The sequence below is a fragment of the Rhinolophus sinicus genome, linkage group LG06 (assembly GCF_036562045.2).
Source record: "Rhinolophus sinicus isolate RSC01 linkage group LG06, ASM3656204v1, whole genome shotgun sequence".
Lineage (NCBI taxonomy): Eukaryota > Metazoa > Chordata > Mammalia > Chiroptera > Rhinolophidae > Rhinolophus > Rhinolophus sinicus.
This window is the reverse complement of record NC_133756.1, coordinates 62,419,831-62,491,919: the sequence shown is the minus strand read 5'-3', so window position 1 is coordinate 62,491,919 and position 72,089 is coordinate 62,419,831. Positions and strand designations below refer to the sequence as shown.

The window sequence follows — 72,089 nt, the reverse complement described above, 5'->3', positions numbered from 1 at the left end:
AACCCCAATGCATTAACTCATGTACATGGTAAGCTATATCTGTTTGGGTTAAAGTTTTCGCCTTTTTTGTTGCCATATTTTCTTTTCTTCTTTTGCAGCTGTCCATTGGAACTGTAGAAGAGAGCCTTGTATTGTTTAATAGGAAGAAGAAACATTCTCCAGTCTGGATAATTTGGCTGTTTATTGTTGCCAGTCTAGCTGCCGTATAAGTTAAATGATTTTCTTTTGCTTCCACGGTGGCAGCCTTAGAATGTCCTGGAATTTTTGATAATTGCCAATTGTTTCAGTTGTTGTATGACATCTAATTTAAATTCTGCCACCTGTGTTCCGTTCTTCCTCATGGGCTGCCCTGAGGAAGTTAAGAAGACTTACTGCTTCTAAAACTTGTACTTATATAGTTCCAAAGTTGTGAGCTACACCAAAGGTATAGCAACTGTCAGTGTAAATATTGGCTATTTGATATTTGGCTCATTTAAAAGCTCCTGTTAGATCAGTTAATTTAGCTCGTTGGGCATCTTATTCAGGTAAATAAGAAACTTAAATTTGTGTTTACTATGGGAGTTATTGTATATCCAGCTTGGTAATATCCCTGTTCATTTTTCAGATAAGAGTCAGCATTATCAATAAGGGTTTCCTGTAAATCATTCCTAGGAACAAGAAGGTGGTCAGTGAAAAAAACACAGTTTTGGATGTCTTCATCTTATAAAGAGGGTAATAAAGTTGCTGGGTTAGACTGCTATATTGACTTAAAGTAATATTAGGTGCAGAAATCAAGAGTACTTTATAAGAAGCCAGTCGGCTGACAGAAGTGTTGAGTTCAGTAAGGGTTTAACAGAATGAGTAACATAAACAAAGGAGCACCTATAGCGATCTCCTCTGTTCGCATAGCATGACTGTAGTAGAGGTGGATGTCATGCAGGAAGAAAGCACTTTAACTACTGAGTTTAATTGTCCAAAGTTTCTTCAGCTTGTTTCCCTTGAGGATTCCACTGAGTTGGATCAGCTTGATCATATTTTACTAAGATATATAGAGACTGGGCCTTAATGAAAAATTTGGAACCTAATTAAGACAATATTTAGTTAGACCCAGGAATCCTTTAAGCTGTTTTTGTTCTTTGAAGAGGAAAGGATATTATTCCTCTAAGTATAGGTTAATTAGTAGCCTATCTTCAGATATTAGCTAACCAAGGTATTTTACTCGGTGTAAATGGAATCAGAGCTTGTCCTTTGGATCCCTATGTCCTTTATGATTAGCTATTGTAATAGGTAGGTTGTATCCTCTTAGAAATCTAGTATATCTTACAGCATAAGAGTAAATCATCCATATATTGGATAAGAGTAGAATTTCTGGGAAATTCAATGTTATTCAAATCAGTTTTTAGTATCGGAGAGAAATAGGTGGGACTCTCTGTATACCCCTGGGACATTACTGTCCAAGTAAACTGATCTTCCCAGGTGGAAAAGCAAAGAGGTTTTTTCCTTTTTTTAAACAGGAATGCTGAAAAAGGCACTACATAAATCTATCACTGAAAAATATTGGCAATATACACAAGAATAGCTGATAATAGGGTATGTGGATTTGGAACCACAGGATATCTTTATAGCGCCGAGATCCTGTGTAAATCTCCATCCTGTCCCATTGGTTTTCTTTACTGGAAGGATGGAAAAATTACAGGTGCTCATACATGGAATTTTAAGCCCCCTCTTTTAAAGGTAATCTTGTATAATGATCTAATTCCAGCTAGTGTATTAGGCCTCAAATGATACTGGCAAATATCAGGTAGAGGCAAAATATTATCAATAGTTATTTAAATAGGAGTGGCTGACTTAACCTTGCCAATATCTGTACTGGAAAAAGCCTAAAGTTGCATTGGAACATCCTGCAACAAACATTTACTCAGTCTCAAGACTAGTTTTCTCTCAAGTACTTCCTTTAAAATCATTTTCCCAATCTGATTCATTTAGTTCTAACTAAGTACATTTCACCCTTCTGGGAGAAGGGTATGTGAGCATCATTGGTTAGAAAGTCTCACACTATCAGGTGCCTTGGGGTAGATTTGAATATCAAAAACATATGTTGCCCCTTAACATTTCCTAGTTGGAGGGGAATATGTCCTGATTTAAACAGACATTCGTTGATCAGATGTCCCTACCATATGTACAGAGGCTTTACTCCTAGGGAGAGGGCAACTTAGCCAGGTGGTGCTAACAGATAAAGTAGCCCCAGTGTTAGTAAGAAGGGGAAATGCCCTCAGAGTCCTTGGAGCAGACCTATGCTTGCTTCTATTTCTTTTCTTTTTCTAAATCCCATTTTGGTTTTCTACAATCCTTAAGGTGACCTGACTTTTTATAATAGAAGCAGACTCCTCTACAGTAGTTTCCCTAGCAAAAATTATTTAGTAATTCTGTTGCTTTTCTCTCAGAAGCCAGTAGGTGCACTAATTGAAATCAGAAAAGCCAGGATTATATGTTTTAACAGTTAATTCAAATTCCTTTGTGAACTTATCAGGGTCCTAGAGAGGGTTGGGGGAATCCTTAGTAGATTCTTTGGTTCTTCCTGTATATAACCGCTGAGTCCCCTCTCTCCAACACCAGCTCCTCTCCAAAGGGAACTGCAACAGGGGTGCAGGAGAGAAAAGTAGGAAAAGGAGAGCAAGTCCGGACAAAGTAAAGCACATAGTAGGACAGTTGGAGAAGAAGGAAAAGTGGGGTGTTGGCATCGAGCAGCTTCAGAAACCTTTTTTAGTTCAGAGACAGTCTCTACATTTTCTTACTAACTTCCTGGAGAAAAGGATGCCTCTCTGCATACCGCTTCAGAGGCTTCGTTCTATTTGCCAATTGAGGCAAGCCTCCCATTTCATTCAGTTTAATTTTTTTAAGCCAGCTTTTTCTATTTGTGCACATGAAAATTAATTTAGATGTTCTAAGAGCTCCACTTTGGCCATCTTAAGTTGACATCACTTCTAGTTAAATCTTTCCATGACTGTAAGTACTTGCAAGACTCCTAGGAGCTGTACATGTGAAGGAGTATTAATGGGGCTGGAGCCTGGGAGCTTGTTGGCCTTGGAGGCATGACTTCCCATGTTAATTTTTAGTTTTCTTTTGAGATCTGCAGAGTCTGAATACATTTCTAGTGATATTACGTAGTGGGTTGAAGTGTGCTGCTAATGGGTTGAGCTCCAAGGGGCTGTAACCTCCTGAGTCACTTCAACCCTCTTATGTGCCTCAGTTTCTCTCCCTAGCTGTGTAGTACAACCGTGAGGACTCGGAGAGCCAGGTGACCAGCCTTTACGTGCACGTCCCCAGACAAGTCAAATATCTCATTACAGTTGTGTTGGAGTTCCCTATGGGGCCACTGCACGTTTTGAGGAGTACCCTCAAATGCCTCCACAAAGATTCTTAGTCACCTAAGAATACCCGAAATTCAGGCTGGGAGGGAGTGAATGCCCCTTATCTTCAGAACTGAACACGTTCGGACTCTCATTTATCCAGTAAAAGGTTTTGTTCCGACTCGCAATAAGCAATTCCATTAAAGCCAAAATCAAAACCAGCCACCCATTTTTTTCTCCTGTCCCTGAGTTATCTTAACTCTTGTCCTTAACCTGGGTTATCTCAACCCTTAATCTTTAATGCCACCTCAAGGATTTTTTTTTTTTTTTTAAAACAGCTCAAATAAAGTCATGGCCTCCTACCTTAAAACAGGGAGGTCCAGAATTCCAAGAAAAACTCACCCAAGTTCACCTGAAGAGAAGCAGGGAGCCAGTGGCCCTGTTGGTACCTAGCACCAAATCTGGGTCCTGGGTGGGCTTCTTTGGAATCCTGCTGACTATGCCAAGTAATGTCCACAAAAAAACATCCAGCCTGAGAGAAAGCTTATAAGAGTCTATTTGAGCCAAACTGACCACAATTGCCGGGAAGCAAAATCTCAACCGATTGAGAAAATGCCCCAGAAAATGGCTGTTGTGCAACTTATTTTATACATTAGAATCAAAGGAAGAAGGTTACATGAAATCCATTGGTTGTAGATTAAGGGGGTGGGAGAAAGCAAAGTGGGGAAATCTCTGGGATTGGATAAAAAGCAAAATGGAGAGACACACACTTCTTTTACATTGGTGGGTACAGGATAGTTAACAGCATTTTACAGAACATAGAGATGGTATTTGGGGAACAAGATAGCAATGACAGATTTTGTAGTTTCCTGCTCTGGTGTGTTAGGTTGTGCCCCCTGGGGGGTCCAGAAAAGGGGATTACTCTGACATTCCAAAGGGTATGTTATCTTAGATGCAAAAAGACAACAGTAGGCAACTTTATCAGTCCTATCTTTTATGATTTGTCCCTTTTTGTGTATTGTTATTCTACTCTAAAATTGTATTCTTTTTCTAAAATCATGAAAATAGTCTTCCATGATTTCTTCTAAAAGTTTGTTTCACTTTCACATATAAGTCCCTAGACCATCTATGGTTTATTTTTGAGGATTGTGTGCCCATTTCCTCTTCAAACCCCCTAATCTAGCTTCCATTTCCATCACTTACCTGAATGTGCTCTGGGGAAGGTAACCAATGGTTTTTATATCATTTAATACAATTTTCCTTTTCAGGCCTTATTTTGCTTAATCAGTCAGCAGCATTTGATGCAGTGGATTGTTCCATCCTTCTTGAAAGATACACTTTTCTTGGCTTCCATGGTACCACATTTTCCTAGTTTTTCTTAAACATAACTCTTAGTTTTTCAAGTAGTTCCTTCAGTCACTTTTCCATGTATCCATTTCTTGCCTGACCCCTAAATGCTGGCGTCCTCCTGGGATCAGTTCGTGGCCCTGTCCTCTTTCTACCCTATTTTTTTAGGCAATCTCATCTACTTTCAGAGTTTTATGCTGATGATCCCTAAAACTGAATCTCTAGCCTACACCTTCCTCCTGAGCTCCAACCTTACATCCCTATTCAAATGTCTCCCTGACATCTCAAATTATCATGTCTAAAGCTGAACGCTTGATCTTCTCTTCCTCTTCCTGCCTTCTCCAATTCAGTAAATGTCACCCACCCACCCACCCTGTCATGTGCCAAATATCTGGAAGGTCATCCTTGAACCCTCCTTGGTCCCTTAACTCCAACGTCCACTACAGCAACCAGTCTTACCTAGTATCTCACTTAAAATTCATCTGGAATCAGTTTACTTCTCTCCATCTTCCCTCCTCAGTATTCATTGTTTATTACCTGATGACTATAACAGCCTCCTAATAATTCTTCCTGCCTTAACTCTTGTTCCCTTTGCATTTTTTCTCCAAATTGAAGCCAGATTGATCATACACACAAAAAAAATCATTGGATCCATGTCAACCTTCTGCACAAAACCTTTCAACACTTATTCTTGCACATTGAAATGGTCTAGAGGGTACTTTGCATTAATTGTCATGGCCACTCTCTATATATCCATTATTCCTGAGGGTCAGCCTGGAATACTCTTCTCATGTTTTTTTGTTGTCTCTTCCCTCAAGCCTCAGGTTAAGTGTCAGTTTCTGACCCCACCCTGGCCCCAATATATGATATCACACTAACTTATACTTTCTTTGATACCATCTGAACAGTTTGTGATTAGATATTTGTCTGACCATTAATTCATTAGCTGTATCCCTACCAGGTCCAGAGTTCCTGGGGGCAGGGATCATGTCTGTATTACTTTTATTGTTATCATTATTATCCCCCCCCCCCCCCCCGTATACCCCAGGCTTAGCACAGCACCTTGTCCATATTAGGAACTCAATACGCCCATATTAAAAACTGAGGGCGCACAGAAGAGATGACACTCCTCTCCTCACTGAGAAGGCTGCATAGTCTTGTGGGATTCCTAGTGGATGGGACTCAGGATCTCTGGGCTCTGATCCTATTTCTAGGAGGAAGATGTTGGGGAAAGTCAACCTCTTTATTTCTTTGGCCTCATTTTCCTTATGTGGATGCTTCCCTGTTCCTATCCATGCCCCCCGCCCCCACCCCATTATCCCCATCATAATCCCTTTAAGGATGATTTCCTTCTGAGTGAAAGTTGCAAAGGGGAATAAAAGCTTTCCCTGCCCAACTGTACAGGCTGCATAAGCTGATTATTATTGTTACTTTAAAGCAGAAATGTAATTAGTGTATTACTAATTAATTGCGTCATAGACCATGAGTAGCACAAAATGTATGCACCTAAGATCAGGCTTGTAGATGCTTTGGACACAATAGAGGGAAGTTTATCAGTATTCCGGCATCACTGTGGTATTATTGCCCCCTGGTGGCCACATTAATTACTTAGCCCCGTACATCTGAAGATGTTGTTTAAGCAAGGGGTCCATATATATTCCCTGGAGACTGTGGTGTTCACTTCTCTCCAGATGAAATTAGAGACAAAGGCATGAGAGCATTTTCTTGATGAAAACTTGTGTCAACTCACTCTCATCTTTTCCTTAAGGGCTAGTATTCTATCCCTTTTATTCCCCTTCCCCCTGAAGGCATATTTTTGCCCCCTCTTCGGCATTCTCTGGGGAGGCAACCACCAGAGCAAGAAAGCCATTTAGTCTCAAAGACCAACTAGGTGGGGATCCCTATTTTAAAAGAATCTCTGTGCAATCGTCAGTCTAATAGGAGCTACCTTTTCCATGAGACTTAGACATTCAGGGAGCAAAAATTTTTCAAATGTATAAAATAATAGAAGGACTGCCAACAATCCGACATGTGAAGTTACATAAAATAATTGAATTTTAAGAAAGTGTCACCTGTACACATGTTTCCAAGTTTCCAAAGGCATTTTCACTCTCCAATTCAGAAACTTAACCCTGAGACACGATTCAACTACTCATAAATGTATAATCTTGTTCTAGCCTTTGAGACAAAGTAGGGGAAAGGTAGATGTGGGGAATGATGTTTCTGATAGATGGAAAATTCTTTGGCAGAGTTGAAAAAAAAAAAAAAAAAATATATATATATATATATTAGTCTTTGCTATGTGTTCTTTCCAACAGAGAGAGAATTTCCCAAAAGCTGGCTGTATTTATCCTTAATGGAAACAATTCAATAAAGAATGACTAGCTTTCCCAAAGCACAACTACGCAGCAGTGGAAATACAATTTTCTCTGCTATCTGCATTCTGATTTTCTTCTCTGTAGTGCCAGATTTAGAATCAGACAGCTCTGGGTCTGAAACTTGATTGCTTCTTTACTAGCTATGTTACTTAGGCAAGTTACTTAAGATTTCTAAACTGCAAGATCTCCTCTTACTCTACAAGATGGCTATGATAATACCTACCTCACACACTTGTGAAGATCAAATGTGATATTACATCTAAAATACTGTGCAAAGTAATAGACGCATATTAAGCATTCAAGAAACAGTAGCTGTTATCATTACTATAATAATTATTAAGATTATTCCAAACCTTATGAAGTATCTCAAGGAAGAAAATAACATAAACCCAGTTAAAGCTAACTGTTTGCATCCAGGTAAAATATTTAGTCACTTAAAAGAGATAATGAATACAAATAATTGACAAATAATATCCTCTTCCTATGTTCATTTTCTCCTGTCTCCCTGGGGCAGACATTATTCTAAGATGACCTCTAAAATCCCAGGACCCTGGTATATGACCTCACTATGATCCCTTCTTATTAAATGGGGGTGGACCCTGTGATTATAATGGGGTATCGCAGTCATGGTTAGGTTACAAATATGGCAAAGGTGAAGGCACTTGCAAATATTATTAAGGATCCACATTAGTTGATTTTGAGTTAATCAAAAGGGAGATTGTCCTGGGTGGGCCTGACCAAATCAGGGGTGCCCTTTAAAGGTGGGTCTAGAGGTCAGAGATAAAAGCACGTTAGCCTTAAAGAAGCAAGCCACAATGAGTTCCATATCTGCAAGGAAATGAATTCTGCCAATAACCACATTAGCCTGGAAAAGAATCCTGAATCCCAGATGAGACCCCAGCCAACACCTTGGCTGCAGTTTGTTAGCTCCTAAACAGAAGACCCAGCTAAACCATTCCTGGGCTCCTGATCCATGGAAACCGGAAGATAATCAAGGCATTTTAAACCACTAAATTTGTGGAGATTTGTTACTCAGCTATAGAAAACTAATACATTCCCCAATAACTATTATTTCTAAGTACTCTTACTAATTACGCCCTCAAAATACTATCATGATACTCACTGGTGTTTTAATTTCCCAAAGAATTGGAAAAAGAAACCATTTGTCATGACTCTTTCAGTTATTTGGTTTCTTCTTTGATTCATGAGTTATTTAGAAGAATATTTTTTAGTTTCCAAATATTTGGGATCTTATCTAGAGATGATGTTATTAGCTTCTTCATTATACTTTCAGTATATTTCCATTTCTCCTCTCCGACCTTTGTGCTATTATTGTTGTCATACATTGTACTTTCACATACGAGTATGTAAAAAAATCCATACTGCGTTGTTATTGTGTTTAAATAATCAATTATCTTTTAAAGAGATTTAAATATGAAGAAAACTGTTATTTATTTATGCATGTAGTTACCATTTCCAGTGCTCTTTATTTCTTTGTGTAGGTGAATATTTCCGTCTGGCATCATTTTCCTTCTGCCCATAGGACTTTCTTTAAGGTTTCTAGATATGCGTATGTGTCTGCTGACGAGGAATTCTTTCAACTTTTGTATATCTGAAAAAGTCTTAATTTTGCCTTTGTTTTTGAAAGGTATTTTTATGAAGTCTAAAAGTATAGTTTGCCATATTTTTCGTTCAGTATTTGAAGATGCTCAGTAGTTTAAAGTGCCGCTGCATTTAGCAAATATTCTTTCTCTGTTTGCTCTTAAGGTTTCTCCTTATCACTGGTTTTGAGCAATTGCTTGTAACATGATGTGGTGTAGTTTTCTTTATGTTTCTTGTGCCACGGTCCCTTGAGCATCTTAGATCTGTGGGTTTATAGTCTTCTTCAAATTTAGAATTTTTTCAGTCATTATTTTTTCAGATATTTTTCTTCTCTCCTCCCCGCCCCCTTTCTCTCCTTTCCTTTGGGAACTCCAATTACAGGTATGTTAGGCTATGTGAAGTTGTCCCTCAGTTGACTTATACTCTATTCATTTTTGGTTTTAGTCTTTTTTCTTGGAATGTTTCATTTAGGATTGTTTCTATTGCTCGGTCTTCCAGTTCACTAGTCTTTTATTCTGCAATGTCTAATTGGTCATTGCAATGGGCTGAATGTTTTTGTCCCCAACCCCCAAATTCATATGTTAAAATCCTAACACCCAATGTGATGATATTAGGAGGTAGAGCCTTGGGAAGTGATTGGGTCATGAAGATTAAGCCTTCACAAATGGAATTAGTGCCTTTATGAAAGGGACCTGAGGTAGTAGTCTCTCACCCTCTTTCCACATATAAGAACACAGCAAGAAGTTCGCTGTGGGGACTTCACCAGAACTAAACCATACTGGCATCTGAGCTCCGAACTCTAGAACTGTGAGAAATGAACTTCTTGTGTATAAACCATCTAGTCTATGGTACTTTGTTATAACAGTTTGGATGGACTATCATTAGCCCTGTGCAGTGTTGTTGTTATTTTTTAAAATCTATAACATTATTTCTGCAAAAGTTCAGTTTGGGTCTTTTAAAATATATTTGCTGTCTCTTCTTAACATGTTCAATCTTCCATCTAGCTCTTTGAACACATAAAATACAGTAATAATAAATTTAATGCCCTTGTCTGCTAATTCAAACATCTGTGTTAGTTTGGGGTCCATTTTGGTTTACTTATTTTTCTCCAAATTGTGCATAATATTTTCCTGTTGTTTCGCATGACAGGTAAGTTTTTTTTATTAAATGTCCTACTTTATCAATTTTACCTTGTGGGGCCCTGGAGAGTTTTGTGTTCCTTTAAATATTCCTGAACTTGGTTTTTGAATACAGTTGCATTCCTTAGACACAGTTTCAGGTATTGCTTTTATGAATTGTTTGGAACCATAGTGCTGCTTAGTGAAGGACTAGTTTTTCTCCACTACTAAGGACGAGTTCTTAGTATCTTCTGACTACTCCAACCTACACTTCTTGAGGTTTTCTTTAGTCTAGCTGTTGAGAACAAGCAACTATGAGTACTCTGAGCACCACTCCCTCTTGTCCTTGTGGGTGGTTCTTTCCCCAGCCTTGGGCAGCTTTCTCATATACCCGTGCTGCTCAGTCCTCTGCTGCATACTCAAGGAGCCCTCTGAGGTCTCCAGAGTTCGCTCTCTGTCTCCACTACAGGTACTTTACCCTGCAGCCTCTAGTCACCTTGTTCTCAGTAACTTCTGCTCAATTAAAGGAGTCCGTTGGGCTCTTTTGGGGTTCTCCCTCCCCACACCATCATCTGGAAACTTTCTCAACGCGGTTAGCTGGAGGTAATCATAGGCTCATTCTATTTGCTTTCCATCACTGTTGGATCACTGCCCTTCATTTCCTGATGTCCAATGTCTTGAAAACCATTGTTTCACATATTGTGTTTGCTTTTAATTATTTCCAGTGGGATGTAAATCTAGTCCATATTACTCCATCTTGACTGGAATCAGAAGTCTATCTGGACCACATTACATCAGGGGAAAGGGAAGGAGATTGAAGGCATCATTCTAGTGGATTTCTTAAAGCTGTCTAGATATATGACAATTATACAATTGTTTTTCTGTTTTACCTTCTGTTTCTTTTTATGTAACAGATTGAAGAAAGAGGACAGGTGTGATGCCTCTTTATTTCTCTTGTGGCAACTTTGAAGCACTCTTTGCTTTTTTTCCTAAAGGAATAGGAAATAAAAGAACTTTTTAATTGTTGCTGAATTTAATTCAATCCAAGTTAAAAGTATGAGGAAAACAAGCCAGCTATTTTCTTCTAGCATTTGAAGTGACATATCTGCTCTGAAAGTGATATATCGGTACTTTCAATTGAAAGTACAATTTTACTATATTGTGCAGTCTCCTTTGAAAGTTAGATTTTCCTTATTAGGTGAGTATCACTGCTAATATCATTGCAAGTATCTATCACTGTTGCCCTTTTATCACTGAGCTGGTAAATAGTCTAATTAATAGTCAGTTGGGATTAACTCGAGAGAGGAACAAGAATAAACATAGCAGGAAAGTTTTAGGCTGGCCCATTATGGACAGTTCTTCAATTATCCTTCTAAGTCTTCAGGTACTGCACTGAAAGGGACTGATGGTGCTGTTAGCTGTAAAACCAGTCAGGGGAGAAGAATGTTCCAGCTACAATGCTCGTTGGAGCACATCACTGTCTGAGCAACATCCGCTCTCCCCATCGCTACAAACACCACCTGTTTGTAAAGTAAAATACGTCTGGAAAAATAAATGGAGAAATTTTGAGATGAAATATAGTATTATCCTCTGCTGAGAGCTAGAAAAAAAATTCCCCTAAGGGAATAGGAACGAGCAGGAGCCATCATGTAGCAAGGTGGACTTAGGATCTTTGCCTGCAACCGTATCCTGGGCCCATAGCTTGATACACTGTCCCTTTTCTGAGTCTCAGGCAACTCCTATCATGAGTATAACAATGCATGACCTCCTCAAGAACAAGAACTAAATGCTGCTACTTGTCTTGAGCAATGATGTGGTAAGCAATGAATTCCAGTCCTAAGAGCAAGGATGCTAATATTAGCTACCTCTCTAACCTCACCCCTGCATTCTCCTAACTCCTGTGCAGCCACAGTGGCCTCCACACTCTCCCTCGCATGTCCCACGCATGTTTCTGCACAGGGCATTTTTGCTGTTTAGAAAAACTCCACCCACTTATATCCATAAGTGTCATTTCCTCTCTACTCTCCTGACGCCCACTAATCTAAAATTGCATCATCCTTCCGGTCACTTTCTATTCCTTTCCAAGCTTTATTTTTCTGCATAGCACTTTTCACCATCTCCCATGGTAAATGTCTACGTATTTGTTTATTCTTTTGCCCTTCCATAAGCTCCACGAAGGCAGGAACTTTGTTTTGGTCTCTCCTGTACCCCCAGCATCTGGGACAGTGGCTGGTGCATAGTAGGCACTCAATAAATATTCATTGAGTTAATAAAAAAGCAAGCACATAGAACAAATGGCAGGCAAAGTAAATGTGTGTGGATCACAAGAAAATTGGCTTGATTAGATGAAAGTAACAAATGATGTTTGGCTATAAATTGAAATTCAATATGTCAGGCAATTGGAGATTCTGTAGGTGTCTGTAGGCATGGGGTCAGCTGGGTTGCCTGGGTAGCAGTCTAGGAAGATGATGAAGAAGGATTCATGAGAAAAATAAGTGGTTGGTCTGAGACACTCCCCCAAGAAAACATTAGTAAGAAGAGCCACTGGAAGCACAGGGCCTCAGATCCTGCAAAACATCCCACAAAGGCTGATGTATTGATGTACACTCTTTGTGGAGTGGACTAGCACAGCCTTTTTTGTTCTGTTCTGTTTTGTTTTGGCTCACACAATTACTTAATAGTAGCACCTGAAAACATGGTGGCAAGGTACCCGATCACAAAAACTAACCATCAGCAGGTATTTGAACCATTTACAAAACTGAGCTGGAGTTTGGCATTCATACATTCCCCTTTGAGCTCATTCTGGGTCCATAGTGTCTGACTACTTTACTCTCAAGGGTTGTCACTGTGAGAATTACACCAGCTGACACACAGCTGAGAGGTGAGTCAGAAGCAGACATTATCACGGGCCCAGCAGAGCACCTGACGCTTAGTAGGTGTCCAATACATGTTTGGAGAATTAAATGGAATTGGGCCATTTCTGCACATAATGATGCTGGTGCTCCCCGGTGTGTGGATGAAACAGGGAAAGTAAAGAACTGAGTTCCTCTTTCCCATGGAGGCCGCTCCGGAGCATATTCACACACCCTTATCTGTTTGGGAAAGTTGTGCCAACTTCCCTTTTATAAACAATCTCTCTCTGCCCCCTCTCCCTTCCTTCTTACCTCCCTCTCTCTCTTTCTCCCTCTCTCCCTTCCCCTCTGCCAATCTCCCTCCTTCCCTCCTTCCCTCCCCCATTCCCAACCCCCAACAACAGTACTTGTACCTCAGTTTCACAATCTTCACAACAGAGAGAAATCGGTATCAGTAATGATTCTCCTGGCAAGATTCAACAGACTTTCTAAGAGAGAAGAGCTATAATTTCCCTCCAAGGCCCTCACTGCAGCTTGTTCTGAAAGAGAACAGGCAGCCTGCTGTAGCTGCTATAATTGTAGAGCCTGGTGAAAGAGAAGACAGAGGAAAGGAGGGCAAACAGGGAATCTGAGGCTATGTGAACCTCATCTGGGCGCAGAAGGGGCTTCTCCAGAAGAAGGAACATCCACTGTGAAAAGAGCAATGCTTGAGTCCAGTTGGTAGTAAATGACACATGATACTGCACTCTTTTTTTATTTTCCTGGAGCTTTGGGGCCTGATACACCAGGCTAGATAGGGAAGTTGAACTACGTTGGTATAAAAATGAGATGTAATCAAGCTCATGACTTAAAAAATTTACAGAAATATTAAATCTTGTTCAAAAGCCAGATTACTCAACAAAAGTTATTTTCTTCACTCGCAATGATGTTAATTTTATAAAGTTGTGGACTTTAAGTCAGATTCTAGAATTTTGTCTACTTTACAATACAAACACAAGTTGATTCTAAACGTCAAAATATAGTCAAAATCATCTTAGCTGATTTGTATTGCATAATTATTGTGAGTGAGTGAATTACTTTCTATGCTTTTTGTTTGTTTTGTTTTCAGATTTAATCCTCCCAATAACCCTAGGCAGTATAAAATAGGTAGGTACTATTGCTATCTCCTATTTTAAAGATGAGTAAACTGAGACTTAGGAAGGTGAAATAATTTCCCAAGGTCAAAGGTAAAACGACATCCGTCTCCTTCTGAAGCCCAGGGTTTCTCTGCTCTCCGCACTGTGGCAAGCATTTCTATGCATGTAAGTTGAGACAATTCTTGAAAATAAAGGTTCTGAAGCACCAGTCTCAAAGATTCTGATCCAACAAGTTTGTTCATGTTGCTGGGAACCTGCATTTATGACAAGCAGCAGATGTTATTCTGAAACAGATGCTACAGTACTTCACTTTAAGAACCGGTGCTCCAGGGGCTATTAAATATTCAGTATCTCCTGGTCCAGCCCCTTTGTTAGAAAACTAAGAGGCCGGGCCCCAGAGGTTAAATAACTTCCTGGAGGCTGGTCCACTAGCCCAGAGCAGGTTTGGGGTCACAACCCAGCCAGCTGGCCCAGCCTTCTTTCCACAACATTCCAGTAGAGAAAAAAATTCAAGTCTCTTAGAGAGCTTTGTTCTTCCCCTAGTCTTTCAGTTCTGCAAGCAGCCAAACTCCCCTGGAGCGTCAAACAATATGTTTGAGGCCAGCATGGAAAAAATCACACCACTAATTCGAAAAATCTCAGAGCTTTGTGCCCACGAACTGCCAAAATTGGAAGCAGTGAAAATCATTTAAATATTACTTTTCTTTAATTGTGAGAATATCAGTGTGTGAAAATTGCCATGTGTAACCTTACGAGTTGTTACAGCTTTCTAAAAAGCGAGCTTGCCTTTCCAACTGCCATTCAGCAACCATTGTTTCTCCTTTTACACATTCCCATTAAGCTCTCAGCACAGTATTAGACCCGTGTAATACCTAAACGTGGTTCAGAACTGGTTCTTAAGTGTTGATGTAAATGGAAGTCTTATAATTCTATGAGATTCTTACAGCTAACTTTACTGTTAAGCTGCCATTCTCTGAGCTATTACCCTGAGATTGGCGTTTTCATTCTCTATTTACCCAGTTTGTGTTGAATGAGCAAACATCAAGATTGTTGGCTTAATGCCAAGTTTGGCAAACAATTGTTCCCCTGTTTGTGGGCTTATTTATTTATTTCTGGTTGTTCTCTGCAAGAATCTGTCATATCAAGTCCCTTAAAGGGATGCCTAAAATATGCTTGCATTCTACATTTTGAGGCAAATCCATTAATTCATGCTGGTTTTATTGTAAGTGTTCACACATGGATTGCAAAAATCTTGATTATGCAAATGTGCTGTGTGGGTTTTTTTTTTTTTTTTTAATGACAATATTCTGGGACAATTTTCCTTCACTAACAGTAGTTTTCTTTATCCCACAACTGTTTATAGACAGATTTCGTGAGCTTTCTAAATGTGCTTGGCACTGTTACTGAGGCAACCTGCCCCAGTGGATTCCAGCAATAAAAAACTTCAGAGGCCACTCACATCTGAGCCACTCAATCTGTATATGAAGGAGAGGACTATTTTCCAGAAATACAATGTTTGAGCTGAAGTGTCCGACAAAGGGATGTGAAGAACCAGAACAATACGGGTTTTTAAAATTAGGTCTTTAAATTCAAGATGACACTTGAAATGCCACCTGTTTCTTACAATCTGGCCCTCTCTTTTCTTTCTCCAGAAGCTCCAATGCTCCCTGCACTAGTCTGAGGATGCAAAACAGCAGAGCAGCACAGTGAGGTTTTGTTCCCCACTCCACAGCCCTCCTGTTCAACAGGGTGCTCCAGCAAAGCATGGGAGGGTTTTAGCAGCTGAATGAAGCCACTTAAAATGTTTTACTAGGCAGGGAGTTCAGTTAGTTAATGAGATAAATTCCCCCTGTGTGGCAGCTATTCCCTAGGAGATTTTTTTGCCCTCTGGAAGCAGTACAGACTCTTTCAGCCCATTAGGATTCCACATAGTTATTTAATACCCTTGTGGGAATTACTTTATCATTTTAAATCAGAGATCAGCAAACATTTTTCGTAAAAGGCTAGATGATAAATATTTTTGGCTCTGCGGGCCATATGGTCTCTTGCAGCACAAAAGCAGCCATAGATAATGTGTAAACAAATGAATGTCTTTGTTCCAATAAAATTTTATTTATGGACACTGAAATTTGAATTTCATATCATTTTCATGAATCACTACATAATATTCTCTTTCTTTTTTCCATTTCTTTTTCAGTCATTTAAAAATATAAAATCCATTTTTAACTCATGTGTCACATAAAAGCAGGCAGTGGGCTGGATTTGGCCTGTGGGCCATAGTTTTCCAATCCCTGCTTTAAGCCAATAATTGACTGATAAAATAAAAATAACAACATAGCCATCAGCTTCCTTCATTTACCTAAACATAAGCAAGCATCAAAAATGTCAACTATTACTATAATAATTAGTCAGTTGGGACATGTTTGGGAATAAAGGTCCACATATATAATATTTCTATTCATAGGAAGATTGCTATTAATAGTAAACTCAGTGGATTTGGTGTTGGGTTCAGAACTGATTTCTTTGTGTGACTTCCCTTTTCCTAGAAAAGCTCAGGGTCTGAAATGAAATCGGAAAGGTTTCAATGTGAAGTTTGAAACCCTTCAGATGCATGGTACTGACTCTGCCCTGATTTACTAATGCCGCCAGTGCTGCTAGAAGACCTTTCTGCTGTGTGGTTTACTTGCTATCCTGGGAAAGGTAACTCTCTCAGAACAGAGAGAAGAAGGGAAAAGTGACTCCAGAGCTTGGATAATAGCAAGAAGCGTTTTCTTTTCTTCTTCACCCTGACCCACTAACTCTACTGCCCACGAGGGTAGAGGGACCGGAAATTGGTGTGACACCCAGGCTCAGAGTTGTAATTTTATGCATCCAGGTGCTTCCTAGACTGGGAATACCTTGATAAAATGAAGATAGTGTTTCTTTTCCTCTGTATTTGATTGTCTAACAGACTTTATTTTAATTCTTCCCCATCATTTTCCTCCTCACTTCTTTCTCCCTCCTTCCCTATTTCCTTATTCCTTTCGTGAAGTAATAATTTTTGAAGTAAATGGTGTTTTGAAGTAATGATTTAATATTCACACATGTTCTCTACCCTTCCTACTCTGAGTATGATAGTCTACCAACAGTAATGAGAGCGTTTTAGAAATGTGGTGTTTGGGGCCCGCCCCAAACCTACTGACTCAGGATCTGCATTTTAACCAGATCCCCAGGGCGGGCAACTAAAGTTTGGGAGGCAATTTCTTTACAATACCCTTATCACACCACAGAAAAAAACTCAAGACAAACCTCAAGTTTAAATAAACATACAAGAGGGAAGCAGACAATTAAGCTTCTCGAGATTATTCCAAACTGAAAAGAATAATCAAGCATAGCAGTTAAATTTTAAAATGAGCCAATGATGGCCCTGCTTTGGTGAGAATCCAAGGGTTTTCCCCTCTAGCAGTCTGCAAGGTGAAAACAGGTTACCCAAGACCAGGGCATGCTAGTTAAGGACCCAAAACACAGCCTTAGTATAACGCTCCAGCTCCGGTGTGGAGGGATGGGTGGAAATGATACACATTCACTCTGTGGTGAGGACTAGGGGTGACTGAGGCCACTTCAGTGCAGACAGAGGTCTACAGAGGAGAAGGGTGAACAGAGAAGAGCTATTCTTTGGCACTCTGGAATATACGGGAAAGGGCAGTGGTTGCTAGTAGATGTTTAATAACCATCTGGTGGGGGTGGGGGTGGAGAAAGTCCTGAGTTATAGCATTTATTGATTTTCATGGTGCATATATTCCCACCTTGGCTGATTTCAAACTGAAAATGTGATTGTCACAGAACACGGACTTGGGAAAAGATGCACAGTAGTTCTCCAGTATATGACAGTTCCACCATACAGATACAACAAACATAAATAAACTAAAAAACTTAATAATAGCAAATTGTAATAAAATAATTAGAAGCTGATGAGTTGTATTTGTTACCTTTGTTTTTAATAGGATCAGTTTAATAGTAAGTTTATATAATCTAAATTTTAATAATGGCTGTTTAATGACCAGGTCCAAATATTCCGACAATCAGCTTTCATGAGACACTTATGAGCAGGCCCTAGTCCATCCCTAGAAAAGGACATTTTTCACGACTTTGGACTATAGTCATAGGATGCTTCAAAAGATGCCTGCGTGACACATTTGGATACCACCCCATCCATTCACATGGATGTCCCAGCAAACTTCTGTTTGCAGATTGCCTTAAAAGAGGAGGAAGATAGATGTCTGCTGTGTTTTACTCTTACAATTTATCCTACAAACTTTCATTAAACGTTCCCAAGAGCATTTTATAGGTGTCCTCTGTGTTGGATTATTCTTACTGAGAATTTTCCAATTTCCAGTTGGAACATTTCATGTGACTCATTACACCATGATTCAATACTTTGAGAGATGTTCCCCAAACACCATTTAGCCTTGTTTCGACTCTTTATTCACACATTTTGAATGCTCGTGTTTCAACAATTATAATGCTTTGAGTTCAGTTTTCTCTCATCTTTCCTCTTCAATTTTAGTATAAGGAAAATTGACAGGCAACATCATCCAAGCAGTAAGGAGGGAGGATGAAATGAGTTTAAATGCTATAAAGTAAATAATCAGCTTCTTATAAGCAGAGCTGACCATTCATTTCCTTAAAAAGATCCAACAGTTTTACATTTCCAAGAATCCTTACTAATATTTTCCTGGTGTATGGAGAAGTGGAGGGACTGAGTCAGGCCATCTGGTTTCTCATCCCAGGTCCCTCGTTAACTAGTACGCTCCTCGCCCCGCCCCTTCCCCTTATTCATTTAAGTCACTCAGTCTCTCTGAGCCTGTTTGTAGCCAGTCAAAGAAGGGGGTTAGTGGAGAGACTCTGTTCACTAAGTCTCCCGATCAGAAATTCACTGACCATCTTGTAAGGACCCACATCAGAGTTTCTTTCTGTACAGAGGACCCACGCTCCAGCTGTGGTCACCACCTAATTTTATACAAGAAAAATAAAGTGAATCAAGCCTGTTCAAAAATAATAATAATAAAATAAAAATAAAATAAAATCCCTTTCAGATTTGTTTTTTAATTCTCGAAACTAAAAGTGAATTGAAAATAGAATAAAAAGAAAAAAAAAAAAAACTCCAGGAAAGAATAACTTGATGCTCATTTGAGCAGTCTGCATGGTCTGCCTTTTTTTATGGATTACACCGTTTTAATTTAATTCTCTGAGAGAAATATGCATATCCATGCACTTTCCTAACAGCTCATAAAATGCATCTTCCATAAAAATGATTTTCATGACCCATTTCTCTGCTGTTGAGCTATTTATAATACTAAGTGTCTGGATTTCTGTTTGTGTGACTGTCCTCTCCCGAGGCAACCTTGTGCCACTGTTGTGTGGTGCTGTCCGGGCCGCTTCCACTGTCCACCTGCCCCCAAGAGCTGCTTCCGCCCACTGGACTCCTAGGTCGCCTTCCTCACAGTCGCCTTCACAGTTCCCACAGAGTCTGAGGCACAAAAGCCAGGAACTGGAGTGCGCGGCCCAGGCACCGGGGGTGGGGGCGTGTTCCAGGGTGCTTTAGAATGGAAAAAATAAGAGCTCCCTGCAGGATGCTTACGACTACGGGACTTGAACTTGGCCAGCAGCGGGCCGTCCCTTCACTTCGCTCTGTAGAGGGCTGCATTTCGCATCCCCGTTGTGATTTATACGCGTCGGATCTTCTAGTCTTCCGTTGCAAAAGCCGCAGAGCCGCCTGGTTCCCAGGTTCGCGTGATTAAGTTTATTATGGCAACAGTTCCCGGCAACTGCCCAGGTGCCAAGCGTTTACTGCCGAGCCTTTAACTGCGAGAGGTGGGAGAGGCGGCGGCGCTGTGGCGCGGGGATCCGGGGGCAGGGCGCCGAGTGCAGGGTTGCAGGGGCGCTTCAGGGAGCGCGCGGGGGGCAGACCGCCGAGTCCAGCCGGAGGAGCGCGCGGTGCTCAGCATGGGCTGCGGACCTTCCCAGCCTGATGGGGAGCAGAAATGTGTCCGCGCGCCCAGGAAGGGCTGGGAAGAGGGATTCAAGGTAAAACAAACAAATCAGGCACAATGCCCTTGCCACGCTTGCTGGAAGGTGGAGTCGGCTGGAGCCGGGACTGCTGGGGCTCACAGTCGACGGGCAGTGGGGTGGGCGGGTTGGTAGCAACTTTATTCAGCCAGTGTTTACTGTCTTAACCGGGATTCCTGCTGCTACGTATAGGACTTGCCTTGAGAATCTTTTGTTTCAAAAGCTAGTAAAGGTGGTCACGCCCCAGGGTAGAGGTAGGAATAACCCGGGATGAGTGGTGCATTCTGGACAGAGCTGGGGTGGGCGGTAATTCTCAGGGGCAGGTGGGAGTACCTGGGAGCTGCCATATATTATTGTCTTCCGGAAAGTAAGCCCTTTGGGAATTACTTCGAGCTGGAAGAGAGCTTAGAAGCCATCTGGCTGAGTCCTCTCGCTTCCCACATGAGGACCCTGATGCCCAGAGAGGGGGACGATTTGCCCAAGGCTGCACAGCTTGTTTGGAGAGCTGGAGATAGAATCTAATCGTCAAGAGTCTCATTGCAATACTCTTTCCACCCTCCTTCAAGATTAAACCCCCCTTAATTCTTTTGGAGGCATGAAGGGGGATGTTTTCCATGGTGGGACATGGAGGGATGGATTGGTCCAGGCAGAAATGAGATCCCTGGTTTCTTCCCATCCTCATCACCATCAAGATTCCACAAATAGAATTAGGAAACCGCAAGGGTCTCTTCCAGAGGATTAGTCAAAGATAATGTTACTGTGTAATTTATCATCAAAAGCAGGATACTTTTAAGAGTGAAAGAGAACTCTATTAGTCAATTTGCCCAGACAATCTGATTTAGGCCCATACTGTCTGCCATGGACCAGGAATTATGGTCACCCCTTCTAAAGTGCATTTTTGGAATTCTGGTTTAAAGAGCACACACTTTCTCTCAGCAGGCAGTGTCTCTCAGCAAGACACTATTTAGTGCCAGTGACAATACCTCCTCTGTGTGAGGCACATCTGCTGGGCCCTTGGACTCAAAAACCAAGTCTGGGTCTAGTAAAAGCTGAGACTCAGTCTTAGTACCTGCTGCCCTGGGGGCAGGCCAGCAGAAAAGATCTGCTTTCCATCCTAACTGCCACTGTCTTAGTTTATGGCTCTATTCCCTCTTCCTGGGTCTTTCTGCCTCTCCTGTCAGCAGGCTAACCAGTCTGTCTTCCACACTGCCACCTATCTGCCTAAGAAAAACATCCTTGCAGTGTGCAAAACCATTGACATTTGGTCCCACCAATCTCTCTAATGTCACCTTCTCCTTTCCAATTCCTCTCACTCATGGACTCTCAGGTCCAAGAACTTGAAGTGTTCACTTCTTCCAGGCTTCATCACACTGCATGTCTTTCCCCATTCCATTCCTGCTTCCTGGAATGCCCTTTCCTGGCCCCATTCCCAGTTTGCCTGATGCCCTCCTATTTATCCTCTGTTTATCCTCAGTGACACTCCCTTATCACGTGGTAAATGTTTGCTTAACGCTTCTTTTCCCTCTTAGATTCATGGGCTTCTTGGGAACAATTTGGTCATCTTAGTTATTACTCATTATTGCTTGGAATATAACCCTACATAAGGGAATACTTTCTTCTCTCTTTTTAAAAAAAAGAAAAGAAAGAAAAAGAAAAAAAAAAGAAAAAGTATTAATGTAATTTAAAGTATTAATCCACTGTGCTTTTCCTTTTTTGTACAAATATCTTTTATTTTATTTTTTAAATTTTACTGGTATGGTTACATATAAGAGTTCAATAGGAGAATTTTTCACATTTGTATTTCTTCTCTGGCCATTGTCATTTGTTCCATTTCATGGTTACTACTGAAAATAGTTATGTTGTATAGAGCTGGAGAGCATGCTAAAAAGCGAGCTCTCTGAATGTCACATATACTAGGTCTGTCTGAGCCAAGCCTCCCCAAGGCCAGGGAGGGTTTCTGTTTTTTTCCTGAATTTCCTGCATGAGACAGTCATTGCCTCTCACTTGGATTTTTGAATAATCTCCAAACTGGTCTCCCTGGATCCTTCCTCCATTACCCACCGCCATCTGCCGTTCAATGCCAACCGACTACATGACTTCCAGAGTAATCATTCTAAAATAAAATCTGGTTATGTTGTGTTCTGCTGAAAAAAGGTTGCCAGCCAATTAAGTTGGTACAGAAACTAGTGATCAAGAATGTGCTGTGACCTAGGTTGGATTTCTGGATCTACTTCTTGTTAGTTGTATGACTTTGGTCGAGTTATTTAACCTCTCTGTGCCTTAGTTTCCTTATCTGTAAAGTGAGGCTAATTAATAATAGTGATTTTATAGAGTTATTGTGAGAAATAAATGAATTCAATTCATGTAAAGTGCTCATACCAATGCCTGGCACAAAATAAGTGCTTAATATTAGTTATTACTTAATATTATTGTTGTTGTTATTGTTATTTATGTAAGATCAAATCCTAAATCCTTAGCATTCTGTCCTAGCCATCCTCAAGCTGACTCCTGTCAAATTCTCCAGTTTCATCTCTCCCACAATCATATTCTAGTCACACCTTACTACTCATTTTTTCCCCAAACTCATTCTGTTTCTGCCTCCATGCCTTTGTACCCACTGTTTCCCCTCCTTTCAGACTTTTCCTTCTCCATGTTCTTGGGCCACATGTGCAAATATGCCTGTCTTTCAAGTAGACTCAAGACTGTTCTTCTCTACTTCCCCTGTCACCATGCAGGCAGAGTTGACCTTATGCTTTCTCCTATCCCATTTCAAAACATTTTATTGTATGTGCTTGTTTCTGTGTTTACCTCCTATCCTGAGCTATTACCTTCTTGAAGACAGGACCTTATCTCTGTGTCTCTAGTGCTTATTACAGTGACTGATGCAGACCAGGCACTAATGAATATTTTTTGAGTGACTGCATGTCCCGCTCTGTTCCTCCCATTCCTTCGTGTCTGCCTATCTCCTAATAGCATAACTAGACTAGTGGCAATCAGCAAGGAGGAAATTCCACGTTAACCTGAAAATAGACTGAGAGTCAATTCACGAATATACCTCTCTTTCCTCACCCCAACCACTTGACTTTAGAAACTGATCTGGGAAAGATATGATTATTAATTAAACACTCTCTAGCTATCAGAACAATACTGTTTCTCTACCTTCATAAATTCATAGGGCTGAGAGTTCAGTAGCTCAGCAGTGTCTTTAAAATAAGATGAACATGTTTGCTTGTATGAAATATTTATTATGTTTCTTGGTGGCACAACTGTCTGCAGACTTTCTCTTCCCTTCACCTTAGTTAAGAGTGGCAAGAAGTCACTGCAATAAAAGAATACATAAAAAGAAACAATGGGAAACTTTTTTCATTAGGGAAAACTTCCGTATGATTAACTCAAAGTTTTTTGCTTGTTATAAAAGGGGGCAGGCTATATTGGAATAGATGAGCTCCAAGGATCCTCCACAATTTCCCCCTAATATTTGACAAGAAAAATTATTGCCTATTGTCCATTAAAGGGACTAAATACTTCTTAAAGTCCAATTTCTTAGAAGAGCATATTTCTGACTGTTTTCTTGGAGGATCACTCTTTATTACTTCATTTATTAAAGTAAACTAGAAAAAAATTAAATTTTGAATAACAAATTCTTCCTATATGTCTATGGACAAATACATTTATAAAACATATCTGCCAATAATTTGATTTAAGAAGGTTTAAGCTCCAGGGAGCGTTGATGAATGACTCTCTCCAAGCTGTTTGGAAATTTTGTTTCCCAAAATTTTAGAACACATAGAATGCTTCCAGACCAAGACAAACCAACCAAGCCAAACCCTGTCTATAGTTAAAATCAATACCTTTTTTTTTTAATGCTGATGATTCCTATGCATAGCTGTTAGCTTGGAATTCACAGCTTTTCGATTTTGTCTAGAACTGGTAACGTTTTATCACCAAGACAATGAAGTCTAAAATAAAATTGATTCAAAATGTAGAAACACGTTGAATCTGTGCTTCTGCTACAACTTCACCTCAAGAAGAAAAAAAAAAAAAGTCCACCCACCTCTCCACCCCTCCGCCAGTGCCATTGCAGATAGACTTCTTAATGGTATGAAAATATAAACTCTACATGCACAGACGGAACTGGGAAACTGTTTTGACATACCCCTGAAATGCATGGATCTAATTAATTTGTAAATATCTCTGGTCTTTGAACTATGTTTATTCCTGAGTCTAGATTATGCAATTGGGTTACGATTTCCAGAATGTGTTGCATGTAGATAAGATATTTAAAAGGCATTCTTAGTTTTCAAAAGAGAAAAACCTTACATTTCTGTTCTGGAAACCGAAGGCTGTTATATGTTATTTTATGCTGCAAAATTGTGTTTCGTCTGCTACAATTTAAGTTTTGGTCACTAACAGAGCTTGAAGGCAGGTTGTATCTACATAAGCACAAGTGAGTAAAGCTCTGTGGTAAGGAAGACGATTAGTCACTTTGATGAAGCAATTGGGAGGTCACTCAGGGCTGTGGCATTTAAATCTATTCAGACTTGTAGTTGATAGAACACGTTTGTGAAAAGACACCTTTCACACTGAACATATTCAAATTTGCTCTTAACGCCAATGTGGGCATTTCATTTATTGTTTCTATTGTTGTTAAATCAGTAAAATTATTCCCTGTGTGTTAGTGCTTCACTGGGTTCATAAAAAGATAGATCTGCGAAATAAAATGAACTTGTGAAAATATCTGTCTGTCACTGCAGCTATTGGTTTTCACTGGTTTATTTTGAAAAAAGGGAAAGAATGCCCAACATGATTTTTAACTTCAATATGAACTGTGAGCCCCTGAAAGATAGCATCTAACAGGCTCTCTTTTTTCCCTTTGTTATGTGTAACAACAGCAACAATAACAAAACAAAACATACACGTTACCTGTAACAAAGGAAAAGGAGACCCTGTCTGATATAATGATTAGCATTACATAATAATATAATAACATATGTTATCTGTCGGCTTACTCTACAGGGACTGCTCAGCAGTAACTGTGTCTATCAAGAAAGACAGATGGAGAGAGAAAGAGAAAAGCACATAGTTGCTCTCAGGCTTTCTCCTTGTGCCGATTCATATTTCAGATCCGTTGAGTTTTTGTTTGCATACTTTGTTTGTTCAGTTGGTTGATTTTTCCTATTTTTCCGTGTAGTCCTGAGCCACAGAACTAATTAATCCTCAACACAATAAACTACTGATGTTGGTTTAGCTGGAGTGATCATGTTACGTAAACACAGCGGTAAGGATTTATGTGAGTCTCCCTGCGATCATGTGAGAATCCCTCATTATACTAGGAGAACCTGAGGGTGATGGGGGCCACCATAAGTTAGCTATTGTGATTTCTACTCAGGCTCTGAGGGACTTCAAACATTGGAGTGCTTCCAGAAAGTGGTCAAATGTCCTTAGGATTTTAAAATTTGTCTGATTTTTACTGTAAAAATAATCAAGAGGTTCATGGCAGTCTCCTAATTTTTTATCTGGTTTTCATAAAGGGAATGTTTTCTGTCTAGTTCCTAGAGTCCTAATTTAGAGCCAGAATGGAACTTTCTCCTTCAAACTGAAGCTCTGCGAGGTCTGTTACCTACTTCTCTAATATTTCTGGGTCCACCTCTTACCCCCGTTTTCACTGCCACTGTCCTAGTTCATGTTTAATCAAATCTCACCTGGACAATAATACCTGCCCTGTTCTGTCCCTTCCTTCCTTCAGTTCTTGCCATTGCACTACCTCAAGAGTGAGCTTTCTAAAGTTCACACCTGATCATTTTATTTTACTCCCATGTATGAAAGTCCTACACAGGATTTCTGTTGCATTCAAAATAAAAGCAAACACCTTTTCTTGTCACGTCCCTTCCCTGCCTCAGCACCTACCACTTTCTACCTCAGTCTGTTTCTAATACACTGAAATAACTCAAGTTCATGGACACACAATATTGTTTCACTTGTGTGTGCTTTCTTTTCTCTCTAGAATGACCTTTCCTCCTTGCTTACTGGGAACTCACTCATCAAGACCCAATTCAAGCATCTTCTCCTCCTTAACACCTTTCGCTACACCCAACAAGATACAGTCTTGTATCAGTAAAAGAGGACTGTGCTGCAAAGGGTGGGTGTCAGAGGGCAGTATCCTGAGGCCCTTCAAAGAGCAAGGAGAAGAAGAGCTCCCCTTGAACCAAAAATGTAAAATCAATAGACAGAAGAATAGCCAGAATACAGTATTCTGTAGAAGATGCTTATGTTTGCATTTCTTCTGGGGACACTGAAGAGACTTCCTTTGGTATGTGTGTGTTAGATAGAGAAAAGATTGGCTAATAACATCTACTAGAAGATTCCATTGACCGAGAAGTGGGAAAGTTGCAAACCAAGCAATGAAAGAAGAGCCAGCCCTGGGAGAGAGAGAAACATGGTAGTTAGAGGAGATAGGAGAATAGTTTTCCTGAACATGTTAATATTTAAAATATACTTCTTCTCGAAATAAATGCCAGTTCTTTAACTCAAATTTAGTTTTATGAATAACTCAATGCATTTTTTCTTATTTTTCTTCTTTTGCTATAGAACTATGAAACATTTGGCATGGACCAGCACTTTGGAGTTAGTGGTTACTAAATCACGTACAGCCCCTTTTTACACTGTTTTGACCTATTTACAAGCAGTAGAACTGTGGTGTGGAGGGCATGACATCCTTAAAAGGAGAAGTGGGACTGTAAGTCAGCACAGGATTTGTGGAGAGCCCTCTGGAAATACAAATTAATATAAAATGTGCATGTCCAGCATATCCGCATCTAGGAATTCATCCTCAAGGGGTGATTGGATGAATTCAGACTGACATATATGCACAGATATTATGCCAGCATTGTTTATTCTATTGACGAGTTAGAAATAACCTAGATGTCCTTCAGTAGCATTTGGTTAAATAAATTGTGGTTTAGTTACATAAGGTCCTACAGTGCAATCATCAAATAAATGACCACTCTCCGTGATTAAATATTGATTTTTATGAGTCTGATTACTTTTCTCATCCTCAAAAACAATGAAGACAGTTTCATCTAAAAAATGTTTTTTACATAGCAGTAGCTTTACTTTTCACATTTGGTGATTATGAACTTGCTCATTTTGGTATCTGTCAGAATGCTCAGCATAATAGCTTGTACCTGATTATTCATATTAGATATTACAGTTGACCCTTGAACAGCACAGTGGGTTATAGGTACCAACACCCCTGCAGTTAAAAATCCACATGTAACTTTTGACTCCCCCAAACTTAATTATAGTTATCCCTTAGTATCATGGGGGATTGGTTCCAGCACCCCATACCACACTCCCTGCAGATACTGAATCAGAGGATGCGTGAGTCCCTTATATAAAATGGTACAGAACAATACACACAGTCAGCCCTTGGCATCTGGAGATTCCCCAACTGCAGATGGGAAATCTGTGATTGGTTGAATTCTTGGATATAAAACCTGTGGATACAGAGAGCAGACGGTATTTATCAAACAAACAAACAAACAAACAAACAAACAAACAAAACAACAATTTTATGTATAAGTGGATCCATGCAGTTCAAACCCATGTTGTTCCAAGGTCAACTGTATATAAGTTTTCTATTGCTGCTATAACAAATTAACATAAATTTAGTGGTTTAAAACAATACAATTTTGTTCTCTTGCAGTACTGGAGGTCAGAAGTACAAAATCAGGTCCACCTGGTTAGAGTCAAGATGTCAGCAGTGCTGGTTCATTTCAGAGGCTCTGAGGAGGGAATCCTTTTCCTGGCCTTTTCCAGCTTCTAGAGCTGCATTCCTCACATTTCTTGACTAGTGGCCCATTCCACATCTTCACTGCCAGAACATAGCATCTTCCAATGTGTCTCTGCTTCCATTGTCACATCACCTTCTCCTCCTTGGAGGTCAGATCTCCCTCTGCCCCCTCTTACAGGGACACTTGTGATTATGTTCGGCCCACCTGGACAATCCAGGATAATCTTGCCATTGCAAGGTCTTTAACTTAATCACACCTGCCAAGTCTCTCTTGCCAGATAAGGTAACATCTACAGGTCCCTGGGTACTACTCAGCCTACCACAGATACTACTTGGCTAAATCTTCACAAAGCAGATGTTGCAACATTATTTTAATTTTCCAAGAAACCATTTTCTAAGAAATCTTGACTCTCACGAAGAAGTCCTTCCCTCTTCACAGGCGGATGTCGGTGTGACTCATTCTGGGGAGGATTGCAGACTGCAGACTGAAACTGCCCTGATCAAGAACAGTGTGGGAAGCCCTGAAGGCCTGGAAAAACAAGTCCAGTTGGAAAGCTTACCTGGAATCATTCCAGAAAGTTCCCCATCTCCTAACAGAAGAAATGGAAGAATAGATTCAGGTAAAAACCCCCATCCATGTTGATCTCCATAAAATACTGTTCCTCTAAATATGTTTCATAATGTGTGTTTGGTGACTTATCGCTTTGTAGGCCAGGGAGTACTACAGACAGCAAGGTCCCTATCTCTAAGACATTAGAATTTAGCCTTAGACTTCATTATGTGAGTAAATAATGCTAACCATTAATCTTGTTGATGAAGTAATTAAACCATCTTTTCTTTTTCCCCGTAACTAAGAGCCTTATTCATGGTTGGGAATAGGAGTTGCATAAGCTTTGGTTAAATTCCTTTAAACTTTCACTATGTTAACATTTTTCCAAAGGAAATTTCTGCATTTGAAAAAATAAGTAAAACTGGCATTCAACTGTGTCCCCTTTCTCTCCCCATCCAAAGTATCAGCAAATATACAATGAAAGAATCTTTAAAAAACACAAAAGAAGTAATTATGACCTAGTGTGCCCTTTGAAACTATTTGTTTCTAAATATTTTTCTTGTGGTGTGATTTTGCTTTACTTGAGCAACCCCCTGGGGTTGATGTAAGAGCCCTTATTTATATTTTATCAGCCTTTGAAACAAATTGAACTTAACAGAACTTAAGGAAATGTACTCTGTTTCATTTGGGGGAAAGACTTTCATTTCATTCTTCATCACTGTAGATTCTTCCCTAGGTACAAGTTAGAATTAGAAAATAGGTTATATTTGAGATTCTTTTCCTTGGACTTTGGTGCACACTCAGGTTATCACAAATTTCATATTCGCCCTCATGCTTCTGATCTGGTGTAGACACGACTGAGAATGAGGTATGAGGCAGGGGATGAAGCACAGGGGTGGCCCCTCCCTCTCGCCGTGTGTTGGGTCAGCATGTATATATTTTTCTCTGATAATTCTGTTGGTAGGAATCCCTCCTAGACCGCAAAACGTACTGAACCTGTGGTGTTAACAGACTACAGCTTTTGGGGTGGACAGGGACCTGCGTGTGCCCTGTCAGCCCTACACTGTTGAAAGCTGTATGGAGAGGGCCACAGGTAAGCAGGAGAGTGCTAGAAGACACCAGCTTGGGGAGGGAGTGAACCACCAAAGCAGATGTTCCAAAATGTAGAGGAAATTAATTTTCAAGAAAGATCTTACCACAGAATGAGTAATATCTAGTGCCCTGACCTTTGTGTGTTTACTCTGGCCAGTTTCCCCTGTCTCCTTTCTGCATCCCTGCTCTTCACATCTACAGAGTATATTTGTTAAAATTCTCAAGTTTTGCACTAACATTTTCCAAGTATTTCTTTTTGAAAAAAAATCTTATTTTGAATAATATCAGATTGAAAAAAATTTGCAAAAATTAATACCTACTTTCTTTCATCCACATTCCCCAAATGTTAACAATGTACCACATTTGTATTTTCATAGCACCCCCCCCATCCATCCCTTCTCCCCTTATCGTATGCAAGTATATTTTTTCTGAGAGTAATGATACTTTACTCCTAAATTCACCAATATGTATTTCCTAAAAACAAGGATATTCTTCACAAAATCTCAATACAGGGATCTGAATTAGGAAATTACCTTGATGTACTACTATGTTCTCGTCTATAGACCATATTCAAATTTGTCAATTGTCTAACAAATGGCTTTGATAGATAAATTTCTGGTTCAAGAGCTAATCTAGAATCACATGTTTAATTTAGTTGTCATGTGGTTTTTAATCTCCTTTAACCTGGAACAATCCCTTGGTTTTTCTGTGTCTTTTATAACCTTCATATATTTGGAAATGTAGGCCATGTTTTTGTAGAACATTCTTTAGTTTGGGTTTGTCTGATATTTCCTCATGATTAGGACCACGCTATGCATTTTCAGTAAGAATACCAAAAATTGTATTGTATTTTGCTTAGTACATCAAATCAATATGTACAGGATATCTATATTTGATTTTTATTGTGGGTTTTTTGGCCTTGCAAAATTTTTTTTAATGTACTAAAATTTGTCAATCTTTTCTTTTAGTCAATTTGGATTTTGAGTCAGTTAGACAGTCTTTCCCTACATCAAAATTACAGATGAATTCACTCACGTTTTCTTGTATGACTTCACTTTTTGTACTTACGCCTACGAAGATTTTCTAGTGGCATGAGAAAATGCTAATGTAAATGTTTTACTACATAAGAAACAAAACTGTATGTAGTATGATGGCATATTTCAGAAAATAAAATTTTGCATATTAACAATGGTGGTCTCTGAATTATAAGAGAATGGTCATTTTTATTTTTTTGATTCTTTTCTGAATTTTTCAAGTTTATGATATATCACTTTTATAATCAGAAAGAAGAACAATGTTATTTTAAAACATTTCCCCAATATTCTTCAATGTCCCAAGAAATCATGAAAATTAGTCAAAATGACTGGCATAGTCCAGGGATTTTTGTATAGGTTAGCTACTGTAAATGTCAGGCCAAATACTTAAGTGGACTCAGAAAAGATTGGATCGAAATAGCTAAAATAATTGTATTGTGTTAGTGACAGAAGTCCACAATCACATTCATTTTAGAAACATCCTGAGAAAGAAGTGGTCCATGACCAATGGGAACCATTTACATGACTTGTTTGGGAAGAGCAGAGTGAGGTGGTGAAGTCAAACAGACTTGGATTTATTATTTATTTTTCTTATAGCTTTTTTTTTTTAAAGATTTTATTGGGGAAGGGGAACAGAACTTTATTGGGGAAAAATGTGTACTTCCAGGATTTTTTTTCCTAGTCAAGTTGTTGTCCTTTCAATCTTAGTTGTGGAGGGCGCAGCTCACCTACAGGTCCAGGTGCCATTGCTAGTTGCAGGGGGCGCAGCCCACCATCCCTTGCGGGAGTCGAACCGGCAGCCTCGTGGTTGAGAGCCCACTGGCCCATGTGGGAATCGAACAGGCAGCCTTTGGAGTTAGGAGCATGGAGCTCTAACTGCCTGAGCCACCGGGCTGGCCCAGACTTGGATTTAAAGCTTAATTAATTTACTTACTACTCGTCACCTTGAGCAAGTTAATTAGCCTCTCTCATATCAGTTTATTTATTTATAAAATAGGGATAATAATACCTCTCTTACAGAGTTTGATTTAGATGTTATAAAATATGAAAAGTACTTAATAGAGACCCACGTTAGAAATTTTCATAAAAAGACTTCATCTACTAGATGGAATGGACTTGGTTACTATCAGGACTTCCTGATGATTACAAAATAGAAGTCTCATTTCTGAAGACTCCCCATTGTACCTTTACTTTATAATGTGAAGTTGTAAAAACAGATGTTTGCTTATTTGCTTATATAATTGGGTGATTTGTAATGGGGGTTCTCTCTTATTAGTGCCATTTATAAAGGCTCCCCTATAAACTGTTACAATGCCATTTTTAGAATCACTAATAAAAATTTAGCTGATATCACAACTCCAATTCCGTTTTGGTTTAAAGACTCTTTTCAAAAAGGCATCCTTTTACTTATGTAGATTTAGCAGATGGTGTAATTGTAAACTTAAGGTTGCAGAACTAGAAGTCTCTTGGCAACATCACACTGTTTATCCTTTGTATACAAACCATAGGAACCAACTGCAACTCAAAAAAGTCACTGAAAGAATATCTCATTCTTAGCTATGGTTTAGCTTCATAATTAGTACAGAGAACCCATGTTGTCATACCCATGTATATGAGTGTTGTTACAACAAAAAAGTAGTACATAACAGCCATGAAGACTTTTTGTTATGTTAATATGGGGCCTGCTAAGTAAACAGTATATTATATTGATGTATATCCTCTGTAAGAACATTAAGAATTTGTACTTCAAAGGATTCAAAGATTTATAATAGAAACAGATATCTAGGTAACAGTATTAAGTGTAAGATTTAATTAGGTAGCATTATTTATAAGGCATCCACTTAGCATTGATTTTTAAAATCTTCATGCTTAAATTTCGCTTTCTTTTTTCTTTTCCCTTGGAAGACCTAGTGACCAATGGGTTAATCTATAAACCACAACCCCTAGAGAATCGAGAACGACAAAAGTCATCAGACATCCTGGAGGAATTAATTATTCAAGGAATAATACAAAGCCACAGCAAAGTATCTAGAAATGGAGAATCATATGATATCATGGCAAGTAATTTTGTAATTAACATTAGTTCGTAGTTAAAATAGCAATAGAATATGATTTATCATGAGTCATTGTTTCTATCATATGCATTTGAGAGTCATAGTACAGATTACAGCATTTATCTAAAACAGTTTTTTTCTCCCATAAATTCCCTCACCCCTCTACACATAATCCTTCTCTATGAATTCAGGAATGACCCTAAACATTAATGATTAATGAATCCAAAAAATATGTATCTTAGTTTTTACTAAGTTTAAGATGAAATAAGCCCCATTGAATAACATGCCTTTATTCTTTCAGAAATTTTTATTAAGCATTGCCTATGTACTAGGAATTATGAATACTGTGTTTCCCCCCAAAATAAGACCTAACCTTAAAATAAGCCCTAGCATGATTTTTCAGGATAACATTCCCTGAACATAAGCCCTAATGCATCTTTTGGAGCAAAAGTTAATATAAGACCCAGTCTTATTTTCGGGACAACACGGTATAAAACTGAACTCTGACTTATCCAATAAGAAAATAGGCCCAGATGCCAAAGCTAAAATAGTATTCTCATACATTTATATACACACTCTAAGGTCAAACATGAAGAAATAAATATGATTATAGAAATTATTTTTTGTTTTTTTTTTAGTTCCTTTTTTTATTCTGGTATTCTTTTTTATTAGTTTCAGGTGTACAAAACAACATAATGATTAAACATTTACACCCCTCACAAAGTGATAACCCCACCAATTCTATGTCTACTACCCATCTAATACCATACATAGCTGTTACATTATCATTGGTTATATTCCCTATGCTGTACTTTACATCCCGTGACCACATATATGTATATTTGACATTCAGTATTTTTTATATTAGTTTTAGGTGTACAACACAGTGGTTAGGCAATTATATAATCTATGAAGTGATTCCCCAATAAGTCCAGTACCCATCTGAAACCCTACATAGTCTTTACAACATTATTGACTATATTCCCCATAATGTATTTCACATCCCCATGACTATTTTGTGACTACCAGTTTGTACTTCCTAATCTCTTCTCCTTTTTCACCCATTTCCAACCGCCTTCCCATCTGGCAACTGTCAGAATGTTCTCTGTGTATATGAGTTTGTTTCTGTTTTGTTTGTTTGTTTTGTTCTTTAGATTCCATTTATAAGTGAAAGCATAACACATTTGTCTTTCGCTGTCTGACTTACTACATTCAGCACAATACCCTCTAGGTCCAGCCATGTTGTCATACATGGCAAGGTTTCATTATTTTTTACAGCTGAGTAATATTCTATTGTATATCTTTACCACCTCTTCTTAATTCATGCATCCATTCAGGGACACCCAGGTTGCCTTCATAGCTTGGCTATTGTAAATAATTCTTCAATTAACATATGGATGAGCATGTCCCCTCAAAGTAGTGTTTTGAGTTTCTTCAGATAAATACCCAAAAGTGGGATTACTACGTCCTTCTTTGTCTCTTGTTATAGTCTTTGTTTTAAAGCCTATTTTGTCTGGTATACGTATTGCTACTCCAGATTTTTTTGTTTGTTTTCATTTTCGTGAAATATATTTTTCTATCCCTTTACTTTTAGTCTGTGGATGACTTATCTGAAATGAGTCTCTTGTAGGCAGCATATTTAAGGGTCTTATTTTCTTATTCATTCAACCATCCTATTTTTTGATTGGAGCATTTAATCCATTTACATTGAAAGTAACTATTAATAGGTATGTAGTTATTGCCATTTTATTATTCATATTTTTTATTTATGTTTTTCATCTTAAAGAAGTCCTTCTAAGATTCCTTGTAATACTAGTTTGGTGGTGGTGAGCTCCTTTAGCTCTTTCTTGTCTGGGAATGGGAAGCTCTTTGTTTGTCCTTTGATTCTAAATTATAACTTTGCTGGGTAGAATAATCTTGGTTGTAGCTCCTTGCTTTTCATTACTTTGAATATTTTATGCCAATCCCTTCTGGCTTGCAAAGTTTCTGTTGGGAAATCAGCTGACAGTCTTATGAGAGCTCCCTTGTAGAGAATTAACTGCTTTTCTCTTGCTGCTTTTAAGATTCTCTCTTTGTCTTTAAACTTTGGCATTTTAATTATGATGTGTCTTGGTGTTGGCCTCTTTGGGTTCATCTTGTTTGGGACTCTCTGCACTTGCTGGGCTTGTAGGTCTATTTTCTTCACCAGATTAGGGAAGTTTTCCATAATTATTTCTTCAAATAGGTTTTCATTTCCTTGCTCTCTCTCTTCTCCTTCTGGTACCCCTATAATGCAAATGTTGGTATGCTTGATGTTGTCCCAGAAGCCCTGAGGCCCCATAAACTCTCCTCATTTCTTTGGACTTTTTTTTTTTTCTGTTTTGATTGGGTGTTTTCTGCTACCTTATCTTTAAATCACTGATTCAGTCCTCTGCTTCATCTAATCTTCTGTTGATTTCCATTACTATATTCTTCATTTCTGACTTGTTCTTTTTTTGTTTTTTCTATCTCCATTTTTTATGTTTCCTATCTCTTTGTTGAAGTTCTCCCCGAGATCATCGAGCATCCTTATAACCAGTGTTTGGAACTCTGAGTCTGGTAGATTGCTTGTCTCTATTTTGTTTAGTCTTTTTTCTGGAGCTTTGTTCTGTTCTTTTATTTGGGAAATGTTTTGTTTGTCTCCCCATTTTGGCTGCCTTCTTGTGTATGTTTCTATGTATTAGGTAGGGCTGCTATATCTCCCAGTCTTAGTAGAGTGGCCTCATGTAGTAGGTGTGCTTTGGGGCTCAGTAGCGCAGTCTTGCTAGTCACCTGAGCTGCACACTCCAGGTGTGTCCTTTGTGTGGGTTGTGTGTGCCTTTCTCTTGTAGTTGAGCCTTGGTTGCTGTTTGCCCATCAGTGGGAGGGATTGACCCTTGGGCTCATTGGTTGTGAGGACTGGCCATGAGTACAGTGGAGGAATTATGGTACAGGGGTTGACACTACAGAGCAGGATCTGCTTCAGCTGAGCTCTAGTGTCTGCCCAACCTGCCCTTTGGGTCTGTAGTGCTTGGAGGCAGCTGGGTGATGCTCCAGCTCATTTCAAAGCTGGCCACTGGATGTGCCAGACCCTGGGCTGCCTGGGAGGGAACCTGCTGCAGGTCAAGTTTGGCTGCAGCCATTGCCCCACCTAGGGCCGCCAGCAGGAGGCACAAAGAAATCTTCAGATGGCCACTGCCTGTGCCATGCTTGCAAGAGTCTCAAGAGGCCAAAATGCGAACCAAGATTGGCTGCTGCTAGTGCTGGGCTTAGGGCTTCTCAGCCTGAGGTATGATACGTGTTCAAGCCAGATACTGCTTGTCTGTGTTCCACAAACCTTTGAGGTGCCCTAGGAAAGTCTGCAGCATTAGCCAAGGCAGGGGATTTGTACAAAAAAGCCACTGGAAGCAGCTTGGGTGTACACGAAAGTTGGGTGGGATAAGGTCTCAGAATCAGCAGGGCATGGCAAACAAATGGTGTCAGCCAGTTTGATGGAGATTAAGATATGGCATCTGTCTGAGTCTGCATGCTGAGAAGGGGGAGGGCTTAACAAAGAAACAATGGCTTCTGCCAGCTCCTCTGTCTAGGAGAAAGCTGCCCCTCCAGTCCTCGTCCTGCAGCCAGACAACTCAGTTCCTCCTGTATGTCCCTGTTACCTCTCCAGTTACTGGCCCAGTGCTAGAGTTCAGAGCTAGTGATTCTGTCGGTAAGTCCATGTGCAGACCCTTTAAGAGGAGCACCTGGGACTTCAGCTGCTCTCCATCTCACTCAGCCACAATCTCTACTGTTTTTCACAACCAGAAATTATGGGGACTTCTCTCTCTGGTTCTGGAACCCTGGGCTAGGGATTCTGGTGTGGTGCTGGGACGCCTTGCTCCTTTGGGGGGACCACCACAGCTGAGATATCCCTCCCAATTTTTAATGGTCACACACTGGTGTCAGACCAGCCTGTTCTGTGTCTCTGCCCCTCCTGTCAGTCTTGAGGTGGCTTCTTCTGTATATCGTTAGTTGTAGGTCTTTGGTTCAGCAAGATTTCAGGTAATTCTCAATGATAGCTGTTCTGTATTTTAGTTGTAATTTTGATGTGGTCGTGAGACCAGGTAAGCACAGCATTTACGTACTCTACCATCTTGAATAGAACTCCTTGTGTTCTTTTTTATTTATTTTGTTTTGTTTTTTAAGCCAATGCATCCACACAACATCAGTAGTCGTAAAACATAGGTGGAAGAAAGAAGATAAAAAGAAGAAATAACAAAGAAAATAAGACTGAGGAAATATGAATGGAAAGAAAAGAAAGAGACAGAAATGGTGGAAATAGAGACCAGAAATTACATCAATGGTTCCTCAGTGGTTGTTGATCCTATAGGGAAAACTGTCAATTGGGAATAAAGAGATGTGTTATTTAAATCAAGTTTGCCACCTAGACCAAGTCACTTAGTATTTGAATAAAGGTAATTTCCTTTGCTGTTTTGGAAATGCTAAGAACTATTGAATAAAAGCTAAAGTGGCATTTTCTTCTGCAGAAAGAAAATAAGTCCTACAGAAAGTACTTGGGGGAAAAAAGAGGAGATTGCTAAACTTTATGAATGATATTATCAGGCTGCCAATAATAAAAGGACATGGGAGAAACAGGAAGGTAAAAATGGACCATGTAATAGAAAAGACAATGTCAATATAATGCCAATTTACATTTGTACAGTGGCATCATGATACAAGGCATTTTTAGAGTACCTTGTTTGAAAGTACTAAAGAGGATGCATCTTTAATATGGAAAGAGAGAGGAGAGATGTTTCCCCCCAATATGTAGATGAGTCTCTGGGGGGTCAGAAAAAAAGGTGTGTCAAAAGAAAAAGACAGGAGAGCAATCTGGAGGAGGATAGATTGTGGAAACATTGACTAGCTAAGCGATGCCTTCTTAAGGCAAATACTGTGGAACCTTAGTGCTAATGCCAGTGGGAATAGCATTAAAACATTTTCCAGTGATTCAAAGGCCAGAGATGAATGAGTTCAGACTCAGTCCTCGCAGGGGCACCAAGAAGGTTAATTAATATGAGCTACAGCGTGAAAGGAATGTATTTAAAAATGAAAACTTGACTTTCAATAACATTAAGTGAGCCGAAGATGAAGGCTGTTTTCATATTCTATAGAGATGGAATGGCTGTCAGCAGCATAGCTGGAGTGTTCTTAAAAGGGTTGAAATGTGACAGGACTGCAGAGGTAGGCAAGAATAACATAGCTCTTTTGTGTTTTTTGTGAGTTTTGTTTTGTTTTTGCGTTGGAATTAGGCCAATATGTCCCAGCATAAGCCAGTCTTGCAATAGGCCAATAGTAACATACAGCTGTGCCTTTTATTACCTAGTGCAGTTGTTCTTAACCTGGCTACACAATTAAATCATCTAGGAAGCTTTCAAAACTCCCAGTGCCCAGGCCCCACCAGGACCAGTGGCTGGGGGTGGGCCCCAGTTGTAGTGTATGGCAGAGCTCCCAGATAATTCTCTTGGGCAGCCCAGGCTGAGAACCACTGCCCTGAAGTTTCAACAAACATGTACACAAATGCCTCAGATTCATCATAAAGCTGGGAAGGGTTAAAACTTTTGAAATTAAAATCCTCCACTCATTGTGAAAGAGAATTCTGAAGTATTCCTGAAAATATAACATTTTCAGGTATAAGATTATACCCAGGAAGAGTGTGGAAATGAAGGATATAATTGCTCAGTGTCATAGGTAGTCTCTTTCCATTCATCTGTAGTTGAGAACATGTGTATCAGACACCGGGTGTCTTGCATATTTTGGGGAAAGTTATGAAGCCAATGTGAAAAGATGAGAATGAATATTGAAGGACTGAAAGGAGAACCATAATAAGAATGGAAATATTATTACACAGCTAATGCTTTTAACTATCTAATAGTTAATAATTTTTTAGAAAAAAAACAACATGATAAAATTGGCTAAAAAACAAATCAGAGAATCAAGGGAAACAGAAAGGATGGTCAAAAAGGGACATTAGTGTCCAGGTACTACAATGTGATAAATCCAGTCAGACATGTGAAGACTATTTCTTCGTTGCTTGAAAAACTTTCAAATAAAATATTATGGAGGAAAATGTAATAATAAAAGTGAGAATACTTTTAAAACAAGACTTCATATGTAGACCAATAGTATATATAAATACGAGGGAATTTTAGACGTAGATCTGTCCTTTTCTTAGCCAGGTTGTTACATTTAATTCCGTTATTTAAAGTAAAATATAATAAAATATGCTGAAAAGTGAGTGTCTTTCATTCATCTTCTGAATCAGGGCACTCCCCTGTGAGCCAGAAGCCCACGGCAGTAGCTGTGTCCACCACAGGGCCCCCTTTCATCTTTTTTCTTAATTTTTATCATTTGCTTGTTGGCAAGTACGACAGCAATTCCATAATACCCTCTGGATAACCTGCTTTCAGGCATATTCGGACTAAGAGATGTTATGCTTACTCAGAGAGAATCACAATGATATGTAAGAAATATAATATTAATCAGCTAAAACTCAGATTAAGTGAATCAGTATATTAAAACATTCTAATGAGCCTGAAGTGGCTGTATTATAAATGTGAATTGGTTTTACATACACATGTAAATATGTATATGGATTGGTACAGATCTCTTTAGAGAGATGTGATTGGCTCTCATTTATCACACAGGTATTATCCACTTTAGGTGTCTTTTATCCCGAACTTATTTCTCCCTGCTTCTTAGGGCATCATGGATCTCTTTACACAAGACTCTCAATTCTCTATTGACTCTGCCTGTCTCTCGTCAGTTTGTTCCGTTCTCCAGCGACTTCTGTACTTGGTAACCTTTAGTGCAGTTAGGGCGTTTGTTCACATTACATCAGAGTCTCAAACATTATTTTTTGAACCTCGGGAGTATTTTAAGGAGGAGGAAGTTGATTGGGTAAAGACCAAATAATGCCAGTTAAAGCTCAGACTGACCTTCCTCAGGAGGTCTAATTACCGTGTTTCCCCGAAAATAAGACCTAGGCCAGACAATCAGCTCTAATGGTCTTTTGGAGCAAAAATTAATATAAGACCCAGTATTATATTATATTATATTAAAGACCAGGTCTTATTTTACTTATAGTAAAATAAGTAAAATAAGTACTATAAATAAAATAAGACCAGGTCTTATATTAATTTTTACTCCAAAAGACGCATTAGAGCTGATTGTCCAGCTAGGTCTTACTTTTGGGGAAACACAGTAAGAATGACAGAGCAGGAAGGACAGATCTGTTGTGAGAAGCTATGGCCCATTTGATGCGCAAGACTCTAGAAAGGGAGCATAGCCAAGATAGGTTCATCTCTAGGTCAATAGTTAATCAGGAAAGCTCTGAGGAACACATAGTGGCTGCAAGAAGTAATATAGACAGTTGGGTTGGCTAGAAACAAAACCCAAATCTTATCACAGCATCTTTGGGTGTGGCAGTCCTCTGATGGTGTTTTTAAAGAAAGTAATTGAACTAGTAGCTTCTATAGGTTTTAAAGTTGATTTTTTAAAAAGAGTTTATGGGTGGCACCTCTCTAAGTAGAATGTGATCATTGTTTTTATTTTTAAGTGCCAACAGTTGATAAATCCTGACTTCATAAAATCCAGTGATAAAGAGTACAGCTATCTTTCCTCAGGCTTTTCAGTGCTTTTCTTTAAAACGTCAAACTCAGGAAAGGACGTGGCCACACAGGTAGGATTAACGTCCGCAAGGAGGAGGAAGGACATGATTTCATAGCCATCATTTTGGGATAAAGCCTCAGGAAGAGTCCACCCAAACGGGAAATCCTAAATTCTCTCAGAACTGCTGATGTAATCATTTTAGTCAAGGTTCTGACTCCTATGTAAAGCCTAACCGAGCCTTCTGTTTATAGGATCTTAAATTACCATTTCATTTTCTTTTAGCCCTCGATCGGTGAATGAAGTTCCCTAAACAACGGTCTCCATACTGATTTCATAGTATCTCTAGTTGAGACTCCATGGCAAACATGTCCCTCTTGTCAGCAGATGACTTTTGCCAGTAGGAAGCCTTACAGCCAATTGTCATAGAAATGATACAATGATGGGAGAGGGGGAAGTTGCATTGACAAACATCCCGCAGTTTTTATGTGGTGAACAACTTCTTACATAAAACTGCTTCAAGGCTGTAACTGAGCCAAAACTTCAACAAATATTTTCCCTTTAAAAGACTTTCCAAGAATCATAGATCTTAAAGCTGGAAGGAACTTTAGCCCTCATCAGGCCCCTCACTGTTTTTACATTTGAGAAAACTGAGAACAAAGAGAAAAGGTGCTATCCCAGGTCACACAGTGAATATTAGTGGTAGACCGGGCTTAAAGCCCAGGGCCCCTGCCTTGGCCCATGCGATTCCAATGCTCGTTCCTCCTCTTTGTGACAAATGCTCTTAGTTATGCTCCGATGTGCCATCATTGGAAAAGTCACTGCTTTCACTGAATGAATGTAATTACGATTTACTGAGTGTCTACTTGTACCTACTCTCTCTCCTTTAAAAAAAAAAATCCTTTGAGAAAGTATTATTAAACCTATTTTTCAAATAGGAAAAACGAAGCTTACAGAATTTAAGAACTCATGTGAAGCCACACTGTGGCTGAGTCTGGATTCAAACCCAGGTCTGTCTGAGTCCAGATCTGTTGCCTTTTGCTGCTATGCTACATTGTCTCTCTGATTTATTTTCTCAGGACCTGTCGTATTCCAGTCTGAATATACAATGAATATCAATAGCTCTTTTGTCTTTAAAAGTCTTTAGAGAAATTATCTGGGACAATATTCAGTTCATTTTATAATGAAGCCTTGGAGTTCATTAAGACCTTCCTCAGTCATAATAAATCTACATATGCTGACCTAGAAAGATGTCCATATGAAATTACATGAAGAAAGCAAATCGCAGAGTAATGTATGTGGTATAATCCTATTATGTCCAGTTTAACATTGCACATGTACTGCACATATATATGTATATAAATACATATGCATAGAGAATATCTGGAAAGACACACACCAGACTCTTTAAAATGGTTCATGCTGATGAGTGGGATTGGGGGCCAGGTGGCTAAACAGAGTACGGAGATGATTTATGTATCATTTTAATTTTTCATAACTAACGTACTATTTTAAAACCTAATTTTTAAAAGAAAAAATAAAACTTTATAAACCCTTTACAACAATCTTACTTTGTTTGTAACTAGAAATTATAATCAGAAAGTCATTATTACTGCTTTGAACTGTTCAAAGGGTTGTCAGTCATATGAAATGGGAAGACTTTTTTTCTGCTATCATGTAAATATTTGTAAAGTACCAACAGCCCAGCCCAGCACAGAGTGAATTCTCCTCTCCACAAAACCAGAAGTACTAAAAACTAACTTTGACCCAAATCAAAGTCATCTGTAGCTTGTGGAATATTATAAAATCATCAGGCTTTTACCTTGAATCACAAATTCCTCGCTCATCCACTACCTTTTTCCATCTTGTATTTGTTCTCAAGTATTTTTTTCCTTCTCCCAAATCCTCTTCCAGTTTCAGGACATCTTTGCATTCTGTCATGTTTTTTTTTTGTTGTTGTTGTTCTTTTTTTTGTAATAGCCTGTTTTTTTCTAGGCATCTAATGGATTTTTCTTTTTTTTTTTGTAAGAAATTAGTTCTATCGTTACCAGGAATTAGATATTTAGGAATCAGTTCTGTTGTTACCAGCTTTCATGTTGTTGGTTTTTAAATCTGCCACTGGAAACTTGAGATTTTTAGGATTTACATTTTAAACAGTGTTTACTCCACCTCCTCTCTTTCTTTTCTGACAAGGAATATGTTTGTTTCTCCATTTTAAAAAGTATCTTCCGACAGGTGAACACGACTGAGAAGCCTCTAAGAAAGCCACCAACCAGGCTGGAAAAACTTAAGATCAAAAAAGAAGTAAAAGATTTCACAGTGAAGGACCTAGAGGAGAAGATGCAGGCGGTGGAGGAACGCAGGAAGGTACCTGAGTGTGTGTGTGGGGTGATGCTACCTGCTGAAATGAGCTCACGTCCAGCCTTTCCTATCAGCAGCTTTAAGACAAATTGCATGGATTTGTAGTAATTATTTTCATGATCTGTGTGGGGAGAGAGTCCCAGAGAGCAGTTTCCAGGCTCTCGGCCTCACGTAGAAAGGTGCTGGCTCGGGTAGTAGATGGCCGTCAGTTGTGGCTAATTGGTCGTCAGCTGTAACCAGTGAGCCGTTGGTCACTAATATAACTGCCATGGCTAAGCTAGCAGAAAATGGGGGCTAGCGAGAAAATGGTGGCTGAGTTAGCAATAGCAGATTGCAGTTAGCACGGCGGATTGCAGCTAGCAAGTGAGGTTGGTTGGCAGAGACAAGTGGACAGCAGGTTGCGGATCGTGTGGCTCCTGCCTCCTGTGTCTCCAACCCAGCCGCCAGTGAGATTATAGTGATGTGACTCCCCTATCTATGGCTCCGTGGGTGTTCCTTTTTGACCTCACCGTGTCCTGCGTTCTTATGTGGGGAGTGGGACTAGAGACCATGCCTGATACCCTGCATGACAATCTGTATGCTTCTTATGCTGTATGCTTAATTTTTTGTATGTATGCAGTGAAGGAATGAAGCAATTTCTTGAAGTTGGTTGAATTACAGTTTCATCCGTATGGCCTAAGGAAGTAATATCCAATTCTCAGAGCTGAGTAAAGTATGCAGTTTTCTTCATAAGAAAAAAGGAAACTTCAGTGGGCCTAGGGGTGAGAGGATGTGTTGGGGTAGAGGATGGGAGCTGGAGAGGACGCCATGCAGACCACCAGACAGCTCCTGCAGCCGTTGCACATGTGGTCCCCATAACCCTCTGTCAGTCGTTCTGCCAGAACCAGCGTTCACAGCTTTGCTCTGTCTGACTGCCTTTATTTCCACTGCTCGGCCTTTCAGAGCACAAGGACGAGACAGACAGAAACTCCTTGAGGGTAGGGAGTGTGTCTGTCTTCTTCAACAGTGATTCCTCATCTTAATGTTTGTTAAATGACTGAACAATGAAATAGAGAAGCCATAAATGTAAATTACAGGCAGTATTAATGAAAACTTGGAGAACATTTTTGGGCTGTCTTTCATTCTGTAATACTGCTCTTCAGGTGAAAGAAGAAGAAATAAGGAAAAGGCTAAGGAGTGACCGACTTTTACCCCCAGCCAATCATTCAGAGTCAGCTGAACTGAGCAGGGCTGAGGTTTCGTTTGCCAGAGGACTTAATCCTGTGAGTTCTGCTGTGTGTGAACTGTCTGACCTGCAGGGAGGAAAGCCATTGAAAAGGAAGAAGAGTAAAAGTGATGTGACCTCAAATGATAGAAAGTACAGTTATGAAGGTATTGGGGTCGTGGAGTCAGACATGTCCTACAACCAAGCAGATGACATATTCTAGTAATTTATTTTATGTGAATTTCGTGAAAAGGCATCCATTCCTCCCAGTCGTGACATTCTTAGTATGTCTCATGTTTTTCTTTGACTGCCTGACCTCATGGGCTGGAGGTTTGTGAGTAAATTAAATGATTAATAGCTTTGCTAGCTTTTAAATAAAGGAAGATTTAACTACCTTCAATATTATCAAGTTGGCATCCTCTTTCATTGTGGCTTCAAACATTGTAAAGATGTCTTTAATTTACGAGTACCTTCCCGCTTATATTAATGTGTTTGTGCCAAATGAAACCCTTCCTTTTTGCTCCTGCCACTTGGCTATGTCCACCCTCTTAGTGGCTTCTAAGACAAATTGCATGGATCTGTATTATTTTAATGATCTGTATGCTTCATATGCTGTATATTTAGATTTTTTAAAGATTTTCTTTCTGTTGTGAAGGAGTAAAGCAATATCTTGAAGTTGGTTGAATTACAGTTTCATTCAGATAGCTTAAAGAAGCAATATCTAATTCTCAGAACTAAGTATGGTTTCCTTCATATAAAAAAAGAAAAAACTTCAATTGAGTCTAGAGGTGGGAGGAGACCCAGGGAGGAGGTTCGCTGAAAGGAAGCCCTAATGGCAGTGCTGTGCTTCCCTGAGGGCACCCCACACTAAAGAGTTTGGCGGCCCTCATCCTATTGGAATTATACTTTGGTTCTTCCCGCTCCCTTACCATCCATACCAATCAGTCATCAGTTCTATGAATCTATACTCTAAAGATCTCCTGCATCCATTTCATACTTTCCCCCTGTCATTACATAGTCTAGATCACCCTACCATCGTTCAACTGGGTTACTCCAGCAGTTTCCTTAATATTTATACAACAGTCCTCTGCTTAAAATCTTTTGTCAGCCCCTTTTATTGTCAAGATAAAGTCCAGACTCCTTTTTTGTGACTGGTAAGGATCTCAGCTTTCACAAGTTACACATACTGAACTTCCAGTTCCTCAAACTCAGCACACTCTCCCTAGCCTCTGGCTCTTTGCACAGGCTGTTCCCTCTGTCCCCTCTCCCCTACTTGCCATTTTAGTTGACTAATGCCTTCTTGTTGTCTATGTCTCCACTCAGAGCACTTCCTCCAAATATCCAGGGTTTGTGCCCCTCTCTCATAGTTGCCCGTTGGCACCCTGGGCTACTCATCTTTGCACTTAACCACCCTGTGGAATTTCCTGATATGTTGTTATCTTTACCAAGAGACATTTCAGTTCTAACAGAGCAGGAAATGAGTCTGTCTTGTTTATGATGCATTTTTTGTAACTTGGAAACTGCATGGCACATAAGTGCTGTGTAAAGCATTTCTTTAATGGATGAATCAATGTACCCATACATCTTCTGGAAGCAGAAGGGCAGCCCTAGGAGATGGCTTGTTTTCCTGGCAACCAGTGGCTTGGGGGAGTGCCTATTTGATTTGAGGACCCTTCGGCACCTCCTGTTTGTACATTCCCTTTGGGTTGTTGCAAACGGATGAGTGGGGTTCTTATAGCCTGTAGGACCAACTCCTGCAGCCAGTGGGGTAGGATGGTGGTGGTGGAGGAGGAGGGACTTCTTTCAAAACTCATTCCAGAACCAAAGCCTTTTAAGAACCAGAATTGACTTCTAACAGTGTGACCTGGAAAGTCCTGTAGGCTCTCTGTGTCTCCATTGCCTGATATGTTAATTTGGGATACCCACCTTCATGGAGCTGTAGCAAACCAAATAGTGTGTTTAAAAGTACTGTGAAAACTAGACCATGCCATAATGTGTATCGAATATGATTTATATAAAATCTCATGTGAGCAACATGATGCTTTTCATCAGTCCCGAGGTTTCACTGTGGAGATTATCTCACGGTGGTATGAGCTAATCTCATAAAATGTTACAGCAGGTCAAATGATTGTACTAGGACATTTAGGAAAAGATTTGGGTATCATTCAGATTTCTGCAAATAATAACATTCAAATGACCAAAAAATACATTAAATGCAAATTTATAATTATTGTAAATTAAATTCCCGAACTAGATAAATACCCAAATAATACTTTTGCTTGACATCTTGCCTATTTATTACTTATAGTGTCTTGATTGACATGTTTGTTGAGTTAAAATATAGATGTGAACAGTATCATTGACACCTGGCTTGAAAACCTCTGTACGTGTAGAGTTAAACATGCTAAGGAGTAACACACTCTAAACGACAGCTGTGTGTTTTCTTAGTGAGGCCCTCCACTTTAACAGGATGGCAAGAGAGACAGACATGTAGAACACCTGGATACTGGGAACTGCTGTAAAGCTCTAAGTATATTACTGCTCACAAATCCATCTGAGGGTTGGGGATGAAGAGACAGAGGCTCAGAGATGCTAAGCACTTCCCACCGTCACAGAGCACTAGCATTAATGGGGATGAAGCTTGTGTCTGAACCAGCTCTGCCTCCAAGGAGCTACAAACCCCAACCCTGCAACATTAAAAGAATCCCAAAAAACTTCAAATATAAATGTGACTTTTTTCATGATCATCTTTCTTTCTTCCTTTCTTTCCTTTCTTTCTTTGAGGATGATTTATATTGCGTGTAATGGAAAAGACTGAGATTTCTAAAATATAGCCTCTGGGATCATGCTGATTTTATGTGTTGAAATAACATAATTGGTTTTCTCATCCTTAAAACATAAAGTTTCAAACAACCACCAGGATATTTCGACTAAAATGAAACCACAACCTTCAGGAAGTTGTGAGTCAGGAGACAAGATTAGGTAAATACCTCTATAATAATTTTAATTGGAGACAACTGAAAAATGCCTGTATGTATTTCCTTGTGAAAGATGGTCTTGCTGTGTCGAATAGAAGATAATTTGATATCTAGTAAATCCTCCAGTTTACTTTTTTTTGGGGGAGGGGATTGTTGGTGTACCTTATGGATAACTTATATTTACAATAATATTTCAAAGGTGTACTTAAAAAATATTTCACACATGTTAATATACACTGTAAGATGCTTATGTTAGCAAAAGTAGTTTTATAACCACAGGGACAAAAATAGAATTTATGAAAGAGTGTTGCTATAGTGACTACAGATAATTTATAGTCATTTATGCTAAAGTGACTACCAGTGCCTATTTCTGTTTGTTATTCCATTATCAGCAAATAGCTAGTATTTGAAGGAATAATTATACAATAAACACTGCATTCTAAACATGTGTAATGCTATAGTGTGTTAGCAGATAGATGGCTTTAGCACCCATGCAACCCTGTATATGCCGCCTCTTCTTCAGGACATGGAATGTACATCTCAGGAAGTCAATAAAGAGCATTATTTTAAAATAAATTGTGGGAGATGACAGTTATGGTCTGTCTGTATCACTTGTATTTGGTTTTAAAAAATAATAACTGCCTCTTTTTAAATTACGTAAGTAATATGTGATAGGGCCTACTCAAAACACATAAGAAACAAAAAACACCAGGAATTCAGTATTTTTTCCCCTCCCACCAAAGTAACTGCTGGGAACATTTACCTCAACACTTCTTTCTTGCAAAAATGGACTCATACCACACAAGCTGTTTTATAACTTGCTTTTTTCACTTAACAATATATCTTTCCATGTAAATAAATCTACTTCCACAGTACCATTCATAATGATATCATTGTTTAGTTCCGTTATTATGTTTCTAGGGGGTTCCAATAGTTAGGGACAGCCGGAACACATATTTCCATTTCTGTTTTCATAACCTTGACTAGTAAAATAGCTTAAACCTTCCTCCATTAAAGCAGAACAGTCTGAACCCCTTGGAGGGCGGAAGCTGCCATGCTCACTTTCCCAGCGCACCGCTTCCTATGGTCTTTATTCCTGATCACTGGCCTTCCGTGAGGGACCGAGAGGGCAAATGAATCCTGAAGGTCAGATGCAACCAGTTTTGCAAATCCACCTCCAGATTCTTCTGTTCAGGAAGTTGAATTCGTCTCATCACAGTTTCTATTCATTACACTGGGATCTCAAGCGTGCTTTGAAAGTCCATGTGATAAAGAAAAACAATGAGTGACAGTTATGAGTATGTTGGAGTTGGTTTCTCATTGATCAGAAATAAAGGCTAACCACATTTGCAAAGTGTTACCAGAAAAGTGTTTGCAGTTGAGAGTCTGTAACACTTTCTCTGGTCATTTTGAAACAAGAAATTAAAAAACAAAACAAAAAAACACAAGAAATTATAGTCAGAAAAATAAAATGATCTGATCAGCTATTTTAATTCCTAGTAATTAATACATAAATTTCCTCCCTAAGTTCTGCAATTCAATCCCTAAACCAAACACAATATATCATTTAAAAATGTATATGACAACAATTTATGCTTTTCCTGCTTAATTTAAAATAAACAGCAGGGATCATTACTTAAATGGGAGAAAGAATGTACAGAGGATTGTCACTTAACCAGAACTTCATTTACTAATTTGTGGGCTTGGTCTATATCAGTGGTCTATAAAGGAGCAGACAAGATTATTTTAAAAATCTTTGAGGATTCCACTCATAAAATATACAAATTTCATCCTCCAATTTAAGGAAACTAAAAGTGCAATTGTAGCTAATGCATCATGGATGTAATTTATGTAAGAATTTCAATTGTGCCTTGGTATTACATGAAAATATTTTCAAATGAAATTATATGTAAATGTTTTATGTTAAAATAAAATATTTAGGGTATATATACATTGTTTCTTAAGACTCCCTATCTACTTGACTATTTTTACTAATAATCTGGGACACTTTGACTAATAATGTCCCAGACCTGATTGCATATATTGTATTTAAAGAAATTTTATAACATAATCTTCAATATATTGATGAAATATTTAAAACCTTTTTTTTTTTTAAATTTAAAATCAGTTCTTTCTCACATGCCATTCAAAATTGCTGGAAATACTTTAAAAACACTTAAGGGGATTTGCAATTCTAAAAAAGTTGGAAGATGCTATTATTTATCTAACCAATCCCTGTTGTTGGGGGTTTTGTTTATTTTCAATTTATCAGTATTATAAGTTCCTGTAAATAATTCTATAGTCAACATACAAATGCTAATTTATCATATGAGTCTTAAATTTGATTTCATAAATTCTATAAAGTGGAAAATTTCATTTTGGATGCTGTGTCTACCGTTGTGAGAATTTGACGGTGCAGGGAATTGCCATTTTTACAGAAATATTGTGACAATGAGTGACTGCTTGACGACTTGGAACCATTTGTTTAATTCTCCAAGGAGGGACTGCTTATTCCTTTGTCCTTCCAAACTTGTTGAAATCTGTGCAGCTTGAATGCTGAAAATCTGCAAACAAACAAGTACTCACCAGCTGCAGCAGCTGTAGTGGAGGAAGTCATTTGGAGCTTAGTCCTCAGCCCAAGGTGAACAATTGCTGGCCTGCGAATCGTTTGCTAGAAAGACTGACATCTCCCATGTAACATATACTACAGCAAAGGAAAAACGTGATGTTTGTGGCAGATGGCCTGGGATATTGTCTTGGCTAAAGTATTGCATTTCACTATAATATAAAGATTGTAGGATAAATATGGTCCAATCATTGGCAATTTCATGTCACTCAGCTCTTTTATAAGATCAAGGAGCATTTCAGGGCCTGTACAGACAGCACATCCCCAGAAAAGTAAAGACAATGAGGAGAGGAGGGAAAGCGTGTGTTCTTGGTGGAGTCACCAAGACAGTGCTCCCTGGAACATCCCAACAACCAGCCAGCTTGAGCCCTCCCGGAAGTGGCTGCTAATTAACTCTTTCTCCCCTATATCCCACATGCCTGCGTATAATCAGTGAATATTTTTCAGTATGTTTTTTTCTCCTTCACCTGGTCTTAAGTTAAAAGTTTTAGAATAATTTTATTTTATTTTTTGAAAGATTTTTATTAAAAATATAGTTAGCATACAATGTTATATTAGTTTCAGGGGTGCACAATAGTTATTCAACATTTGTATACCTAAACAAGTGATCACCATGGTAAGTCCAGCAATCGTCTGACACTGTACCATGCTATCACAATATTGATTATATTTCCTATGCTGTATATTACATCCCCAAAACTTATTTGTTTTATATCTGGAACTTTGAACCTCTTATTCCCCTTTATCTTCCCCTCCTTTTTAATTTTTCAGTTACAGTTGACATTCAATATTATTTTATATTAATTTCAGGTGTACAGCATATGGTTAGACATTTACATAATTTAAGAAGTGATCCCCCTGACTAGTCTAGTACCCACCTGGCACTATACATAGTTATTACCATATTATTGACTATATTTCCTATGCTTTACTTTACATCCCCCTGACTATTTTGTAACTACCAATTTGTGCTTTGTAATCCCTTCACCTTTTTCACCCACCCCCACTTAATCCCCTCCCTTCTGGCAATCATCAAAATATTATCTGTATCTATGATTCTGTTTCTGTTTTGTTTGTTTACTTTGTTCTTTAGAGTCCACATATAAGTGAAATCTCATTGCATCTGTCTTTCTCTGTCTGATATACTCCACTATAGGTCCATCCATGCTGCTGCAGATGGCAAGAACCCATTCCCTTCCCTGGCAGAGCAATATTCCATTGTATATAGTATATAGGTACCACCTCCTCTGTATCTACTCTTCCATCAACAGACACCCAGGCTGACCCCATATCTTGGCTATTGTAAACAACACGGCAGTGAACATAGGGATGCACATGTCCCCTCGAAGTAACGTTTGGGTTTCTTCGGATAAATACCCTGAAGTGGGATTACTGGGTCTTTTTGTCTTTTGTTTTACCTTTGTTTTAAAGTCTATTTTGTCTGGTATAAGTAGTGCTACTTCAGCTTTTTTTCTTTTTCCATTTTCATGAAATAAATTTTTCCATCCCCTTTACTTTCCATCTCTGTGTGTCTTTCAATCTGAAGTGAGTCTCTTGTAGGCAGCATATGTAAGGCTCTTGTTTTCTTATCCATTCAGCCCTCCTATACCTTTTGAGTGGAGCATTTAAACTACTTACATTGAAAACAATTGTTGATAGATTTGTTTATAGATATGTAGCTATTGCCATTTTATTATTCATATTTTTAATTTTTCCCCCCATCTTAAAGATGTCCCTTTAACATTCCTTGTAATACTGGTTTGGTGGTGATGAACTCCTTTAGCTTTTTCTTGTCTGAGAAGCTCTTTCGATTTTAAATGATAGCCTCGCTGGGTAGAGTACCCTTGGTTGTAGGTCTTTGTTTTCCACCACTTTGAATATTTTGAGGACAGCTACCACCAGTACTAGGTCTGCGGTAGCTCCTCAAAAAGCCAGGACACTCCGAGGCCTATTGCCACCTGTCAACTTCCATAAGGTTCAGCCACTGATAAAGCCTCCTGTGGTATGTAAGTTGGAGGAGGCAGAGTTTCAGCAAGTCAGCAGAAGCAGCAGAGTTCACCAGGCCAATCAGATTCAGATTTGGCCTGAGGGGGAGGGAGGAAAGATGGTGTCCACCTGCCAGCTACATGAGAGAAAGACGTCACTCAGGGAAAATGGGGACTGTCTCTCCAGTCCTCACCCAGAAGTTACACAACCCAGTCTTTGCCCTTGTCTCTGAGGCCCCCAGTTTCACCATCCCTCTGCTGGAGCCCAGGGTGAGTGCCTGCATGGGCCCTTTACGGGGATGTTTGGATTTTCTGAAGCCTCCCATCCCACACAGACAATCAGAATTCCCACTGTTTCCTACAGCCAGAAGTTATGGGGGTTCCTCTTCTTGGCACCAGTACTCTGGTCTATGGAACCTGGTGTGGGGAGCTGGGGTCCCTCACTCCTCGTGGGAAACCTCTGTGGCCAAGAAATCTCCCAGTTTTCAACTGCCACACATGGGTGTGGGACCAGCCTGTTTTGCATCTCCACCCCTCCTACCAGTCTCTATGTGGCTTCTTCTTTATATCCTTAGTTATAAAGCTTCTGTTCAGCTAGACTTCAGATGGTTCTCCAGGTTGGTTGTTCTATAATTTAGTTGTAATTTTGATGTGTTCATGGGATGAACATATTATGGTACAAATGTCTCCTTGTATTTCATACACCTGGATTGTGTCCATGCCAATTCCTGAGGCAGCCACTGTCAAGGGAATGGTAGTTATCTTAGACCAAACAAATCCTCCCATGGAGTTGGGGATAAGATTGCTTTCCCTGAGGCAAGTTGGGAAGGGATGGATACCTGAATAAAATTGGATTCCATTCAGTAAAGAGAAGAGCGTATGGATGCTGGATAGGCTAGCAACAATGTACTCGCAAATCACAGTCACGTGGTATTATTTTAATACGATGCTGGATTCATTTTGCTAATATCTTACTTTGAATTTTTCACATTGTTATGTGATTTTCTTCAGTATGGTTATTTATTATAGGGAAGATACCTGGAATACTCTACCACAAACCTAAGGTATGCAGCCTATTCTCCTACCAACCTGCTGGATTTGGATCTGATTATCTTTTTATATTGTTCCTGCCAACTCTTCATTACCAAGGGATTTGAGCAATTTGCTTTCAGCTTTGCTGAATTTGAGACAGCTACTTTGATGAGTGTTAGACTACCCTCTCAATTATACCAATATCTAATTTATTCATGCTCTGGTTTTTGGTCAGTTCATTTTTAATACAAAATCATATTTTATTATATCTTTATTCTTTTTAATTAAACATGTTATTTTCCAGTTATAAGCAATAATACAGAGAGATCTCATGGACCCTTTACTTTATTTTCCCCAGGGATAACATCTTGCAAAATTGTAGTACATATCACAACCAGGATATTGACACAGATGCAGTCAAAATATAGGATATTTCCATCACCACAAGGATCCTTCATGTTTCCTTTTAAAAATTATTTTTTATTTCTAATTGTGGTTAAAAAAACACATAACATAAAATTTACCATCTTAACATTTTTAATTGTACAGTTTTGTAACCTGTAATGTTAAGTATGTTCACATTGCTGTACAACTATCTTTAGTCTTGATTACTTCTTTGTACTTCAATCCTTGGTAAAATATTAACCAACTACTCTTTGCCTGACCCTGTACTAGGTACAGTGGGCATGTCACAAGCAATGTTTAAGGTGCGATACCTGATTACAGAAACATTTAACCTATTGGGGGAGGGGAAATACATGTACACATGAAAAAATAACAAAATAAATAATATATTCCCCAAAAGACAAATTATAGAATAATTAGATAATTATTCTGTCTCATTCCTTCTTCTTTCTCTGTTATCCCTTTATGTACCTATTTTTAGTCTTCCCCAGACTCGGCTTCCTTCTTCTTATATGCCCTTCTTTTATCTTTTTTCCCTAGATATTTCAGAAACCAAGCCATTTGAAATTGACAACCCCCGGTGAAATTCCAGTGATTATCTAATTAAGGATTGTACACTATGAACTTTTCTATTTTTTTCCACCCTACATGAAATTTATGAAAATCACAGGAGTTTTCCTTAGAGGCTTCATCCTTCTACAGTTATTGCCTTTGGTCTGTGTCCAGTAGGTGGCGCTAAAGGATAGTTAACAGCAGAGGTTAACATACGGCTCCATTGTAGAATAAAAATCTGTTGGATTTTAAAACATTTGAGTCATTCTACTTGATTGCATAATAATACAAAATTGGTATGTCCTATCCCTTGAATATTTTAGCTCCTTGATCACTATTTCACTCTTCAACATTCCTCTTGTCTTAATTGGTAATTTCAATATCCTTCCCACATCCTTACTTCTCAGTTCCTTGATTTGCTCATATCCTGATCTCTTCCCATTGGAGAACCCAGAACGCTTTTCTTCTGACTTTTCTTTTCTATCTACCTACTCACCTTCGGTAGTTTTATCCAGTCTGATGGCTTCAAGTACCATCTATATGCGAATAACTGCCAAATTTATACCTCCAGCGCAGACGTCTTCCCTAAATCCAGGCTCCACTTGGATGTCTCATCGGCATTTCAACTTAACCTCTTCCAAGTGGATAGCTCTCTGCTTCTCTCGAAGCCTTTCCCATCTCAGTGAAAGGCAACTCCACCTCTCCGTGGCTCAGGTCCCAAACTGTGACGTCATCCTTCACTTCTCTCTTTCACATTTTCTATCCAGTCCTTTAGCAGATGCTGTCAGCTCTTCTTTCGAAATACATACAAAGTCTGACCACTTCTCACCAACGGTGCACTAAAATTCTTGTCTAAGCCACAACAATTTCTCACCTGGATTATTGTCATAGCCTTCCAATTCAATCTCCCTGCTTCTGCCCTCTCTTCAGGCTGTTTAGAAGACAGCAGCCAGAGTGACCCTGTGAAAACATAAAAAGAGATCTTGTCACTTTTCTAATCAACATTACAAAGACTTCTCATTTCACACCAAGTAAAAGCCAAATAATTACAATGGCTTACCCGGTTATACATGACCAGCCCCCACCCCACCCCGTGTTCTCTTGGACCTCATCTCCTAATACACTCCCGTCACTTGCTCTGCTCCAGCCACACTAGTTCCTTGCTGTTGGTCAGTCATGTCAGGTGTGTTCCCACCTCCCAGTCTTTGTGCTTTGCGTTCCTTCTACCTAAGAGGCTTCTCCCCCAAATAGCTACACTGTCACTCTTCCACCTCCTCCAGAACAATGAGCTCTTCCCTGAACTCCTGGTTTAAAAGCATAGTCTCACCACTCCCATAATTCTCTAGCCTGATTCTAGCTTTATTCTTCTCCATAGTGATTGACACACACACACACACACACACACACACACACACACACACACACGCACATACACATAAATGTACACATTTGGTTTATTGTCTGTCTTTCCCCAAGATCCATGCAGGCGGAGAATTGTATCTTTTTTTCACTACTGCGTCCCCAAGGCTAAAAGCATGCCTGGCATAGGAATGGTCCTCAATACAAACTTGTTGGATGAGTGACTAAATGAATGATTTTTCTGTGTTAAATTAGTGGTTGAATCCCAGAATATTTCTCGGCCCACAAATACCACCAAACACTCATGATGTATAGTACTTTGCGCTTCTGAAGTACAAACACGGGCAGATTTATAAGTCCTTGGTCAAGAGGTTGTTTTTTTTTCAGGCTTTTAATAACATTTTTATTTTTCAGTTACAGTTGACATACAATATTATTTTAGCTTCAGGTGTACAACATAGTAATTAGATATTGATATAACTTATGAAGTGATCACCGCAATAAAATCTAGTGTCCATCTGACACTATACATAGTTATTACAATATTATTTACTGCATTCCCTATGCTATACTCTACATCTCCATAATCATGTCGTAACTACCAATTTGTACTTCTGAATCCTTTCCCCTTTCTTACCCATCCCCCAAGCCCCTGGTAACCATTAAAATGTTCTTTGTATCTATGAGTTTGTTTTTGTTTGTTCATTTATTTTGTTGTTTAGATTCCACATAGAAGTAAAATCATAGAAGTATTTGTCTTTCTCTGTCAGACTTATTTTACTTAACATAATACCCTTTAGGTCCATTCATGTTGTGGCAGATGGCAAGATTTCACTCTTTTTTTATGTCCGAGTAATATTCCATTGTATATAGTACCACTTCTTCTTTACCCATTCGTCTATTGATGGACACTTAGGTTGGTTTGATATCTTGACTGTTGTAAATAATGCTGCATTGAATATATGGATGCATATATCTTTTCAAATTAGTGTTTCGTGTTTCTTTGGATAAATACCAGAAGTGAAATTACTGGGTCCTTCTTTGTCTCTTGTTATAGCTTTTGTTTTAAAGTCTATTTTGTCTGGTATAAATATTGCTATCCCAGCTTTATTTGTTTGTTTGTTTCCATTTTCATGAGCTATCTTTTCCCATCCCTTTATGATCTGAAGTGAATCTCTTGTAGACAGCATCTACATGGGGTCATGTTCTCTTATCCATTTAGCCACCCTATGTCTTTTGACTGGAACATTTAATCCATTTACATTGAAAGTAATTGTTGATAGATATGTAGTTATTGCCATTTTATTATTCATGTTTTTTGTTTATTTTTTCTTATTATTATTAAGGAAGTCCCTTTAGCATTTCTTGTAATACTGGTTTGGATGAACTTTTTCTTGTCTGGGAAGCTCTTTTTCTCTTCTTCAATTTCCAGTGTAGCCAATATTTTAGGAACCTGAGAATGGATGACTATAATTTATTTTTTTCAACCACACTAAATTTCTCCTGTGGTCACTTAAGTGTCTGTAAGTCTTAAGATACTTGCATTAATCTTAATTTTAAAAGAAGACTTTGTGTCTCCATCTTCCAATTACAGCATGTACTATATTTCAAATGTAAAGGGTATTATTAAGTCATTTCTCTTGCTTTTTGTCAGGTAAAATGATTACAGTTTACTTGCTCAGAAGAGTGAGACCACACCCAAACTCTCTTTTGTACCAATCAGATTTAAAATGCTAAGGCTTTTTGGGAGAGGGTGGAGAAAGGTATGGAAAAAGTGGCCTAAGGAAATTCTTTTTAGAAATCTGCATATTTTTTAATGTCAAGCCCTGAAAACAGTTTCCATATCCAACTAACGAATATGCCCAACCTCCATCTAAAGAGTGGTTCTGTCTTTTCATTTTAAATACTTTTATGCTTTAAGGAAAAAGTCAACCAACTCTTTGCTTATATTGCTTGCCCTTGGCTATCTAGTCGTTCATGCAACAAGTGTTAATTTAGCATGATTTTGTGATGGACACTGTGCTAGTTCTTAAGGATGGAAAGAATTCAGGGATAAAGAGAATAAAATTTAGCATAATTTATAACAGCTTGTGATGCATTAGAGAGAGATGCAAACAGATCATCAAAATGCAATGCATTTTAAGTTAGAGGACAGAGGAGAGGAGAGAGAAACTCTATTTCTGAAGGGTTCTGTGATGGTTTCATGGAGAAAGTGACATTTTTAAGCAAAACCTTAACTAGTGAGTGGGAGTTCACCCAAATATAGAAATAGGAGAAAAAGACTCTGGGTGAGAATTGTCTATGCAAAAACTGAAAGTGTGAAAGAACATATTGTGATGGTAGAACAGGGAAATGTTTGGTGTGTCTGAACCAGACACAAAGTGGAAGGAAAAGCTAGAAAAGCTGACATGCCTGTGTACCCAGCTCAATGGTTGGTCCCTGCTTTATCCTGTAAACATGGAAGGGTTTTACCCAATGGACGAATGCACCAATCTGTTTTAGGACAATCACGCTAGTACAGTGCTTCTTGAAGTGTGGCCCCAGAGTAGCAGCTGTAGCCTCATCTGGAATCCTGATAGAAATCCAAATTCTGACTTCAGAATCAGAAATTCTGGTCCTGGGAGTTGGGAATCTGTGTTGTATCCAGGTATCCAGCTGATCTTTAATGGTAAACAGAAGTTGGAGAACCTCTGTTCTAGTAACAGCATGGAAGATAAAGTAGGTAAAGACAGACTGAAGCTCTGTAGATTGTTCCAAATAGCTCATCCCTGAAAAAAAAAAAAAAAAAAAAAAAAAAAAAGCCAAGAGCATGAGTCTGTGCTGGACAGGATACATTAGAGAGAACTTTCTGAAATTTCATGCTTGGCAGGAGATAAGCAAAGGATATCTGGAGCACCAGTTCTGAAATCTATCTGGGTGGTTTTTAAAACATAACTGCCGGGTCCCATTCGCAACTTATCAAACAGAATCAGCATCCTGTTTTGGGGTCCTCTTCTTCAGCTGTTCTTCTGTCTTTGAATTTTGTGGTTTTTGTTCATGGAATCTTCTCTCTTGCTAAGGTTGTTCAACTACTTGCACTTTTGGAGGATTTCTGGTAAGTACCAGCTGCCTTCTTTATAGTGGAAAAGAGCCTCACAGCATCAGAGCTAAGAAGAGCTGTCACTACCCAGAGACCCATGGCTCTCAATTCTGGCCACTCATTAAATCCCCTGGAGAGTGTGTCTTGTTTTTGTTTGGGTTCTGTTTGTTTGTTTGTTTGTTTTGAGCTCAAGCTCAACTATAAGCAAAATAAATGAGAATTTTTAGGAGTGAAATATTTTTAAAAATGCTCCTTAGGTGATTCTAATGTGCAACTAGCACTAAGAACAGCAAAGTAGTCCCTCACCTTCATTTTAGTGAGAAGTTGTCAGAAAAAGAATGATCCTAGGGTCCAGAAGGGGCATATCATGTAACTTGAGTCAGTAAGGGCATAGCCTAGTGTATTAAAATGCTTATGAGCTGAAGGGGGGTAAATACTGAGGAAAAGTCATTATATTTAATGATGAGAACAATACTGTGGGACTTCCAGGCACAGGTGGCGGAACAAAGTCAACTATTAGAATCTCTCCCCAATAACTAAAGCAACAAACAAATATTGAAAACAACACAAAAGCCAAAAGGAAACAATAAAAGCTTATCTTGCATAATTAAACAAGAAAAAAGGAACAACTTTATGTCATATGCTTTAAAAAAGAGGCAACAAGGGAGGGAACAAATGATTCTGGTACAATCTGGTGTGACTCCTGACTACTTTTTCCTCCCCAGAAGCACTGCTGAGGAAAGAAGATGAACAAGTCAACAAAATCTTGAACCTTCTCATTGTGCCTTCCAGTTTGAGGGGAAGTGGATCAAAGGCATGGATTGGCATCCCTGGGAAAAATTGTAGAAAAATCTTTCAGATTAGAAATCTTTTTGTCCCTTGGGGTCCTTGAAAGATGATAAAAAAGATCATAAAGCTTCCCACCCTCCAAGACATCGTGTTGACTTAGATGATGAGCCAAATCTCATGGGAGTTGGGTATATCCCTTGCTGGGTGGACTGGGCCTTGTTACATTGGATAGAATCTCAAAAACACTTTCAGAACTCATGTCCCCTGGGCTCAGATGTCAGCCCCAGCTGACCTCTACCTTCACCCTCTTCATACCACCAGTTACAGAAAATTGAACTAAAAGCAATACCTAGCCTTAAAAGTGGAAAGGCACAGTGAACTGGTTTTGAAATAAGATAGGGAACATGTCAAACAGAATCCATTATACCATGTAAGAGCAATTAGACACTTGAGCAGCACTGTCTATTTAGAGCATGCATAATTTCTGTCTGCTCTCCACATGTTCTATGGCTATAAACTAAACTAAAAAGTGAAAAGAAGAGAGTATACAAAAGATGAGCAAAGAACCCAGTCTGGAAAAAAACATAAATCAAAAAATTGAAGTAGATTTCCCATGAGTGCATCCTACTATAGAAGACTTTATTTTAAAAAATATATATTCAAGAGGATTCTAATATTGTTCAAGGAAAATGTTTTAGAAGAGGGGTGAGATAGAAACCAGATCCCAAAAAGTAAAGGACTGAGTATGGGGTAGGTAGGACTTTATTATGATAATGGGTAAAAAGAGGAAAATCATAAGTGTGAGGGTTTATCTGAGAAAATAAAGGAAATTATGATTACTTTTCTTATTTTTCTTATTATGAGATGGAATCACTCAGTATATCTGTAGGCTAAAGACAACAATAAAAAATACAGAGACTTGTCAGTCTTAAAAAAAGAGATTCTGACACATGCTGCAATGTGTATGAACCTTGAAGAGATCATGCTAAGTGACATAAGCCAGTCACAAAAAAGAAAAATGCGGTATGATTCCATTTGTATGAGGTCTCCAAAATAGTCAAACTCGTAGAAACTGAAAGTAGAATGGTAGTTGCCAGGAGCTGGGGTGGAAGATGAGATGGGGAGTTGTTCAAAGGGTACAGAGCTTCAGTTTTGCAAAATGAAAAAGTTAGAGATCTGTTGCACAACAGTGTGAATATACTTAATACTACTGTACACTTAAAATGGTTAAGATGGTAAATGTTATGCTATGTTTTTTAATGACAATTGTTAATTAATAAATAATTAAATAAATAAATAGTCGTTAGATCCAAATTGGCATCTTTTATCACCTCGCTCTGAGGGTTGCTGCTCATCTGGTTAAAATGATTTCCATCCTCTCTGATGGAAAGAAATTCTAATTCAACAAAGAGTAGATGAAAGCCAAAAGATGAGGAAAGACTGAAATTTAGTGGCATCATTTGAGCCCCTGGGCCAGTTATACTAGAAACAATAAACCTTGGAGTTTTCAGTTAGAAGAGACAACAAAACTCCTTTATTTCCTTAAAAAAAAAAAGGAATCATATTAGATCCAGTCTGACTTTAATTATATCCTTCAGACCACAATGTAGAAAATAACTTGGACTAAATCATATTTTAAATAATAGGTTCATAACTTTTCATAATAAGTTAATAAAAGATTACAAGTGCTCTACCACAACTTATATCTTTATTTAGCTCGTCTTAATTAATTGGTTGTGGATTGGCTGTTGCACATTTTCTGTACAATCTAAGAGTGCTGGCTGGGTTCGTTAGCAGAAAAATGAATTGTGGCCTCCATGTTGAGCAACAGCTTTGCTTTCTCATGCAAAACTGTTTCAAGTTGACTACAAAGCTCCAATATCCATATAAGTTCTGGAATTCTCACAGATGGATTTGCGAGATAATTCTTATTCATTTTGTAGCAATTCCCCTTCTGTGCACCCACTTTCCTATTTGGTTATTTTTATCACAGCATTGCTCAAGCTGGGCATTCTGGCCTGCCTGTATCGAACCAGGCACCCAAACTGCTTTTTGAGGTGGTTAGCAAGGCTATTTAATTTAAAAATATCTGGAACTTTCAATTTGGGGGGGCAGGGATCTCAGGAATACATCACCTAAAAAATGAATGGAATGGGTTTCTTATTTCTCCTCTGTGCAATGCAAAGAGAAAACTTTCATTGGATTTAATTGCCTCTCCTTTCATTGATTTGACTCTTACAAGGAGGTGCAAGATAGTTTAAAAAAACGTTTCTGTACTCATAGTAATGTCTGATGAAAATGACTCATAGGCCGATCAACAGAAAGCAAATGTGTCAGAATAACAGTCCTCTAGGAGAGGAATTTTTTGGAATTGAACATGACCCAGGTGACTTTTTTATTTTTTATCTTTTATTTATTTATTTTTATTTATTTATTGGGGTGACAATTGTTAGTAGAATTACATAGATTTCAGGTGTACAATTCTGTATTACATCATCTATAAATCCCATTGTGTGTTCACCACCCAGAGTCAGTTCTCCTTCCATCACCATATATTTGATCCCCCTTACACTCATCTCCCACCCCCCACCCCCTTTACCCTCTGGTAACCACTAAACTATTGTCTGTGTCTATGAGTTTTTGTTTCTCATTTGTTTGTCTTGTTCTTTTGTTGTTTTTGGTTTATATACCACATATCAGTGAAATCATATGGTTCTCTGCTTTTTCTGTCTGACTTATTTTGCTTAGCATTATACTCTCAAGATCCATCCATGTTGTCACAAATGTTCCTATATCATCTTTTCTTACCGCCGAATAGTATTCCATTGTGTATATATACCACAACTTCTTTATCCATTCATCTATCGAAGGACATTTTGGTTGTTTCCATGTCTTGGCCACCGTAAACAAAGCTGCAATGAACATTGGAGCACACGTGTCTTTATGTATAAATGTTTTCAGATTTTTTGGGTAGATACCCAGGAGAGGGATTGCTGGGTCATACGGTAATTCTATTCGTAATGTTTTGAGGAACCTCCACACTGCCTTCCATAGTGGCTGCACCAGTCTGCATTCCCACCAACAGTGTATGAGGGTTCCTTTTTCTCCACAGCCTCTCCAACACTTGTTACTATTTGTCTTGTTGATGATAGCCATTCTGACTGGGGTGAGGTGATATCTCATTGTGGTTTTGATTTGCATTTCTCTGATGATTAGTGATGTTGAGCATTTTTTCATATGTCTATTTGCCATTGGTATGTCCTCTTTGGAGAAATGCCTCTTCAGGTCGTCTGCCCATCTTTCAATTGGATTGTTTGTTTTTTAGTTGTTGAGTTTCATGAGTTCCTTGTATATTTTGGATATTAGCCCCTTATCGAAGGCACTGTTTGCAAAAATCTTCTCCCATTCAGTTGGTTGCCTCTTTATTTTGTCGATGGTTTCTTTTGTAAGTTTCATATAGTCCCATTCATTTATTTTAGCTTTTACTTCCTTTGTCTTTGGAGTCAAATTCATAAAATGCTCTTTGAACCCAAGGTCCATAAGTTTAGTACCTATGTTTTTTTCTATGCAGTTTATTGTGTCAAGTCTTATGCTTAAGTCTTTATCCATTTTGAATTAATTTTCGTACATGGTGACAGATAGCAGTCCAGTTTCATTCTTTTGCATGTGGCTATCCAATTCTCCCAGCACCATTTATTGAAGAGGCTGTCTTTTCTCCATTGTATGTTTTTTGCTTCTTTGTCAAAAATTATCTGTCCATATTTATGTGGTATTATTTCTGGGTTCTCAATTCTATTCCATTGGTCTATGTGTCTGTTTTTCTGCCAATACCATGCTGTTTTGATTATTGTAGCCCTGTAGTACAAGCTAAAGTCAGGAAGTGTGATACCTCCAGTAGTGTTCTTTTTTCTTAAGATTGCTTTGGCTATTTGGGGTCTTTTGTGGTTCCAACCATATCTGACGATTTTTTGTTCTATTTCTTTAAAAAACACCATTGGGATTTTGATGGGGATTGCATTAAATCTGTATATTGATTTGGGTAGTATGGCCATTTTAACTATGTTGATTCTTCCAATCCATGAGCATAGAATGTCTTTCCATTTATTTGTGTCTTCTTCAATTTCTTTTAAAAATGTCTTATAGTTTTCAGCATTTAGGTCTTTGACCACTTGGTTAAGTTTATTCCTGGTATTTTATTCTTTTTGCTGCAATTGCAAAAGGAATTGTTTTTTGTATTTCTTTTTCTGAGATTTCATTGTTAGTATATAGGAATGCAATGGACTTTTGTACATTGATTTTGTAGGCAGCAACTTTACTGTATTCGTTGATGTTTCTAATTGCTTTTTGGTGGAGTCTTTAGAGTTTTGTATATATAGCATCATGTCATCTGCAAAGAGTGACAATTTAACTTCTTCATTCCCAATTTGGATGCCTTTTATTTCTTTCTCTTGCCTGATTGCTCTGGCGAGGACTTCCAACACGATGTTGAAAAGCGGAGGTGATAGGGGACAGCCCTGTCGTGTTCCTGAACGTACAGCAAAGGGCTTCAGTTTTTCACCATTAATTATGAGATTAACTGAGGGCTTGTCATATATGGCCTTTATTATGTTAAGGTATTTTCCTTCTATACCTATTTTATTAAGTGTTTTAATCATAAATGGATGTTGTATCTTGTCAAATGTTTTCTGCATCAATTGATATAATCATATGATTTTTGTCCTTAATTTTGTTTATGTGATGTATCACATTGATGGATTTGTGGATGTTGAACCATCCTTGTGCCCCGGGGTGAACCCCACTTGGTCATGATGAATAGTCTTTTTAATGCATTGTTGAATTCGATTTGCTAGAATTTTGTTTAGGATTTTTGCATCTGTATTCATCAGAGATATTGGTCTGTAGTTTTCCGTTTTTGTGTTGTCCTTACCAGGTTTTGGTATCAGGGTAATGTTGGCCTCATAAAATGAGTTAGGGAGTACTGTCTCTTCTTCAATTTTTTGGAAGAGTTTGAGCAGGATTGGTATTAGATCCTCTTTGAAGGTTTGGTAGAATTCACTAGTGAAGCCATCTGGTCCCGGACTTTTGCTTTTGGGAAGGTTTTGGATGACTGATTTAATTTCGTTACTGGTGATCGGTCTGTTTAGATTTTCCAGTTCTTCATGGTTCAGCCTTGGAAGGCTATATGTTTCTAAGAACTTGTCCATTTCTTCTAGGTTATTGAATTTGGTGGCATATAGTCCTTCATAGTATTCTTGGATGATCCTTTGTATTTCTGTGGTGTCCGTGATAACTTCCCCTTTTTCGTTTCTGATTTTGTTAATTAGTGTCTTCTCTCTTTTTATCTTAGTGAGTCTAGCCAAGGGTTTGTCAATTTTGTTAATCTTTTCAAAGAACCAGCTCTTTGTCACATTAATTTTTCTATTGTCTTTTTGTTCTCTATTTCATTTAGTTCTGCTCTGATTTTTGTTATTTCCTTTCTTCTGCTGACCTTGGGTTTCATTTTTTCTTCTTTTACTAGTTCTTTAAGGTGTAACATGAGGTTATTTATTTGGGATTTTGCTTGTTTCTTGACATAGGCCTGTAATGAGATAAATTTCCCTCTTAAAACTGCTTTCGCTGCATCCCAAAATTTTTGGTAGGATGTATTTTCATTGTCATTTGTTTCTATGTATGTTTTGATCTCTCCTCTAATTTCGTCCTTGACCCGGTCGTTCTTTAAAAGTATGTTGTTTAATCTCCATGCATTTGTGTTTTTTCCGCTTTCTTTTTGCAGTTGATATCCAATTTCAAAGCCTTGTGATCAGAGAATATGCTTGGTATGATTTCAATCTTCTTAAATTTGCTGAGGCTGATTTTATGTCCCAATATATGGTCTATCCTTGAGAATGTTCCATGTACACTAGAAAAAAATGTATAGTCTGATGTTTTAGGATGAAGTGCTCTATATATGTCAATTATGTCCATTTCATCTAATGTGTCATTTAGGGCTGCTATTTCGTTATTTATTTTCTGTTTGGATGATCTATCCATAGCTGTCAATGATGTATTTAAGTCCCCTAGTATAATTGTGTTTTGGTCAATTTCTCCCTTTAGTTCTGTTAGTAGTTGCTTGGTATATTTCAGTGCTCCCTGACTGGGGGCATAAATATTGATGACTGTTATGTCTTCTTGTTGTATAGTCCCCTTTACCATTATGAAATGTCCATCTTTGTCTCTTGTTATCTTTTTCACCCTGAAGTCTGTTTCATCTGATATCATTATGGCTACACCTGATTTTCTCTGGGTACCATTTGCTTGGAGTGTCAATTTCCACCCTTTCACTTTGAGTCTATGCTTGTCCTTGTAGCTGAGATGTGTCTCTTGGAGACAGCATATGGTTGGGTTTAGTTTTTTGATCCAATCTGCTACTCTGTGCCTTTTTATTGGTGAGTTCAGTCCATTTACATTTAGGGTGATTATTGATATGTGAGGATTTCCTGTCATTCTATCTTTAGTTTTCTGGTAAGGCTGTGTCTCCATTGTTTCTTTGCCTTTTTGTTGTTGTCTATTATTTCTGTGTGGTGGTATTCTGTGATGTTTCCCTCTGTTTCTTCTTTTATTACAGTATATAGTTCAGTTCTGGATTGTTTTTGAGTGGTTACCCTTAAGTTTATGTAAAAGAAAGTTTGATATTTAGAGTATTCCATTTTCTTCAGCACGCTTACTTTCCCCATTCCCATATTCCGGTTCAGGCCTTTACTCTCCCCCTTTTTATGTTTTGGTTGCCACAAATTGACCCTATTGATGGTGGTCGAATAGCCTCCTTTAGTATTTCTTGTAGTGCAGGTCATGTATTAGAAAATTCCCTCAGCTTCTGTATGTCTGGAAAGGTCTTTATTCCTCCTTCATATCTAAAGGATATCTTTGCTGGATATATTATTCTTGGCTCATAATTTCTCTCTTTCAATAGTTTGAATATTTGGTTCCACTCCCTTTTGGCTTGTAGCGTTTCTGCTGAAAAATCTGATGATAATCTAATGGGCTTTCCTTTGTAAGTAACCGTCTTCTTTTCCCTGGCTGCCTTGAGGATTCTTTCTTTGTCGTTGATTTTAGACAGCTTCAATACAATGTGCCTTGGAGAAGGCCTGTTGGGATTGAGGTAATTAGGTGTTCTATTTGCTTCTTGGATTTGAGGGTCCAGTTTTGTCCACAATTTTGGGAGCTTCTCATCGACAATTTGTTTGACTATATTCTCTGTTCCCTTCTCTTTCTTTTCCTTCTGGTATGACCATTATTCTTATATTGCTCTTTCTGATGGAGTCAGAAAGTTCTTGTAGAGTTCTTTCTATTTTTTAAAGTCTCAAGTCTCTTTCTTCTTCCATTCATGTCATTTCCAGGTTTCTATCTTTGATGTCACTGATTCTTTCCTCCATCTAGTCAACTCTATTACCTAAGCTGGCTATTTCATTCTTAATTTCTTCTATTGAGTTCTTAATCTCCAGAAATTCTATTTGGTTCTTTTTAAAATTTCAATCTCTTTCGTAAAATGCTCATGTTATTCTTTGATGTGTTTCTGAGTTCATTAAACTGCCTTTCTGTGTTTTCTTGCATCTTGTTGAGTTTTTTCAGAACTGCAATCTGAATTCTCTGTCATTTAAGTCACATATTTCCATATCTTTAAGTTCCTTTTCTGGAGACTTTTCGCTTTCTTTCTGAGCTGTCTTGTTGCCTTGGTTATTCATGGCAATTACTGATTTATTATTTCTCTTCCTAGACATCTACAGGAGTGGCTTCTGCAACAGGTAGATAGGAAGAGGTCTTTCTTTTGTTTTCCAGTACTTGTTGGTAGAATGTTTTATTTTATCTCTGACTGCAGCCTTTTTTTCTCTCTCACATGGTAGTGCTATGTTTTCTCTGCACTATTCCAGCTTCTCACATAATGGGGGGATTCCCTGGGAGATGGGCTTCTCCTCTGTTAATAGTTTGCCTGGGTCACAGGGCGCAGTGTCCGTGTGGGTATGTGGAGAGCTTTTGAAGTTCCAAAGCTCTTCCTGCACCAGATTCAGAGCCCAGTATATTTCAGTAGTTCTGTTTACTCCTGCAGGGATCTGCCCAGATAGGTAGGGTCAGAGGTGGGGTGAGTTGTGAGAGGTGGCCCAGAGCAATGGCGGCAACCACCACCACAGCTGGTCCTGCTTCCATAGCTCCCTCCCCTTTGCCGGAACCAGTTGGGCTGCGAATCTGTGTCTGCAGTCCACAGTTCTCAGAACAGTCAATATTCTGTTCTTTTGATCTGACACTGCTACTGTTCTGCTTCTAGCACCTGGCAGGTGGGGGCGGGGTGAACTCTGGGAGTGTAGGAAGGGGGCAGCTAGTCTCAGTGCCTAAGGCTTCTGTTCCCTGCTCGGCAGTGAGGGCTTTAACCACCGGTTTCAGCCTTCTTCCCTCAGTCTTTTCTCCGAGGTCTCTGCCATGAGCATTGGGTTCAGCCATGTTATATGCTGTCCCCTCAGCCCTGTGGGCCATAAACTGAGCCCTAGCCATCTGAGTTCCTCCCTCTCCTGCAGCTGCAGCAGTTCTGGGATGCAGTGAGCTCGGAGCACTGAGCTATGTCTGCATCCTGCACCCGCAGGGCTCCGTCTCCACACTTCTCCCTTCCCTTCCCCTCCCCCCACTGGTGCTATTCGCCCACCTTTAGGTGAATTCAGTAGTGGGCCTCTTTGTCTTGCCTATCTGCTGTGCAGGGAGTCCTTTATGGAATTATAGTTGTTCGATTAGTTGTAAATTCCAGGGGAGTAAATTACAGAGGTTCACCTCACGCAGCCATTTTGATGACATCTCCCAGGTGACTTTTTTAAAACTCCAACTGAAATCATAGTTTACAACAGCATTATAGAATGATTTATATAACATTAGAATGTAAACATTCTTGTAAATTGTTTGTTTATGAGATAGATCATAAATCAAAGGCAGAAGTGAGGTTTACTTCTGGAACTTTCTAATGCCCTCAAACCCTTCCTTTTGCTGATCTCAACGACCTGTGATTAAAGGCCAGAAAAATTCCCCTAATGCTCTACTATCACACCAGGCATGGGGACATGCACGTTGCCATCGGATCCAAGCAAGTCCCCAGGAGCCTCTCTGTGTTACCCACTTCCTTCTTGCTGCTCTCTACCACCTATGAAAATGATACCGCTGTTTCAGCATTTGGAGAATTTGTCCCTGAAATCAATGATTCCCAAATTGACTACACATTAGAATCATCTGAGGAACTTTTAAAATCCCCAATACCCAGCACATTCTACACACCAGTTAAATCAGAATCTCTGGGGGGTGGGACATGGCATCAGTGTTTTTGAAATCCCTCCTGAGGGTTCCAATGTACAACCAAGATTGAGAACTACTGCTTAAAATCCACAGTCACAGGAGCACTACGCCAGGCACTGAGGACACAAAGGTCTCTATGCAGAGGCCGCTGCCCTCTGGAAACTCATTGTTGGATGTTTTGGGAAGAAAACACACTCCGAATGTTTTAAACAGGAGTGATATGTGTACATACCTATGAGGTCTGACAATTAAGTTCGTGAACTCATCCCAGAAAAAGTGCTAAATACCTCATTGCTGAGTATCACTATGGTCACCTTTGAAGTACTCTCCTTGGGAAGCTATGCACTGACGTCCATGCCTTCAAAGCAATTTTGGAACTCTTTTTCTGAAATGGCCATCAGAGCTGTCATCATATTACCCTCGATGTCCTGAATGTCATCAAAATGTCTTCCTTTCAATATTCCCTTCATCTTCGGGTAAAGACAGAAGTCATTGGGAGCCAGATCAGGTGAATAAGGAGGGTGTTCCAATACAGTTTGTTGCCTGGCTAAAAACTCCCTCACAGACAGTGCCACGTTTGCTGGTGCATTGTCGTGATGCAAGAGCCATGAATTATTGGCGAAAAGTTCAGGTCGTCTACCTTTTTCACGCAGCCTTTTCAGCACTTCCGAATAGTAAACTTGGTTAACTGTTTGTCCAGTTAGTACAATTCATCATGAATAATCCCTCTGATGTCATTAAAAGGTTAACAACATTGTTGTAACAAGTTCATGAACTTAATTGTCCGACCTCATATATATCTATAGATAGGCATATATACATGTATATAGTCACATATATATGTACACACACATATATACATATATATGCCACTTTATTACCATATTTTGCCATGTGTAATGTGCCCCCGCGTATAATGCATACCTGCATTTTTGGCCCAAATTTTCATGGAGAAAATATTTCATTTTCGTTTTCTAATTCATATTTTTATTTATTTACTTTTAGGTACTTGTTTTTTGTATTATAATGGAATTTTAGCATTTAGTTTTTAACATATTATAGTACAAGAAATTTTATGTAACAACTATTACAAAACACAAGAACAGATACAAGGTATAAGAAATTTTATGTACCGGTAACAAATTTACAGTATTTATGCATCATAGAAAAAAACACACCAAGAAATCTATGTTGTTGTAAGTTCGTCATAAATTCAACAAAACCGATGTTCCTATTCCAGGGCATTACTTTGCATACAGATATCGTTATTGACTTCTAGAGTTATGCTTTTAACTCATAAGCATAAATAAAAGAATTAAAAATATTTATGTAGATACAGAATTAGTACTACCCATGTATAATGTGCATCCTTTTTTTTCCTTCACAAATTTGGGCATAAAAGTGCACATTATACATGGCAAAATATAGTACCTACAAACTATAACTTGATTAACCAGTGGCATCCACTTAATGGAATTTTTCTACACTCTGTTTTTTTCCATTAAGACATAAATTATATAAAAACTGAGACATTAAAAACACACACAGAACAAAGATTGAGAGAGTTTGTGACAATCTCTAAGCCTGTCACTACTAACCTACAATATTGAGTCTCCCCACAGAGAACTGATTTTTCAAAAGGAAGACCACAAAGCACTATTAGATTTTGACTTACCTGAGAAATGGTTGGTTATGTTCACTATGCTATATTTGCTGACGCAAAATATATGTGTACAAGTTAGAAAAATCATTAAAAACTAGAGACAAAAAAGTGTTTTCATTTCATTTCTCTTAACAAGAAATTTAAACAAATATAGAGGGTGCCAAAAATGTATACACATTTTAAGAAAGGAAAAAAACTATTAAAATTGTAACACTCAATATATACCAATAACAAAAGATGAATACAAGTCATATGTACACATGTTTTTTAGTGCCCTGTTATATACACTATCCCTCCTTCTGGTTTCTGCAACAGTACTTATCTTTTCACTAGGTGGTGCTCTAGACAAATTCATAAGCTGTAGGATTTGCCACAGCTTTAGAGAAACAGGTTTTGGGTTATGGCAGAAACAACTGTTCATTCATGGTCCAGCTCTACAGCAACTGGAAATTGTTTTCTTACCTTTTGCTAATTGAAATAAAGTTAGTCCTGCTTGAACAGTATCTATAGCTATCAATTCAAATATTGTCTCTAGAATTTTGAAAATCTACCTTATCATTTTATTGAATTCTACTGCATTTCCCCCCAATTATCAAAACAATTATAGTCTTTGAAATGGATTCACAGCCATCATCTGACAGACATTTAGTGTCTTCTTTTTCTGTTAAAGCCAGTAATGAAATAGAGCTCCTATCATCTATATACAAAGATCCAAACACACATTAGATTTCAAAGAATTGGATTTATTTTTATGGGTTAAAGCATCTGCATGCTATCTGAGACAGGATTAAATGGAAAATATTCCTGACTTTTAACAGAAACAGGACCATCCCTGGCCCTGGGCCCAGTGGTTGAGTCCACAGCTAGAACAATACACTGTACAATATTCAACAAATGATAGGACAGGCTCAGAAATGGCACTCAGGGTACAATGACTGCCCATAGCATTTGTGCAATTTTCAGGATGCTCAGTTAGAACTTCCAGGGGCAGCTGGTCAGTGCCATTTCTTCAGCTACCCTGGAAAGGGCAGGATTCTTGACTGTCCAGGAGGCCCAAACACCACATTGTATCCGATGTTCATCCTCATCTAGCCACAGGTCCTGCCTTATAGATTCTTTCTGGCATCTATATTGATATAGATAGACCATGGGAATGAGGTTGAGCTCTGCTGTTGTAAAACTGAGCCTGACACCAAGAGTCAGAGAAGATCAAAGATGTGTTTGCTACCTTCCAGCACTACGAGAAATGTCACATCAGGAAAACGGGAAATTAATGAGCAGGGGAAACTACAGTAATATTTCATCCTTCCATTGGCATGGCCTACAGTTTGGCTGGTCTCTGATTCTGACTCAGAAAATATGATGCACTTGACATTCATAGCAATTTCTTGGATGAAGATAGTGGTGCCTGAGTGTTTATGTGGAACTATTTCTGACCACCAGTTAATTCTCTTTCCTGTCACCCTCTAGGGACCAAGCCGCCCCTGGGTAGGATTAGCCAGTCCCCTCACTTCACAAAGCAGTGTCCCCTAATCTGTTTTGGTCCTTTTACACAAACATTGCTTCCCCCTTCTAAGAAATGTTCTCTGAAGAATGTGGGGTTTTGGAATGAGCACACAAGTAAATACAGAAAGTGAGAGAAAGGACAACGGGAGCACCAACCAAGTCAGCTTTGAAAAGAGAACAATATTCTGCTCAAGACAAAATTCTCACCCTGACTGGAGAATCTGAACATGTAATAGGTGAACCCTCCATATCAAATGAGTGCCATCCCTGTGTGAGGTCAGCCAACCTGAAATGACCTGGTGCTCCTGCAAAAACAATAGATTGGGAAGGGAAGCTGTGGGGGAGTGATGCCATTACAAGTGAGGCTAATATGGCTGTAGGTGTGGCTCTTCCTGAGCACCCTTCTCACCTCTCTGTGCTGGGTGGAGTGGAGCGAACCCAGAAGAGAGACTTGGATCACCCAGAAGCAAGAACGAAGTCAGACCACGGTTGGGACCAAAAAGGACTCTTGCTAAGTAATCATGTGCCAAGAATTTTTCAGAGATAGTCTTCTTTCATACTCAAAACAATCCTGTGTGATATCATTCCAATTTTACCAATGTGAAAATCAAAACTTTAAAATGTTGAATATTCAGCATCACACAGTCTAAATTTGAATCCAAGCCTCTCTGCCTCCAAGTCTCACCCTCTGCATTATATCCCAGCAAGAGGTTCAGGTTTGCTGCTTACTCTTCCAGCCTTTGTCCTCGTCCTTCAGAGCAGCTAGAGAAGTATTCTTGAATGAAGTGCTAGCTACCCCAATGAACCAGGAATGGGGAACGCGTAGGATAAGGAAACAATTTTGCTCTTTTAAGTGATGATTAAGTGCAAAAAAGCTGAGCCTAATGGTAGAAACTGGTCTGCTTTTCTGTTGCAACAAACACTTGTGTTTTTAAAGGATGGTGACACATACTACCAATACTTACTCTTATTTTTATAAATATGGGGGTATAGCAGAGCTGCTTTTATCAAATTTCCCCCCTCAAAATCTCACCTTCGTTCCTTAACACATGAAATGTATATTTAAAACAGAACAGAGATTTTGTTGCTAGATGCAATATGACAGTGCTTATTAAATCTATAGACTATCCATGACACTAAATAGCACTTTACACAATAGCACTTAATACAGGATTTTAAACAGAATCTGACCCATTTTAATAAACTAGGGATAACAGATGGATATTTCCACTTATTACAGAAAGGTCTGTCAAAGGAAACAAACACCATATTCA

The 72,089-nt window shown here is 38.8% G+C and overlaps 1 protein-coding gene across 1 annotated transcript; it reads left to right on the top strand.

Annotated features, from left to right (window-relative positions):
* Positions 1-19,639: 19,639 nt before the first annotated feature.
* Positions 19,640-48,427, top strand: STMND1 (stathmin domain containing 1). The gene is made up of 5 exons (XM_019742958.2): positions 19,640-19,828; positions 28,042-28,222; positions 32,184-32,335; positions 42,206-42,337; positions 43,474-48,427. The coding sequence occupies exons 1-5, from the start codon at positions 19,748-19,750 to the stop codon at positions 43,756-43,758; spliced, it is 831 nt and encodes a 276-aa protein (XP_019598517.2). The 5' UTR covers positions 19,640-19,747; the 3' UTR covers positions 43,759-48,427.
* The last annotated feature ends 23,662 nt before the right edge of the window (positions 48,428-72,089 follow it).

Coding starts and splice junctions, on each gene's coding strand:
- STMND1 (XM_019742958.2), top strand. CDS start 19,748: ATGGGCTGCGGACCTTCCCAGCCTGATGGGGAGCAGAAATGTGTCCGC. Junction 28,223..32,183: donor AAATGGAAGAATAGATTCAG/GTAAAAACCCCC, acceptor TTCCCTTGGAAG/ACCTAGTGACCAATGGGTTA. Junction 32,336..42,205: donor GAGAATCATATGATATCATG/GCAAGTAATTTT, acceptor ATCTTCCGACAG/GTGAACACGACTGAGAAGCC.